Genomic DNA, 65595 nt, shown 5'->3' on the forward strand with positions numbered 1-65595 from the left:
ATTTTGATTGATTGATGAATGTCCCACTTTTTGCTTGCTTAATTTGCAATCCGAGAAAAAATGTAAGTTCACCCATCATGCTCATCTCAAATTCTTCCTGCATAGTCTTAGCAAAAACTTGACACATATTTTCATTAGTAGCACCGAATATTATATCATCAACATAAATCTGAATCAAAAGAATATCATCATTTTCATATTTAATGAAAAGAGTTGTGTCGATTTTTCCTCTTGAAAAACCTTTTTCAATCAAGAAACCACTGAGTCTCTCGTACCAAGCTCTAGGAGCTTGTCTAAGTCCATATAGTGCTTTTGTGAGTTTGAAAACATGATTTGGGGAAATATGATTTTCAAAACCTGGAGGTTACTCAACATATACCTCTTCATTTATAAAACCATTTAAGAAAGCACTTTTAACATCCATTTGAAAAAGTTTGAAATCTTTATAACAAGCATATGCAAGTAGCATTCGAATAGCTTCTAATCTTGCGACAGGTGCATATGTCTCATCATAATCGATTCCTTCTTCTTGATTAAAACCTTGGGCTACAAGTCGAGCCTTATTTCTAGTAATGACTCTAGACTCATCTTTCTTGTTTCTAAAAACTCATTTTGTTCCAATAATAGTATAATTTTTGGGTCTAGGAACAAGTGTCCAAACATCATTTCTTTCAAATTGATTCAACTCTTCTTGCATAGCTAGAATCCAAGATTCATCAAGAAGTGCGTCATCAATATTTTTGGGTTCAATGTGAGATAGAAAAGCAGTATGATTACAAATATTTCTAAGAGATGATCGAGTACTTACACCTTGTGAAGGTTCTCCCAAAATTTGTTCCACTGGATGATCTTTCACAAATTTCCACTGTTTGGTTGCATCTTGTATTAAATTTTGATGATCTTTCCTGATGGCTCCATGTTGAACTTCCTCTATTGCTTTCTCTTTGTTGAGATTGAGACTTTCTGTGTTATTTATACCTTCTGTTTCTTCATCAATAGATTTCTTGGAGAGTGGAGAATTAGATTCATCAAATACTACATGCATAGATTCTTGTACAGTTAAAGTCTTTTTGTTGAATACTCTATAAGCTTTACTATTAGTAGAATACCCGAGAAAAATACATTCATCAGATTTTGCATCAAACTTGCCTAAATTATCTCTGTCATTCAAAATAAAACATTTGCATCCAAATACATGAAAGTAACCAATGTTGGGCTTTTTCTCATTCCAAAGCTCATAGGGGGTTTTATTTAATTTAGACCTTAACATAACTCTATTTATAACATAACATGCAGTACTTACCGCTTCGGCCCAAAAATAACTAGGTAAGTTGTTCTCATTGAGCATTGTTCTTGCCATCTCTTGAAGAGATCTATTTTTCCTCTCTACTACCCCATTTTGTTGAGGAGTTCGAGGAGCAGAAAAATTATGAATAAAACCGTTTTCATCACAAAATGTTTCAATATTTTTATTAACAAACTCTTTTCCCCTATCACTTCGGATACTTGAAATAGTATAGCCCTTTTCATTTTGAATTCTCTTGCATAACTTGGTAAAGGCATTATGTGCCTCATCTTTATGAGCAAGAAAGATGACCCAAGTATATCTAGAGAAATCATCAACAATAACAAATGCATAATATTTTCCTCCTAGACTTGCAACTCTATTTGGTCCAAAAAGATCCATGTGTATCAGTTGCAATGGTCTAGTAGTGGAAATATGTTTCTTAGTTTTAAAAGAAGTTTTTGTTTGTTTACCAAATTGACATGCATCACAAATTTTGTCTTTAAGAAAATATGTTTTTGGTAAACCTCTCACAAGATCATTTTTTGAAAGTTTGGAAATAAGTTCCATGTTGGCATGACCTAATCTTCTATGCCATAACCAACTAGTTTCATTTTGAGCTGACAAGCAAATAGCATCTTGTGAGGTAATTTCTTCAAAATCAATTGTATAAACATTATTGTTTCTAAAAGCAATAAAACAAATATTACAATCATGATCATTCAAAATAATGCATTTATCCATTTTAAAAGTAACTGTAAATCCTTTATCACATAATTGACTTATGCTCAAAAGATTATGTTTTAAACCTTCAACAAGTAGAACATCTTCAATTATGAGAGAAGATTCATTACCAATTTTACCTATTCCCACGATCTTCCCTTTCGAGTTGTCTCCAAATGTCACGTGTCCTTCTTCTTTAGATCTAAGATCAAAGAACTTAGTCTTGTCTCCCGTCATGTGTCTTGAACATCCACTATCTAAAAACCACTTATTTTTGCTTGTGGATGACTTCATGCATACCTATAAAAACAATTAAAATGATTTTTCTTGGTACTCAAGTTCTTTGGGTCCTTTATTTATTAGTATTAGAAGAAACAAGATTTTTAGGTACCCATATGGCTCTAATAGTCATTGTATGATTTCTTCTAATAGGACAAGTATGATAATTATGACCATTTCTATTACAAAAATTACAAATAGCATGTGACATATATGAAAAACTTGAATGATTATAATAATATCCTTTTTTGACAAAATTATTTTTATGAAAAGAATTTTGAATATTAGCCTTTGAGGTAGAATGATTATCAAAGAAATTTTTATAAGGTTTGTATTTTTGTTTTGGCATATATCCCAAACCTGCCTTGTCAAAAACACATCTTTGACTACCAAGAAGTTTTTCAAAATTTCTTTTTCCATTCGTAAAGTTTTCAACAATATTTTCTAAATCGGTTTTCTTCTTATTCAATTCAAGATTTTCATCTTTCAAAATGATACTTTCTTTTCTTAAAATTTCAATTTCGTTTGTTAAAGAAGAATTTTTCTTTTTCAAAGCAGTATACTTGATACCCAATTTTTCAAATTCCTCATAAATCTCTTCTAAAACATTTTGCAATTCTTCATATGAAGGATTTTCAATATTATCAAGATTTGTTACCTCAATGTCATCTTTAGCCATAAGACAAAGATTTGCTGATTCTTCATTGCTTGCTTCACTATCTGAGCTACTTGAATTATCATCCCATGTAGCTTTCATTGCTTTCTTGCCCTTGTTTCGATCTTTCTTTAGCAGAGGACAATCTGGCTTGATATGACCAGGTTTATTGCATTTATAACAAATTAAAGTGTCGTTTTTACCTGAATCTTTCTTGAAAAACTTTTTGAAAGATTTCCTCGGAGGAGTTCTATTTTTCTTCAAGAACCTCTGAATTCTTCTTGTTATCATCGCAACTTCTTCATCTTTATCGTCATTTTCCTCATCTTCATCACTTTCACTTTCATGAGGAACAGCTTTAAGTGCTAAGCTCTTCTTTGGCTTTCCTTCTTCTTCTCCTCTTTTCAATGTGTACTCATGGGTGATAAGTGACCCGATGAGTTCGTTGACTTCGAGCTTCTTGAGGTCTCTAGCTTCAAGAATCGCTGTAACTTTTGATTCCCAACGTTTTGGTAAAGAGTTGAGAATTTTTCTTACTATCTCCACCTTGGAATAAACTTTGCCAAGAGCTATCAAGCTGTTTATGATGTTAGTAAAACGAGTGTGCATACTAGAAATAGATTCATCATCATTCATCTTAAACATTTCATATTCATGAGTAAGAATATAAATTTTTGATTCCTTGACTTGCGAAGTTCCTTCATAAGTTACTTCCAAGTTATCCCAAATTTCCTTTGCCGTAGCGCAATTCATTATTCTATTAAACTCATTTCCATTAAGAGCATTATATAATAAATTCATAGCAGTTAAATTTAAAGTATAAAGTCTATCGTCTTCACGATCAAACTCTTCTTCTTCCTTTTTGACCTTTACTCCACCAACCACTTTTGTTGGAATATAAGGTCCATTTACAATACATTTCCATATTTCTCTACCTTGAGCTTGAAGAAATATTCTCATTCTAACTTTCCAGAATGAGTAATTATCTCCACAAAAGAGTGGAGGCCGACTACTAGATTGACCTTCACCAAATGAAGCTGCAATGTTAGCCATAAGATCTTAACTCAAAAGATAGTTAATCTTATAATAGAGCTCTTAGCTCTGATACCAATTGTTGCCCAGATGACTAACACAAGAGGGGAGGTGAATTGAGTTGTAATAAAAAAAAAATAACAATTATAAATCAAATATATAATATAAAATATAAACAAAATATGAAATAACAATAAATATAAAGAGTAAGGGTAAGAGAGAAGCAAACTCAGTATGTTAACGAGGTTCGGCCCCACTGCCTACGTCCTCGCCTCAAGCTACCCCTTGAGAATTCCCAAATTCACTATTCAACCTCCTTCAGGTGGAGATAGAAACCTATTACACCTTTGAACAACACCGCTACAAAGGATCCGTGTAGAACACCCTCTACACTTGCAATCACCTTACACGTGGTGATTCAACTATTCCCTGTGTAGAATACTTTCTACACACACAAGGGTTATACACACCCTTTTTCTGATACAAAAGCTGATAGTGGGTAGGTTATCAGAAAACACTCCTCAACGAGTGAAATAAGAACAATACAGCGCAAGCTATATCTCTCAAAATGAACAAGGATTAAGGCTCAATGTTTAGAGAAGAGAGAATGAAAGCTTTGAATGAATGTTGTATGCTCTTGGTGTTGTAAATGTGAAGCTCTCAAATGATCTATTTATAGGCATATGAGACTTCATATTCAAATTTAAAAAGATTCACATGTCAAAGACAACATCATTCATTTTTTCAAAAAATTCAAATAAAAGGTTCTTCTTTTTCAATTGTCAAAGACAACATCATTCACTTTTTCAAAGAATTCAAATAAAAGGTTCTTCTTTCTCAATTGTCAAAGACAACATCATTCACTTTTTCAAAAAAAATCAAACCTAATCTTTTACTTTTGGCATATGACAAAATGAGCACACTTTCATTTTCAAAAAATTCAAACCTAATCTTTTACTTTTTGTATAAGTCTAAAAAAGCATCAATCACTTTTGAAAATATTCAAATAAAACATGCACATGTGAAAGATGACAATCAATCATCTTTAATATTTTCAAAATTCAACCCTTTAATCAAGGCATGCACATGCAAAAGATGACAATCAATCATCTTTCAAAATTTTCAAATTTAATTTTCAAAAATATTCATGCACATGTGGAAAATGTATTTTAATGCTTTATGATAAAATATTAATTTTGAGCATTAATCCTAATTTCGAATTTTGAAGAGATTTACAACATTACTCTATAATTTTAATGTGAACTTGTTCCCTTCTTGCTCATGCTTGTTTCCTTGATGTGCTTGACTCCATTGTGTAGACAACTTGAGCTTGAGACTTCTTTATTCTTTGAATTCATTTGTTATCATCAAAATCCATGTGTAGATTTATAATCACATGAAACTTGAAACCTTGAGTTCAACAACAGTTAAGAGAATACTACGGTATCTTAAGGTCACCATTAATCATGGTATGTTTCTCTCTTCCAATTCATCCTTCACTTTGCCTATTCCGATGTTGACTGGGTAGGATGCTTAGATGATCGTCGCTCCACCGGAGGCTTTTGCATCTTCCTTGATAATAATTACATCTCCTAAAGTTCAAAGAAGCATAGGACAATTGCACTTTCTAGCATGGAAGTTGAGTACAAATCGCTTGCTTCATCTACTGCCGAACTAATTTGGCTCCAAACTCTAATTTGTGACTTGGGCTTCCTTTATCTCAGGCTCCAATATTATGGTGAGACAATATTGGGGCCACCTATTTAGCTACAAATCCGGTTTATCATTCCAGAATTAAACATATGGATATTGATTTCTACTTTGTAAGAGATAAAGTGGCTACCAAATTTCATACATCAACTCCAAAGATCAACAACTTGTGGATGTCTCTACGAAGCCATTAGTATATGAAAAATTCTTCAAGGTTAGGACGAGTCTCAATGTGCTTGATATCCCATTAGACTTGAGGGGGCATATTAGATTAGAAGATATTGCTAAGGCACCCATGCAGGAAAATAATGTTCTAGAATGAACTGTAGACAATCTATTATTGCTTTCTCTACGGTACTTTTAACTACTTTTATTCCCTCTAGTCTTGTATAAATACATTGATGATTAGTAACTGCATTAAGGATTGACTATTTTATATTTCATTCTTTCTTTAAGGACAAACATCCCAATCCCTTTTGCTCGCTTACTTACAAAACAAATGGAGCCCGATTTGAAATGCTTTAAAAGCTTGATAGTTGGCTCACCACATTTCTTCTTATACTCTTTTATAGGTGGGATTGGATTTGTACCTATTCCAACCATAGATATATGATTATATGATTCAATTATAATCTATATCGTTTCATTAAATGAGCCAAAGCTATTTAACCTAAACATCACTTATTTATAAATATCTTATTTACTACGCTGAATTTGAGAAAATATTATTTCAACTCATTTCAACTTGTTTAATATTAACATATTGAATTAATTTAAATATAAATAATATTAATTATATATATGCTCACATTTAAAATCAATTTGATAATGAATCTAATAAGCATAACCCAATATCTTTACACATGTTCAATTAAAAACTCCATTATATTAAGATTATAGTCCGAAAAAATTCTTCCAAATAAATACTAACATGAAAAAAAATCAGATTACTTTTTTAATAAATAATGTGATAGTCTTTTCGTAAAGCTTCATTACTAGTTGCTAACGTTAGCATTGTCTTAAAATCTTAATTTTAAATATTAAAATTATAATTTAAATATTCAAGGGAAATTGACATAAAATTGACCTTAGTTTATCATAAATGCATAATTATAGGGATGAGCATCGAAATAGTCAGAGTCGTATTCCCAATTTTGACTTGTCGGAGCGGAGTTAGATTTGTTTTTTTTTTTTTAAATTTCATATTTAGCCAATTTTTAAAAAATGATTTTTTGTCGACCATCAAATTTTAGTTATTTCTATCCTAGTGTCTAATTTTTTTCTATACAAGGCTTATACTATAGTGCTTACTTACAAATTATATATTATACTTTAGTAAATTAGTATTATGTATTATTAACTTATTATACTACATTTATTTCAATATTAGTGTTTAACTTATTTCTATTTTTGATTATGTATGGTAGTAATATTATGACATTTACATACATACATACATATATATATATATATATATATTTATATATAAATACACTAAATTATTATTAGTTTATTTATATTATAGAATAAGTAGATTATTTTATAATAATTAACTCATACTAGTATATTATTGAATTTAATTATATAAATTCTACTTATATAGCTATATAAATATATTAGTATATATGATAAATATATAAATAAATACATATTTTTATAATATATGTGCAATATTAGAGTCAGATTTAGAGGGTAAAATGAGAGTCGGAGTCAGAGTTAGGTTGGCCTAGCAACACCTCTGACTTCGAATGAAAAATTAAAATTTTCCTCCAATTCTATTTTATCAAAATTGAAAGGGAACTTAAACGAAATCATAATAAAATTAGGTCTCATTTGGTTATGTAGTCTAGATAATATGATATGAGATATTTTGTTGAAAGTTAAGTAAAATATTATTAGAATATAAAATTTTAATATTATTTTTATTTTTAAAATTAAAAAAATTAAATTATTTATTATATTTTATATAAATATTTAAAAAATTATAATAAATATATAAAATAAAATTAGATAAAATAATTTAATTTTATATAATTAGATCAGAATTTGAATTTTTGATCCCTACTTAATAGCTAATCTAGAGTAGAGGAGTTTTTAAATTTTATTTATTTATTTCTCAGAGCCGATCAGGTTAAGTTAGATTTGAGTGTTGAGAAATGTTAAGGTATATTCTGAATAAAAAAAATATATATATATATAAAATAATAATAAAATATTAAATAATCATAAAAAGTAATAGATAATAATAAAAAATATATAAAAATTAATAATAAAATAATAAATAATAATAAAATATGTTAAAAAATTATTGAGATATCTCGACACCTAAACATAGAATACTTTTGATTTGTTAAACAAAAATTTTTATCTTAAATTTAAAATTTTTATCTCCTTATTATAATTTTTTTTATATTTTTATATAAAATATAATAAATAATTTAATTTTTTTTAATTTTTTTAAAATTTAAAATAATAATAATATTTGATCTTAATTCCAAAATTTTCATATCATTTACAAGCAGAACCTAAAAGTTAAAACTCCCCGCAATGCTAGCTAACTAAATACTCTACTCCGATTCACAGCAAAGCGTCCGTCTGTCTCTCTCACGGTACTGACACTCCTAGAGCGAGAAACAGTCACCAGAGCCACAATCAGATTTAAATCACAGTATCTTTAGAGAGAGACACATACAAAAACACTCTCCCTCTCTCTCTCTTCTCTCTTTCTCTATCTGTGACCGTTTTCATACTCACAAGCACTGTCGTTGCATCTAAGTAAATCTACATCTCTATCATTTTATATATACATCGGATTCGAAACCCTAGCTTTGGGATCCTGAGAACGAGGTGCATTTTGATGTGAGATACGTAGGTAGTGTCGAATCGATCAGATCAGCTATGGTGGAGGTGTACGAAGGAGGAACAGTGGCTCCTGAGATGGCGCCGCGGGAGGAGAGCAATGGCAGTGCCGAGCCGACGCACGCTCCGACTCCACCGGCGCCGCTGACGGTGTCAGGATCGTTCAAGGATGGCAAGAGCTCGTCGCGGAGGAGGGCGTCGGTGAGGCCCAGCCTGGACGCGGACGAGTTCTTTAACCTGCTTCACGGGTCGGATCCGGTCAAGGTCGAGCTCAATCGGCTTGAGAACGAAGTCCGAGGTGCGGAATGCCACTCGATCCGCTGCGTTTCAAGCTCATTTGGAAGAGATGCGTGTTGATGTATTTTTTTTATTGGTGGTTTTGTTGGTATTGTGCAGACAAGGACCGGGAGTTGGGAGAGGCCCAGGCGGAGATCAAGGCCTTGAGGTTATCTGAACGACTTAGAGAAAAGGCCGTCGAAGAGGTCATTTATATTTTTCTCATATTATCTTGGTTTTTTTGTTTTTGTTTTTTCTGTTCGTTCTTATTGTTAGATGAGATGGCTGTTTATTTTTATTCATTCGTGGTTGTTCTCTTTGCTGTGCGCATTAAAAGTTACGCCAATGTATCTTCAATTTATATGGATTCTTAATGATGAGAAACACTTATAATAGGGGTTTGAAGCCCATGGAGGATCTCGGTTTTTGTTTGATTAAATTGGTGTTATTATATTTTCGAATTAGTTTTTTTTCTTTTATTTGGATATGCAGATCACAGGAATTGCATAAGAAGGCATTCGTAGAAAAGATAAACTGCAAAAGAATTTTCCAAAACTTCAAATTGTAGTGCAGATAATGTGTCCGTTGTTCTTCTAACGCTCATCATGCTTTTCTTTTCGTCCCATGTCACTTGGACTTATTTTTCCAACAGCCTAATATCTCACTTCACTTTCCCTGGGTTTTTTGCTGGCTTCATGGTTTTGATGATTCTAGATTGCTTGTTGGTATTGAGAGAGTTGAATCTTTTGTATTGAGCCATTTTCGAGGCAAGTGAAAGTATTCTAGTTTTACATTATCTAGAATATTGGACTCTCTTAATTTCGACAAACATAATATACTTGATCAGTCATTCTAATCTTTATTACCTTTTTCTGTTGAGATGAATGCTGACTTTGTTTCCCTTTGCATTTTGATCACTATGTAGCTCACTGAAGAACTGTCAAAGGTTGAGGAGAAGCTGAAGTTAACAGAATCTCTTCTAGAAAGCCGAGTATTGCTCAAAGCCTCTTTCTATATTGCTGTGGTGGTTTGATTCCTGTTGCACGATGCTTTATTTATTCTACCAAAAACAAATGTTTTGCAGAATCTTGAAATTAAGAAAATCAACGACGAGAAGAAGGCTTCCATGGCTGCTCAGTTTGCTGCTGAAGCCACTCTTCGAAGGGTTCATGCTGCTCAAAAAGATGACGATATGCCTCCAATTGAAGCCATTCTTGCCCCTCTGGAGGCTGAGCTCAAGATTGCTAAACAGGAGGCATGTGCTGTCGTTACAAACTATAATGATATTTTGAAATGTTGCCAGGAAAAAAGATTGAACTATAAATTTTTCTTCTTTCTATAACTATAAGAACTAAATAAAAAAAAGGGAATCAGTTACAGGTAATATGAGCTTTGCCATTGATTAGTCACCTTGATTCTTGACAGATTGCAAAACTTCAAGATGATAACAAAGCATTAGACCGTCTTACAAAATCAAAAGAAGCAGCTTTAATTGAAGCTGAGAGGACAGTTCAGGTTGCCCTGGCAAAGGCCTCTTTGGTGGATGATCTCCAAAATAAAAACCAGGAACTAATGAAGCAGATAGAAATATGCCAGGTAAATAAAATTTTGTATGATGTTCTTTTTACCCAAGGTATTGAATCTTGGGAAGTGTAATCTTTGTGCTTATTGTGTAATATTAGAATGGACTTTAATCTCTACTTGGTGTGTGCTAGGAAGAAAATAAAATCTTGGACAAAATGCATAGACAGAAGGTTGCAGAGGTTGAAAAGCTTACTCAAACTGTTCGGGAGTTGGAAGAGGCTGTTCTTGCCGGTGGTGCGGCTGCAAATGCTGTGAGGGATTATCAGAGAAAAGTTCAGGAGATGAATGTAATGTGCCTAACATAAAAGAATGCTCAATGCTGGAAGTTGCCTATGTTTACCCATAATCTTCCTCTAGTGGATGCATTCCTTAAAATTCTGAGGGTTTTATTTTTGTTACTCAGGAGGAAAGGAAAACACTTGACCGGGAGCTGGCCCGTGCAAAGGTTACTGCTAATAGAGTGGCTGTAGTGGTTGCAAATGAGTGGAAGGATGCTAATGACAAAGTGATGCCTGTGAAGCAATGGCTTGAAGAACGAAGATTCTTGCAGGTAAATGGTGACTTTTTTTTCTTTCTGATTTGATACTGATCTCTTATCATATGCTTTATTTGAAACACCTCTTTGTACTTTTTGTCATCTAATTATTGCCAAATTATGTTGTTACAGGGAGAAATGCAGCATCTACGGGACAAGCTTGCTGTAACTGAGAGAACTGCAAAGTCTGAAGCACAGTTGAAAGTAATCATCTTGTTTTTATAGTTCTTGCTGTTTATTTGTGCCCTTGTTTTCTTTGTTGGTGAATAAAGAGTTTTTTTTTTTCTTTTTCTTTATTTATTTAGGAGAAATATCATTTACGACTAAAAGTGCTAGAGGAGAGTTTGAGAGGATCTTCTAATAGTAATCCTCGGAGTACATCGGAGGGACGAAGCATAACCAGTGGGTCTTCTCGTCGACAATCCCTGGGTGGAGCTGATAACATCTCAAGATTAACCTCCAATGGCTATTTATCAAAGAGAACACCAGCCTCTCAGTTTAAATCCTCTTCTTTGTCCTCTAGCAGCAGTGCAGTATTGAAGCATGCTAAAGGCACTTCAAAATCATTTGATGGGGGCTCAAGGTCTTTGGAAAGGAGTAAGATTATTTTAAATGGAACAAACCCCAGCCATTCATTCAACCAATCTTGTGAGGGAACAAAGGATGGTGAGGCAAATAGTAACTGGAAAGAAGGTTTGGATGAGAAGCCAAATGAGTTCCAGATGGTGGATACAGAGGATAGTGTCCCAGGGGTTTTGTATGATTTACTGCAAAAAGAGGTCATAATTTTGAGGAAAGCTGGCCATGAGAAAGATCAAAGCCTGAAAGACAAGGATGATGCTATTGAGGTTAATTTCTTATCTCGACTGTTATATGGCTGTATAATTATAATTTTCTTTTGGTAGCTGATAAAAAAATAATAAATGCCTCTGGTTAATATTAAGTTTTGGTTGGTGCTTTTCAGATGTTAGCTAAGAAGGTAGAGACATTGACCAAGGCAATGGAAGTCGAAGCAAAGAAGATGAGAAGAGAAGTAGCTACCATGGAAAAGGAGGTAGCTGCCATGCGAGTAGAAAAAGAACATGAGAATCGGGCAAAGAGGTTTGGTAATGCAAAGGGCCCTGTCACCAGTGCTCAGCTGCTTTCTGCAAGGTACTTCTTTCTCACCTCAATTTTTCTGCTAAATTAGTTGTATCAATTACACATTGCAATGCTGTGACATGCATATGTTGTTTGTTGATTGTTAGATTAGCAGCCAATATATTGCTTGCTCCTACATCAGTTATGCATGTTGATCTTGAGGTTTTTGTGTCTCACCAAATCTTCAAATTTCATCCTTTGTTTCTATTCTCAAGTTGAAGTTATTTTTATCAATTCTGGACATATACGTTTTACCTATTATGAGTAAGATTTGCCTTAATATCAAAACCTTTTCAAATTTTAATGTCCTGTTAGTATGCCATCCCAAGTGTTGCTCATTGTATTTCGTTTAAGTTTACTCCTATGAAAACATTCATGGGCTTAAGTCCGCATAAATTCATAGTAAGGTGTGGACTCTCATTTGCACTTTTAAATGCATTTTTCATTTGTATTTGAGTATTATTTCCATTAAATGAAACTTAACACAAACTTACCATGTAAATTAGACTAACAATATAAGAGGACAGAAGCTTGAGCAACCTCTGTTGACAGTTGCATTTGGTGTAGAAACTATGGTGATTCAACTCTTTCTAATGGGGCCTTAATTTTTCAACTGCACATTTTTGGTCCCTGGAATTTTGCCTACGTTCAATTTTGGTCCCTGGAATTTGAAAAGTTCATTTTGTCCCCCGAGTAATTTTTTTTTTTATAAGCAAAAAGGGGGTGCAACACGAGGACTTCCCAGGAGGTCACCCATCCTAGTACTACTCTTACTTCTCCCCCGAGTAATTTAAAAGATCGAATGCCATTTTTTTTTTTTTTTGTCTGTTGGCCATGATTCAAATGCACACATGGCTGACAAGGCTGATGCGATATGGTTATAATATGATGTTGCATGTACAGTTCACTTACAGGATTGCATTGCTGCTTTCATAATTTTCGAGGATGAAAATGAAACTTCTTAAATTTCAAGAACTAAAACCAAAATTGGCCTAAATTTCAACCCAAGCAAACCTGTCGTGAGAGCTAGTCTCATTAGTAACCCCAAGGGTGGCATAGTGGTCCTTGGGCAAGCTGTAGAAATCGAATGTCCTGGGTTTGAAAACTCTGCATTCACTCTCTTGCGACTATTAGATTGGGAGTCTTTTTTTGGATTATTTGAGATGCACTTACAGGAAGCTCCTTGCCGATGGCCTATGCACCTTGGGTTTAGTTGGTACTTTGTCCTTGACATCTGATGCCAACAAAAAAAAGCTAGTCTTGTTAGTAATGTTGTCTACATGATGTTCTATATGGTTAACATGCATCATTAATGTCTTTCTTTCTGATAGAGAAAGCCTTCTCTTTTGTAATGCCCTAATGGAATGCTCAAACCACATGACTTATACTCCAAAAGGATGATACAATTGGAGCCCTATTGGAATTTTAAAAGAGCAAGAATTTCTCATTCCCAAGCAATTTGGGATTCCATACACCACCTATCCTTATCCTTATCATTCTTATCATATCCCCTCAGAATCTCCCCCTCTGAAATTCCTGATGTCCTTGTTGGGCCCGTCCGTCTTAGGTGGCATGGTTCAAGTTCCACATTTCTGGTTGTGATAGGCTCTGATACTATTTGTAATGCCCCTAAGGAAGGCCCAAACCACATAGCCTATACTCCAAAAGGATTAGTCAATGATATAATTGGAGTCCCATTAGAACCTTATAAAAAGCAAGAATTTCTCCATCTCAAGTAATGTGGGATCCCATATACCACCTATCCTTGTTATAAGGGGTACCACCTATCCTTATCCAATACACCTTATTCCTTGTAGTTAGAAGACATTCCTCACATGCACACAGACACATGGCATGGATAAACATGTCCATATAGGTACACTCTCCACAGCTATGCACAAGATCCCCTATAATTAGCATCCTATAAATTGAAAACATCGTGTATTCAACAATTCTTAAGGAATCATCGTGGCTTTATAGTTTAATACACTCACATTCTATTTAATACATCAAATGTCATAATGGTTGCATGTACATAATATAACAATCCAGTGGTTTTAAAGACTGAGTCACAGGGACATGTTAAAAAAAAAAACGAGAGGTTCAATTCTTAGAGAGAATTGGGTTAAGAAGTTCATTTTAGTGATAATATCGTAATACATTTTGTTAAAAATTTCTCTTACTGAGTGTTATCTTTGTTGAACTTATTATAAGTTGATAGAGTCCTTGAACTGGTGCAGAAACGTGACACGAGGGGGGTTGACACGCAGTACCCAATGACAAGGAATCCTTATTGCATTCCTGCAGTAAATCCGGATAGGCCTTGCTCTTTTTTATTTTCTTTCTTTTTATTTGTATTTCTAAATTTCCCCTTCTTTCGTGATCGACTATATGTAACCGGCATGCTGACGGTCAGACACGTCTCTACATTCACTGAAAGTTGGCGAAGAGAAGAAAATCCGAGTGACGAGAATGTGATGAAGAAATCAGTGTGCTGCTGACATAGATTGTAATTCCTCTGCTTAGGGATTGGTAAAAAGAGAAAACAAATGGGAGATAATTGACTTTGGGCTAACATTTTGTCAGGTTTTCTTTGTCTGAGTGTCCAGTCTGGTGATTGTATAGGTAGTGTATTGTATTTTTTTTTTTTTTTTTCTCTCTTTTTCAGTCTATATTTGTATTCGGTGCCTAGTGTGATTGTTCTTGGGTTCAGCTTTGTTAATATTTTGGTAATCAGATCAAGATCCTCAGATCTTCTATGGTTGTGTTATTCATTTGTAGTTTCTTGTTGGTTTATAAATCTTTGGTAGAATAATCCCGGCAAATGTAGCAGTTCCTGATTTGTTTTATGTCGCAATCATGCAAAACTGTAATATGCTGGCTTCTGATTTTTACTGATTTTGTTCCTATTCGGGACAGAATCTTGTCTTTTATAGCCTGTGACCAAATAAATACTAATGTTATGTAATCTCTTTATTAAACTCATTTTTTAAATGCTTAAAAAAAAAACTCATTTTTTAAATGCGTACGCAATTAAAAAGGCATTTCCTAGATCAAAGTTATGCGACCCAAATAGAAGTGACAGAAGAGAGACTTGACTTCGATAAATGCAAGAATCATTCTTCTCAAAGCCCGTCCTCAGCGTGGTCCATATTTTCGTCGTTTTGACTCTTGAATCAGGATTTGTTTGCAATCAATCCTTGTAGACTAGTTGTGTTTAAGGTCAATGCATCTGTGTTTGAATTTAAATTATAGGTACCGTTCGGGTCTAACGGAATTTAAATCTATTTTATAATAAAATAATTTAAAAAAGAAAAAGAAAAAGATGCCTTACAGGCTTATAGCCCATTTACCGAAGAGCCATACCCAAAATATGCAATGACAAAATTATATCTAATAAAACTATATAAATAATTAAAATTTCTTTCTATTATGAATACAGTATTTATTTATAAATAACAATCAGTTGTATTTACTAAATAATATAAAAAAGAGAGTGTTGATAGAAACACTACTCTTTTGTAGCCTTATTTAATCATTTTAAATAGGCGATGTTTTAGTAAAATAATATTAATTTTATGATTAATTTTTATAAAAATATTCTCAATTTAAAAAAATATATATAAAAAGTCATAATTCTGATCGTACCTTTTTAACATTATGATTCCCAGTGGGCGGGTTATTGTTATGGGCCATGCTAGAGGCACAGAAGATCCAGATTTCTACCGTCATTGTAAAAAACATATATTTTTTGTTTTTAAATATTTTAAAAAGTTAGAGATGTATGAAATAATATTTTCTTAATTATTAAATAAAAAGAATATGAAAAAATAAAAAATAATTCATTACAAAATTTCGATAGAGGTTTTAATGGAAGTATTGTTTCTATCGTGATTGCTGTCTTCCTTTGCACATATTGACATCCATGTCACAAAGACAGTTCGAAGCCATGCTCCTATTCTCTACGTGGCCACTTACTCGTAGGTCTTCAGAAAATGGAAGAGAGAGAGAGAGAGAGAGAGAGGAAAATGCCAAAAAGTAAACAAAAGGGAGGAAAAATAAATAGACAAGTAAAAAAAAAATATTTTATTTATAAAGAAATTATAAAAATATATGTATTTTTTTATAATACAAAAAGTTATGTTTCTAAACTGTTGTGAGTTGGTATAATATATTAAATTATAAAATAGATTTTTTAGATTATATAAAATTATATTAATTTATAAATTTATTTTTATATAATATTTTTTATGATTTTGCATGTTTCTAATTTACTTAAATAATAATAATAATAATATTTTTTATGTGGGCAGAGTAAAGAGGTTATCATGGAGGTCATTGTTTGTCGGATAATATATCACATCTGTTTCATAAATATTCTTTCGTATATTAAGCTAAGCTTAAGCAAATTACATAAATATTCAAGCATGCAACTATAGTATTATAGCAGTTTTTTCGGTTTATTCCTCTTTTCTCTCTCAGATTCACGTTGTGCATGTGATTGAATTCAAAGCCTCGTTCTTGATCCTGCATTCTCTTCTCGGATCCAAATCATTCTATACCATAAACCCAGATCCCATATTAAATCTCCTGCGACTCTATTAGACCATTTTGATTAGATCTTCGATCTCTTTCATTCCCAAGATGGCGACGATGGAGAGCTTGATCGGCCTCGTCAACCGCATCCAGCGAGCCTGCACCGTCCTAGGCGATTACGGCGGCGAGGGAATGTCTCTATGGGAAGCTCTTCCTTCGGTCGCTGTTGTCGGAGGCCAGGTTCCGATCTATCAACGTTCTTTTCTTGATTTTACAATTTTGAGCTGGTCATATTCTTTTTTGCTTGTTGGTTTCGAAATGCTTGTTCTGTTTGTGTAAATCAGAGTTCCGGGAAATCTTCGGTTTTGGAAAGCGTGGTTGGAAGGGACTTCCTGCCTCGTGGATCCGGTAATTCTTGATTTTTGTGCCCATCTTTCTGAGTACCCACGTTTATTTTGTTGCTTGTATTGTTCTCTTTAGTTATGACGCTGGATCTACGTTTTTTTTGCAAGACAATTAAATCTAGTTATTCGTAGCATCTTTGATATCAAAGCTCATTCCTAAGTAAGGCATACGTTCAACATTGCATTAAGCTCAGTGGAGTGTGAGCAATCGATTATCGGGCCCTAAAAAGAAAACAGAATCCAGAAACAGTTTTTGGTTTCTTTGCTAGCTTTCTAAGATAAAAATTTATTTATGGAAGTTTTTATAATATTTATATCGATCTGGATCATAAATATTTATAGATATAGGATATGATATTTTTATTAAAATCTAAATTTGCTTAGCTTATATTTCTATTTTTTAATTAGATGTGATAATCAGTACCTTTGCGAATATGATTATCAATGTAATTTAATTTGCAAGATCATCTTCTAATTATATTAAAATGATTCTTCATTACTAATTATTTGGTTGGACTTTTTGTCTATTAGTTTTTTTATATGTAAAATAAAATTTTTTATTAATTAAAAGAATTTTGGGAGCTCCAATTTTAAAATTGAATAATATTTTCTATTTTTTTGCTCTTTTTTTTTTTTTTTTTTTTTTTTTTTTTTTTTTTTTTAAGTATTTCGTAGCCAAATTAATATCTTGGTATCAAATTATTAAAAAGATGATGAAAAGAGGGAGATATGAAAGGGACTTCCCTTTAAATTTTCAAAATTTTTTTTTTCCTTTTAAGTAGATATTAAAGGCACTCATATAGACAATAGATTTCGTTCTAGTACAATTTGGACTTCTGTCTAGGATTCAATTAGCTGGGTTTTTCAAGCTCTCCACTTCTCTCCTCTCTTTGATACAATTATCTGAAATGAATACATTTATACACGTCTGTCATGGTGGCCATTCAACCTTTCTTTCCTGATAGATTTTCTTTTTTTTTTGATAAGTAATCAATGGCTAATCACTAGCTTTTTTGCTGTAAAAAATATAAGAATCTTTAAATTAGTGGGTATCTAGGAGGCAAATGATTTTTACTGAAGAAACATGTCTGAAATAGTGCACTTATTGCAAGTGAATGTCTTACTTACATAATTTCCTGGAAAAGTATGCAAAGCCTTTTTATCTTGTCAGGAGGCCTTGTGGTTTTTGGGGCCTTAGGCGGTTCCCTACCCATTTGCCCAGCAGTCTTTCAAGTCACATTTCTCTCCATCTTATTGATTATAATTATATCGCCAACGTATTAGACACATTTCGGTGTTATATTAGATTAATATGGTAGGATGATATGCTCCTCTTGGACAAACACAAATATTTGGTTTGTAATTCCTATTTGAATAGGTTCTTTTGTGTGCCCCCAGTGTAATTGGGCTGTGTCTCTCTGCGCTTTTTAATTAGATTACTTAGAAAGTAAGATATTTTGTTCTTAATTAAAGTTATCTGATTCTAAGGTATTGTAACACGGAGGCCGTTGGTGTTGCAACTTCATAAGTTGGACAAGGGGCAATCTGAATATGCAGAGTTTCTACACGCAACAAAGAAAAGGTTTACTGATTTTGGTATGTCTACTTTCAGTAAAAGCTGCAATTTTCTCTCGGATTGTAGTCTATTTTCTATCAATTGTGTTTTTCAATTGTCTAAATTTCTGTATAGTCATCCATAAGGATTCAATTTATTGTGGGTAGCTACTCCCTACGTATCTGGATATCAACTTCCTTGTTTATCAATAAAGCTTAACTTATCAAAAAAAATTGTGGGTAGCTGTTCAACATTTTCAATATCTTTAACATAATATTATATGTTTATTTTAACTATAGGAATTCTCTGCTAGCTAGTTTTTATTAAATTCTTTGATTTACCCAAATTCATAGATAAAGTTGTCTTGATAAAAGGAATACATGGGTTGAAGATGAGGTTGGGTCTTTTGAGACTCCATGTGGCATGTTGATATGAGATGTAAGCTTAGAGACATATAACTTATTTTGGTTATATTGAGGCTTGTGACTGGGAGGTGGATTACTTCACTTCTTTTTTTGATAGGCTGCATTTGGAGAGAGAATGAAACCTATAAAAATTATGAGAAGTCAACCCCTAGGGGTTGGCTCAAGTGGTAAGGGTATTGTTCTTGGTAGTATGATCCCTCAAGATCTAAGGTTCTCGAACCCTTGGGTTCAAAAAATTTCTAGGGGCCAAGTCCCTTGAAAGGCCAATTGTTTACCAGTCTGTATGATGGGGACACATTACACGGATTTGGGGTTTAACAAGGTAAAAAGACATGTTGCATTTGTATAGTCTCTGAGATTCCCCATCATAAAGAAATTGTGAGAATTTGGTACTCATAAACGAAAAAGAGATTGTGAGAAGTCAGTGGTAAATCTAAAGGTCTTTATATCCAAAACCCTTTATATATGGGTGGCTGTTCATTTTTGTTTCTAGGTTTTAGAGTTTTCTTCTTCCTTTTACATTTTTGTTCGGGTGTATTTTGTGTATACTTCTTGTCTACTTGAGTTTTAATAAAATCTTCATTCCTTATCAAGAAAAAAGGTTGCCTTTCGGGGTTATATCCTTAAATCTTTTACTTGGTTCTACAAAGCATGATCGTGTATATGATTAACACAGAAAACACTATTCGTATTTGCCAATTATAATTTCATTTAAGGCTAACATCAATGTGGAAATTTGATAGGATGGGAATAAACTTGGATATGTTTATAGGACCCTATAAGTTCTTACATCATACTGTAATTGTTATTAATTTAATAAGTATCAACAGCTAAATCATCTTATAGGCTGTTCACTTGAGCAAATTGGCGCAGCAGTCACCTTGCTCTCATGCAGCAAACTCTATCATTCACCAAGAGGGGCAATTATAAATAATGTTGGCAATGAACTCTCTTTCTACTCTGTTTTGGGTATCAATTCGTGCTGTTATTAGTCCTCCAATGGACTCTAATGCATGTCAAGCATATGCCATGGCAAGTCTTTGTAAAAGCAGATTGCTCAATGGAAATAATTGATGGCATTTTGTTCTTCAAATATTTTCTTTTCTGTATGCGTTGAATTTGAATATTGTCTGATGCACTGAAGTAAAGAGACTAGCTTATGTAAAATTAAGGTGAGTGTTGTCCTCTTTCTGTTAAGTACTATCTTATCTCCATTCTTTGTCTGGGAGGATGTACTTGTCATATTTTTTTACTTTCTTGCCCAAATTAAGAAGTTTGAGACTTTTTTGAGGTTTCTTCATCAATCATTTACTTTTTCTTGCTGTCATTTGAAGTCAAATGATGTGTGTCCTGTGTGCTTAAACAGCTTCGGTTCGTAGGGAGATCCAAGAAGAAACAGATCGAATTACTGGGAAGTCAAAACAGATCTCTAACATTCCAATTCACCTGAGCATATATTCTCCAAATGGTTTGTATTTACATATTTTTCTTAACTGCATGCAGACAAGTTTTAAAATGAATTTCTCTTATATAAACCTCTTTCATGAATTCAGCAGAGTCACTTGTTCTTGTTTCAGTTATCCTCTCTGATTTACATTTTTGTTGTAAAGAAAATGAAATACTTCGTATCTATTGATGTACCAACTTCGAACTTGTAAATGGTCTGTTATCCTAGTTTGTTAATACAAAATATGCGCTAAGTTGCCTTTTTTTATGCGTGTTTCTATATTTTATTAGTATTCTTGAGGCACTAGTCATATCTGATCTTATTTTTATTTGTGAATTTATTTATTATTAAGGGAGTTACATTCTAGTTGTTGAGTTTTGAACATGTGTGCTTTTCTTGCAGAATTGAAAATTATCATGTCATAGGGGAAATTACTTCAAACTTTGTTGAGATAAAAACTGAGCAATATTATTTTTCCTGAGGTTGCGTTTAACATCTATGGCGGCCTTCTATAAGTTCTTTGGTGTCAGCATTATCATTTCAGTACCAACCCTTATGGCTAACTTTCTCAGACATGTTCAACGCTACCAGGATCATAATGTTTAAGAAGAATAGTTAAGTATCATGATTTTGAGTAGAGAAATTTAGTACAAGATATTTATTTTAACTAACATTGAACCGTAATGTATGGAAAATCTTACTATTAGGTAAATAGTGAATGACACATGATATTTAAAATTACAAGATGCTGGACTGTTGAGGTTTACAGAAAAAAGATACTCTGGCTGTGAAACTACAGAAGCACACCTAGTGTGCATCCACTGCCAAGTGTTGGTGCTTGAAGTTAAAAGGAAAACCCTAGCTATAGTGAGTGTGTTGACGAAAACTTTAGGGGTACAGCTCTCACATTTTTTGAAAGTCTTGCACATTTATCTTGCTTTACAAGATGAAGGAGGTGAATATTTTTCTTTATTAAATATTGAATAGTGGATAATTAGTTAAATCTAGAGAAGTTATATGTATGATTTTTATCTAAGACCCAGCTTCTGTTGCTTTAAAAATTGGATGCTGTACTGTAAAGAACAAGCTTGTCTGTCATCATCTTCATCATGAAAATTGTCATCATCATCATCCATCATCATTATCATATTTCCATTCACAGAATGCTATCTGGGTCACAATGGTAGTTTGCTTGCTTTTGTAGGAAAGAGATAACCATAGTATAGCACACACAAGAATTCCTTTTCTTGCTCCTTCCTTCAGCTGGGTGAGCCTCAAGTGAAGACACTTTATAAGGGTGCTGTGTTATAGACCCCAACAATCCCTTCCCTACAATGACACTTCTGCAACTCAAACTCGTGACCTCTGGTTCAAGTACCACATATAAAATCACATTAGGACCCTATACCACGCCTAGGGGATTGAATAGCTATGTGACACAATCTACAAGATGTTTAAAAATTATTACAGACTAAATTTAATTGATTAGAGCAGATTTTTAAACAATTTCAGTTTTGATGAATATACAAATCTATCCATAGATATAACCCTAGGGTTGGCCCAAGTGGTGAAGGTCTTGGTCTTGGGGTATTACTCCCTTCAAGTTCCAAGGTGCAACACCTCATGGGTGTAAACAATCCTTTGGGCCACACCCCTTGGTACAAAATCAGCGATTTAACCAGTTCCGTGTAGGGAAACTTCCGAAGATTCGGTGCATGAGATCAAGGTTTACTCTACAGGGATGCGTCCGAAGGGCCCTGTTGCCTTGGAGAGGTTCCCCGACATAAAAAAAAAAAAGCCATCCATAGATATCATTAAAAAATTCATGAAAATAAATAATATCAAGAGAATAAATTTGTTGCCGAGTGAAAATGTTTAAAGCAAGCAAGAGATGCTACTCATCGTCCCACACCACACACCTTACATATTTTTTAATTTTTTTTTTAAATTTTAAATTTTATTTTACTTTTACTGAAATAATTGAGTTTTTCTACTCATCATTGATATACCACATATTTGTTATGGGAAAAAGGAAAGAAAATTAAAAGAGGTGTGGTCTGTGGTTTATGGGATACTAAGTAGAATTATTCCAAGCAAAAGAACACTTTACCATCTAGAAGTGGAGAAGAATTGGAATAGTATTTCTTATTATATTAAAATAAGGTACAATCCGTCTTATAGACTCCAAGGATAAACAAAAAGGAAAAAATAATAAAGGAAAGAATAACAAGAGGAAAGAATGACAATTGCTAACAAATCTCCTAGAATATATCCTAGAATATCTCCTAAGAATATTTACATTATTACAGAAATTTCTCCTATAATCCAGGGAGAGTTGACTGGATAAATTTGGAAACTTTCCAACACTCCCCCTCAAGCTGGCTATGGAAGATGTCTTCCATAGCCAGCTTGCCGATCAAATTTTCAAATTGCTTCTTTGGTAGTCCTTTAAGTATATCTGCTACTTGTTTGATAGTAGAGATATAGGGTAAACAAATCAGTTCACTGTCCAACTTCTCCTTTATAAAATGCTTGTCGATCTCAACATGTTTTGTTCATCACAAGTCATTGGATTGTGAGCAATGGCTATGGCAGATTTGTTATTGCAATTAGTCTCATAGGTAGTGGATTAGTGACTTTCAACTCTTCCAATAATTTTTTAATCCACAACACTTCACAAATTCCATGAGCAACAGCTCTAAATTCTGCCTCTGCACTACTCCTAGCTACCACGTTTTGTTTTTTGCTGCGCCATGTAACCAAATTTCCGCCAACAAAGGCACAATAACCAGAAGTTGTATACCTCTGGTCTTAGCCCAATCTGCATCAATGTTTACCTCAACTTGTAGATGTCTATGGTCTTCAAACAATAGAGCTTTTCCTGGAGTTCCCTTTAAATATCTCAGGATTCTATAAACTGCATCAAAGTGGTCAGGCCCTGGTGGGTGCATGAATTGGCTTACCATACTGACAGGAAAGGCTATGTCAGGACGTGTATGTGATAGATAAAGTAGCCTTCCAACCAATCTTTGGTACTGGTCTCTATTGATTACTTCTTTAGGCTTGGCAGGTTGTATTTTAAGGTTAGGCTCTATAGGTGTCTCAGCTGCTTTACACCCTAGTAAACCTGTTTTTCCAAGCAAGTCAAGCACATATTTTCTTTGTGAAACAAAAATACCTTTTCTTGACCTTGCAAATTCCATACCGAGAAAATACTTCAAGTTATCCAAGTCTTTAATCTCAAATTCATTAGCAAGCGTCTGTTTTAATTTCTCAAATTCCTTGCTGTCATTACCTGTTAAAATAATATCGTCAACACAGACAATTAGAATAGCAACTTTCCCTTCACTTGAGTGCTTATAGAACATGGTGTGTACAGCTTGACCTTGGCAGTAACCATGACCCTTTACAGCCTTCCCAAAGCATTTAAACTAAGCTCTCGGAGATTGCTTGAGCCCATACAATGAGTTATTCGGAATGGATGGAATAACTTTCTCGGTAACTGCAAATTTGCGGTGGGAAGAGGCACGCGCATCCGCTTTTGGCATGACATTTGGTGTGGGGATGTCGCCCTGAAAAATGCTTTCCCCTCTCTTTTCAGGATTGCTTTTGATCAGGGTTCCTCGGTAGCCGATAATATGTGTAGTGTTGTTGACTCTACCCAGTGGTCTGTGAGATTCTCTAGAGCTGCCTAGGATTGGGAGGTGCGAGTCATTACTGATTTCTACAGCACATTATATGAAATGAAGCTAAGGGCTGGAGGGGAGGACTGCTTACTTTGGATATGCACAGGAAATAAGAAATTCTCAGTCCGTTCTTATTACAAGGCCTTGACAAATCACACCTGCAACGTCTTCCCGTGGAAGAACATCTGGAGGTGCAATGTTCCCCTTAAGGTAGCTTTCTTCGGATGGGTGGCTTCTCATGGTAAAATTTTGACTATAGACAAGTTAAGAAAATGTGGACTCTACTTTTTGGATTGGTGCTTCATGTACAAACATGACAATGAATCTGTGGACCACCTCCTTCTTCACTGCAAAGTAGTTAAGTCCTTGTGGGATGAAATCCTATCCAGGCTTGGTATTGCATGGGCTATGCCTAGGAGGGTGATTGATTTATTGTCTTGTTGGCAAGGGATGAGGGGCAATCGTCAGATAGCTGCTGTTTGGAAGATGGTACCTTTATGCTTAATGTGGTGCACATGGATCGAAAGGAATAGACGTTCTTTTGAGAACAAGGAACGCTCCCTCGATGGTCTCAGGGCTTTCTTCTTTCATACCCTATTAATTTGGGCGTCCTCTATTGTATTGAACGGAACAAGTCTTCATGACTTTTATGCTACTATTCGTAGCACTTAGTTTGTAACTAGGCTCTCTTTTGTATACCCCCTGTGTACTCGGGCTTTGCCTTTTTACGTGGATAATTAAAATCTTTTACTTATAAAAAAAAAAAAAAATACAATGATTTTTTCAATTTACACATTATTTCTGCCAAGATTATTTTCAAAACCTGGTGGTAATTCCATAAACACTTCATCCTCTAGATCTCCATTTAGAAAGGCATTCTTTACATCCAACTGGTGTAAGGGCCAGTTAGAATGTACAGCTAAGGAGAGTAACACTGATTGAGTTTATCTTGGCCACTGGAGCAAAAGTTTCTTGATAGTCAATTCCGTATGTTTGTGTAAACCCTTTTGCAACAAGTCTCGCCTTATATCTCTATACTGCCATCAGCCTTGCATTTAACTGTAAACACCCATTTGCAACCTATAGTTTTCTTTTCCTTTGGTAAATCAACAATTTCCCAAGTACCGTTGTTCTGTAGTACTTATAAAAAAAAGTACCATTGTTCCGTAGTGCATTCATCTCTTCAAGAACTGCTAACTTCCAATCCGGATGATCCATAGCTTCTTGAATGTTCCTTGGAACAAATAGGTGAGAAATATTGGATGTAAAGGCCATATGATCATGAGAGAGTCTGTGATATGATAAATATTTGGCAATGGGGTGTGTGGTACAGGTTCTAACTCCTTTCCTGATGGCTATCGGTACATCAAGGTCAATAGATTGATGAACTGGAAGCGTAGTAGAAGGATTACCTAGGATTTCCAAATGACCAATTTTTGGAGGTGATGATTGATTCTGCTTTGGAATTGTGGGATGATCCTTAGTATTAGAATGATACCTGCCACTAGTATAAACACGGAGCTCAGAAGAGGGATTATTCTCTAGCAATTCTCCCCCTGTTTGTGATTTCCTTATGCTTTGTACAGGCAGATTGGGATTTCCATTTTTTTCACTATTTAAAATTTCAATTCCTTGAATGTTTTGTAGAGGGATTTCAATGTCAAGGAAAACATTAGGCATTGGTATAGAAGTTTTCCAAAACTGATCTTCACTACTCTCTTTCTCTCCCTAAAGAGAAGTTCGGTCAAAGTAAGACTGATTTTTAACAAAAAGGACTTCCATACTGATGTGAATTTTTGTTTGTTTTTGGATTCAAACATTTATACCTCTCTTATTGGGAGCATATCGAAGAGACACACATTTTTCAGCCCTAGGATCAAGTTTAGATCTAAGATGAGCTGGAATATGAACAAAAACAGTGCATCCAAATACTGTTAGAGGCAGATCAGAAATTATCCTATTATCAGGAAAGGATTTTTTTAGGCATGCCAAAGGAGTGATACTGCAGCACACAGGAAGGCATTCTATTAATAAGGTAACAAGCAGTTAGAATAGCATGCCCCCACAAATATTTTGGAATATGCATAGAAAACATTATAGCCTGTGCAACCTCAAGTAAATGATGATTTTTTCTTTCAGCAATGCCATTTTGTTGTGGGGTGTCACAACACGCGGATTGATGTTGAATCCCTCTTTCTTTCAAAAAATTTCCCAAAACTTGGTTGAAATATTCTATACCATTATCCGTGCAAAGTATGCTTATTTTTGTATGAAATTGATTTTCAATCATACTATAAAAATTCTTGAATAATATTAACTTTAGATTTTCCCTTCATCAAATATACCCAACAAATCTGAGTATGATCATCTATAAAAGTCACAAACCATTTTTTTCCGGATAAGATAGTAACCTTAGAGGGACCCCAAACATCACTATAAATCAAATAAAAAGGTTTTGATGCACGGTAGCTTTTTGAATTATAAGGAACTCGATGACTTTTTGATAAATGACAAACGTCACAATGAAGAGAAGTACAGTCCAGATTTTTAAACAAACTAGGCAACAAATAATTTAAATAAGAAAAACTAGGATGGCCTAATCTAAGATGCCAAAGCATTATTTGATCACGCACAGGGATTGAACTAGTACTACCACTCAAGCCCTGAGCTTGTTTATTGCTGAATAGGGTATCATCAAAATAATGAAGGCCATTGATCATCCTAGCACTGCCAATCATTGTCCCCGAGCTCTGGTCCTGAAATTCACAGTGAGAATCAAAGAATATGATACGACAGTTAGAATCACGGGATAATCTACCAACAGACAGAAGATTGCAACTTTAGGAACATGAAGGACATGTTTTAATTCTATTTTCCGGGAAATTCTAATTGAACCTGTTCCAGCAATGGATGAAAAACTCCTATCTGCAATCCTAACCTTTTTATTACCCGGACAAGGATAATAAGATTGAAACAATTGAGATATACTGGTCATATGGTTGGATGCACCTGAATCAATAATCCATGGTGCAAAGGCTAAAGAACTAGAACAGGCACTTGGCATATTACCTGTTTGGGCCAAGGAACCAATATAAGTACCAGATATCTGATTGGATTTCAGCAGTTGAAGAAGTTGATCCATCTGCTCTGAACTTAGAACATTGGTCTGGGCTTCATTTGCTCTAGGAATCACTTTGTTGTTTCCAGGTCCAGGTTTGCTGCTTTTCCAATTTGCTGGTTTTCCATGTAGTTTCCAGCAGGTTTCTTGGGTATGGTGTGGCTTATTACAATATTCACACCATACTTGAGATATTTATCGGGATATGACCGCTGTACAGAGGCATTAGTAGCAGCCGAAACAGTAGGATTAGTAGCAACCAAAGCTGAGTTGTCCACTGTTCCATCAGCCCCTTTTTTCTTTAGCATAACATTCCGATGACAATCTTCACGTCTCACTTCAGAAAATACCTCTCCTATTGGAGGTAGAGATTGTCTACCAAGAATCCTCCCCTTGACTTCATCAAACTCATCATTGAGTCCAGTCAAGAATTTGAAAATTCTTGCATTTTCCACCATCTTCTTGTTGTAGCTGCAATTATCAGGGCTCTTCCATTCATGATCATTGGATAGATCCAAGTCCTGCGACAGTCCCTTAAAGACATTAAAATACTCAGTCACACCATCCTCCCCTTGTTGGGTCTTGTCAATTTTTTGCTGCAATTCATAAATCTGACAATAATTTCCAAGGTCAGAATACATCTGACTAACATTATCCCATGGTTCTTTTGCAGTAGGATAGGATAGCACGTCATTAGTGCTAATATCTTCATCCATTGCATTCACAAGCCAAGCCATAATCATGGAATTTTCGGCAGTCCCATATAGCATATGACGGGTTTGCTCTGTCAGGGGCCTTGGTTTCACTAGTAAGGTATCCAATCTTACCTCTACCGCAGAAATACATTCGAACTGACTGAGACCATCTCAAGAAGTTGGCTTCATTGAGACGGATATTTGTGATTTGGACTGAATGGGGTCTGGTATGGGCTACTTTGGTTTCAGTTTTGGTGTTGACCACAGGTTCCGGTCTGGCCATGGTGGAAGTTTTGGAAATTTCAGATATAATGGAGGCTGAACAGGGTTAAGGCAATAAGGATTAGGTTTAGAGGCTATGACTACCAAAAGGAAAAGAAAACTGGGCTCTTGATACCGTCTAGAAGTGGAGAAGAATTGGAATAGTATTTCTTATTATATTAAAATAAGGTACAATCCGTATGTCTTATAGACTACAAGGATAAGCTAAAAGGAAAGAATAATAAAGGAAAGAATAACAAAAGGAAATAATGACAATTGTTAACAAATCTCCTAGAATATCTTCTAAGAATATTTACATAATTATAGAAATTTCTCTTATAATCCAAGGAGAGTTGACTGGATCAATTTGGAAACTTTCCAACAGGTCAGCCTACCTAAAAAGGATCCAATACACCATTTAAAGGTTTAAATAAAGTAGTCCAATTAGAAAACCTTTACAATCATCCCCTTCCACAAAGCCTTTGTAAAAGAAAGAATCCTGCTTGTATCGATAAATGATCCGTTTGCCCCTACCACGGCAGCAGTCAAAATTTGAACAATCTTTGAACTTGGCCTTTTCTATTGGAACTTCAGTGGCTGAAGGCGTCTCTGATAATACAAATCACCAACTTTGCCTTTCGCGTGGTTTTCAAAAACTCTAGCGATTAAATGTAGAAGCATGGGAAATCCCTCTTTTTTTGTTTCTCTCTATTGGCTCATGATAATGATGGTTGTTTTAATGAATGGGTCACTGTGGAAGTGAGAAGAGAGCTCCTGTGAAAACTTTAATTTTAATTTACCCAATCTCGGACTTGAAAAATCGAGTTGTGGCTCTCATGACAATTTCTTGACAGGCAAGTATCACAATTTTAATGAATTTCTTAAAATTATATAACTGTGACCTGTAAGCCTCTCATTAGAAGCATTTAATTTACATAATAGACATGAAAAATCTTATGCGTCGATACGTTTTTCTATCTTTATTTCTTATGCAGTTATTTGTGAGCTTTTCTTATATTTTTTCTACACAGTATTTCTACTTTTTTTATATTCATTATTCTTCATTTTGTTTTCTGAGAAACTATAATTACTATATAAACTCTACGTTGTTGGGAGTTTTTTCTGTTTGAGTCTCTTTATTGTTTTGTGTTATGATGATTATGTGTATAGTTTTTGTCTGGCAGTTGTAAACTTAACCCTCATTGATCTTCCTGGCTTGACAAAGGTTGCTGTAGGTAATTTCTATGATACTTTGAGTTTGATCTGAAGCAATTGATCCCTTCTGTTTGCTTAAAAGTAGTCAATGTACACATTTAGATATGCAGAATTTTGGCTTTTGCAGAGGGACAGCCGGAAAGTATCGTTGAAGATATTGAGAACATGGTTCGTTCTTATGTTGAGAAGGTGAGGATGCATGACATTATCTCAATGAAAGATATAAGAGTTTTGCTACATACACGCAAAGTCGCGTACTAATCTGCATACCAATACTGTAAAGTAATTTACTAAGATCCATGCAGCTGGATCTTCTTTTCTTAATTTACTAAAACCCATCTAGTTGGTTGAATTCTTTCTTATTGAATATATTTTCTAGATATCCAATCTCTGAGCAATGCAAATTCTTCTTCAGTAAATTTATATCTTGAAAAAATCTAATTGCAAGCATAATTGTGCACTAATATGTACACCAATCTATTCTGATTGGACAAAAAGTAGATTTTATTGAAAACAGTAAAGTAATAAAGTTATTTCATCCCCTTCACACTAGGATCCATGCTTCAAATAACTTTGTTACTTCACAGTAGTAATATATATTATATATATATTCCATGGGCATAAGTAGCATCTCCTTAGGAGGTGAGAAGCAGTAGATTCTACTTCCTACCTCGATAAGTTTAGCTTGATGACCAACTCTTTAACGAGTCACCATAAATGGTGACCATCCTGACTCATGTCCATAATACTTTTGTATTTGCAACCTTCATTTCTTTGTATGCCAACTACTTCGGAATTTCAAAACATTTTTCTATTAATCGTCCTCTCCTCAGAAAATTATCATAAAATTTACACAGAGTTTTTCATGACCAATAAATGCTCAGAGCTTGATCCCCAGTCATAAAGGGTACTTTCATTTGGCCAACATCCCTGTGCACACTTTCTGTACAAGTTTTTAACTTATCAGTTACTACAAAGGGAGAGAAATAACCATAATGTTGGGATTGCTATGAGAAATGAATGTGAAAGCCAAAAATATAGTAGGGTAGCTCCTAAAGCCACCCTACGCTCTGCCCAATGTTCAGCTAGTTTCAAAATCAATCTCCAAATCTATCCTTGTACACCTAACAGTCTCACATCACCCATTCCACTGATCTGTCCTTCTCTATTTCAAAGTAGAAATTCCTCACATCCTACTTAGAGAGTGGACCATTTTTTATTGGCATATTGGTCTTTGGTTGGAAACTTTCAATTGTGTCTATTTATTTATGACAAATATATTGAGATGGGATTTTTTTTGTAAGGGAAGGGTGGGACTAGGGGTTGAGTTCATACATAGACCAGAAAACTGAGGAATCTATGATTTGAGATTTTTTGTCATTGATGTGTTTCGTGTCTTTGGACTGTAATTTTGGTTAAGAGATTGCATTAGCTATATATTTACTACTTAGCATATTTAATTTGATTGTAAGTGTTTTTAAAGTAGGAAGTTGTTTGCACAGTAAATTATTGCTTTGCTATCCGGTTTTTACATCTGCCTAGTTCATCAAAGACTTTTCTGATTTTGTAGCCCAACTGCATTATATTGGCTATTTCTCCTGCTAATCAAGATATTGCCACCTCGGACGCTATAAAACTTGCTAGAGAAGTTGATCCTGCAGGTACCATGAAGTAGTCTCCACAAGTTTAAGGCAAGAGTTTTTATTATCAATCAGAATGTATTGTGAGAAAAAGATTTATTTTTTTGTTTCATTTTGTATTTTCAGGTGAAAGAACTTTTGGTGTCGTCACAAAACTTGATCTGATGGATAAAGGAACAAATGCTTTGGATGTATGGAGTCAATCATACTTCCAGCAAAAATTAATGAAATATATATTAAATTCATGAGTGCAATAACTTTATGTTCACCCATGGTTCTTTTGTGTTTGTTCTTCTGTATGATTTCCTGCACTACTGAATATTGTTAGCTCTTGAAAGTCACATTAAGTCTGGTTGTATTAATTTTTAAGGTTCTTGAAGGGAGGTCATACAGGCTGCAACATCCCTGGGTTGGGATCGTGAACCGTTCACAAGCTGATATCAATAAAAATGTAGACATGATTGCTGCACGTCGAAAGGAGCGTGAATATTTTGAAACAAGTCCTGAGTATGGACACTTGTCACATAAAATGGGCTCTGAGTATCTTGCTAAACTTTTATCGAAGGTTTCTTTGATATTGTCTTATGGTTCTTTTCTCACTGGGTATATGTTTACACTGAAAAGTGAAAAATTACTGAAATATGTAACATTGTGTTCAGCATTTGGAGACTGTTATCAGGCAGCGGATACCAAGTATCATTGCTCTAATAAATAAAACCATCGATGAGCTTAATGCGGAGTTGGACCGTATAGGAAGGCCAATTGCTGTAGACTCTGGGGTACCAACTGGACCTATTTGTACTCTATTTTTATTAGACACAACTTGATATCTTTTTATCTTACTGACTTGTAGTGCATTACCTGTATGTACAGGCCCAGCTGTACACTATTTTAGAAATGTGCCGCGCATTTGACCGGGTATTTAAGGAACACCTGGATGGAGGGTAAATTCTATGAATTATTTCTTTCATAATCTACTTCATATTCCAATTAAAAAATTCTTGACAGGTTCTGGTTGAAGTTGTTGTTTGGCTTTATTGATATATTTGATTCATTTTTTGAATTTTTGAACAAATTTTCTGTAGTGGGGAAATATGATGTACTTCAAAAAAGATTTCGTAGAAGGGTGTTTAGATTTTTTAACGCACAAGCATCCATATGCTCGCTATTCACATGGATAACTTATTTGAATGGGCAACTACACATTTATAAGATTGAATCTTTGATGGCCTGATATAGGGTTTAAATCCTTTGCTGTTAGCCTTTAGTGGTAGAATTATGTTTCATAAATCACCAGTTTTTGTCATAAATTGTTCTTTTCTTTGAGGGGAAAAATCAATGCCCCTTGGAGTGCATTGGCATGCTGGTAATTGCGGGAGTTGCAAGAGAAACAAATTTTTAATCAAATTGCACATACACTGACTTGGAATTGCTAGTCTGCTAAGCTTTAGAAAGAAAGGTGTGCTAGGATTTTATCGAGCCTCTCTCTAATTGAACTCAGACTGGTATAAGAAATCTTGACTGAAGACCACAGCTTATTTTTTTTTGATAAATAAGAAGATAATTTTATTAATATGAACGAAATAGGTGAAGCCCATGCACACAGGACATACACAAGAAAACACCTAAATACATTCAAGGAAGCAGAGAATGACAACAAAAAGTCGTGAGCAGAAGCTCCATTAATCACTAAAGCAGAAAACCCTTGCAATAAAGAGTACACAAAAAAGTTCTGAATTTCCTCCAAAGTGTCCTTATCATTAAAACACCGCTCATTCCTTTCCAACCAAATGCACCACATAAGACATGGAGGAACAATCTTCCACACTGCAGCCACTTGAGAGCAACCAAATAACCCCATTCCAACACGCAAGATCCACCACTCTCAAAGGCATCACCCAAGCCAACCTAACTCTACTAAAAACTCCATCCCACAAATCCTTTGTGACTTCACAATGCAAAAGTAAATGATCCATGGATTCCCCATCTTCTTGCACGTGAAGCACCACTCCATAACAATAAGGCCATGCTTCCTCAAATTGGAGTCTTCCAAATGCGCTTCCAAGGAAATTGGGGTGCCCCGGGGGGGGGCGGGGTATGCTGAACAGTCAACACCTTATAATATGAACGAATGTGAACTTTTTACTTCCCATAGGCTTCCACATCATCTTATCTCTCTCATTACCCTCTATTCCCAGAGGATATAAGCAGCTGAAAAAATCTGAAACATCATTAAGTTCCCAATCCAGTGCATCTCTAATGAAACAAACATCCTGCTGCAAAGAACCATTGGAATGAACTACAAATAGAAACAAAAGCATGCTGATCGGAAGCCATATGGAAAATAGCCAGAAACACCATATTAAGGGCTTGATCTCCACACCAAACATCAAACCAAAAATGGATCCAAAGGCTCACACCATAAAACCCCCAGCCCTCCCCCCCCCCCCCCCCCCCCCCCCCCCCCCCCCCAACCCAACACACACACACACACAAAGCCTTATTAGAAGTTTTTTTTTTTTGGATAGGTAAATAAAACTTAATTAATCAAAGAATTAGGCAAAGCCCGAAACAAGACAAGAAATATTGTGTGCCCTAATTAGGAAGGCGCCAAAGAAATAAGAAAGTCATGTAGGTCCATGCCATTGAAATCAACAGCAATGGCCCATGTACATAGCAAAGCCTTATTAAAGGTACATAGCAAAGCCTATTAAAGGTTCTCAAATTACAAATCCCCAACCCTCCATTTGAAATAGGAGCACAAACTTTTTTCCAACTAACTAGATGGAATTTAGTTTGCATGCCTATGCCACCCCATAGGAATGCACGAAATAACTTCTTAATTTGGTTTGCCACCCCTACAACAATGGAAATGAAGAGAGAAAGTAAGTTGGAAGATTGGAAAGTGTACTTTTGATTAAGGTGATTTTGCCCCCTTTTGATAAATACAACCACTTCCAACCTGCCAATCTTTTCTCGATCTTTTCAACCACCCCATCCCAAATAGCCTTAGCCTTGAAAGATGCCCCCAACGGAAGGCCTAAGTATTTCATTGGTAGAAAAACAACTTAACAGCCCAAAAAGTTTGCCAAACAATTTATATTCCACACCTCTCCCATCAGAACCATCTCAAACTAACCCAAATTCACCTTAAGGCCTGAGGCAGCTTCAAAACATAACAGAACAGCCCTTAAGGCTTGAATTTGATCACGATCCGCATCACAAAAAATAAGAGTATCATCTGCAAAAAGAAGATGAGAAAGTATGATAGTCCCATTATTGGCATTTCCCACTAAAAAATCGGAAAGAAAACCCTCACTACAACAGCTTCCATCATTCTACCCAACACCTCCAAGCAGCTGGTTCGACTAAAAGCAAGATGAAAGCACACTGTTCTCGGGATGGAGTAACTCTATGGCGTTACTACCCCTATGTGAGTTACCCATTCTATGAAAACATTCAGTGCATTTATCTCCCTCTTTCAACTGAAGAGCCCTTGACTTTTGCCTCCAAAAATCTCTTCCATCAACAATACCCTCTCAAGATCAGTCATCACTTTGTTTTTACTCAACAATGCCTCCTTGAAGATAACCTTGTTTTCCTCCCCAACCTCCAAAACATGCAGCTCCTCCAAAAGGGAATTTTCCTGGTTGTCAATATTCCTGAAAACTTCAACTTTCGATTTTTTCAAATCAGACTTCAAAGCTTTAAGTTTACCAGTAAAGATAAAACTAGGAGTGCCTGAAAACTGATAAGAAGACCACCAACTCCTAACCCTGTCAACAAACCCATAAGCTCCTAACCACATGTTTTCAAACTTAAAATACCTCCGACCCCCATGAATACCACCACAATCCAGCAAAATGGAGAAATGATTTGAACAAACACAAGACAAATCTCTTATGACACAACTCTAGATAATGAACCTCCCATGATGGAGATACAAGGAACCTATCCAATCATGACCAACCCCGATAGTTGGACCAAGTGGATACACCCCGTACAAGGGAAAGATCCAAAAGCTCCAAATCGAAAATAAACTCCAATAAATCCTCCATCGCCGAATACATACTAGGTTTGCCCGAACACTCACTAGGAAATTGAATAATGTTGAAGTCTCCACTCATACACCAAGAAATATCCCAAAGATAGTTCAAACTTGCCAATTCCTCCCACAGAAGACTCATTTACCTATCTGAATTTGGCCCATACAATCCCGCATAAGTCCGCTTCCCCCCATCCTCAACATTTGTAAAAGAACTTGCCACAGGAAAAATTCCCTCTACACTAACCCCACTCTATTGTCCCACATCAAGAGAACACCTCCAGAAGCTCCTGAAGATGCCAAATAAGAAAAGAACACCCCCCCCCCCCCCTCCCCTAAAAAAAAAAAAAAAAAAAACTATGAATTATATTTCTATCAATAAAATGTAACTTGGTTACTTGTGGACTGTTAGAATATATTGTCTATAATGTGTTTGTATAGGGGTATATGTGTCTCTTGGTTTTAGGGTATATATATATGCTTGTGTGTACACTGTGGATATAAGAAAGTGATTAATATTTTTCTCCCCACTTTTCTCTCCATTTTCGTTTACATGGTATCAGAGCCGATTCTCACGAATCCGAGCTCTGTGTGGGTTGAGAATATTTTTCAAGTGTAGCTCGTGTGGTGTTTGTGCTCGCCGGAGTGTTTCCGTGTGCTTTCCGTGTGGTTTTTGTGGTTGCCGGCGCCGTGTGGTGGTTGAAGTGTTTTCCGGCCAGGTTCCGGCATCATCTCGGGTACTGGACACTAGGGGTGAGCTCGCCGGCCGATTCTGTTGTCTCCAAGCTTGGTTGCCGTCGTCTCCAGCCGCCGGAAGAGGTTGCCGTCCGTCGATCCAGCTTCGTTTGGTTGCAGGTAAACTCGTATTCTAGTTCTGGAGTAGGAATACTCCTGAACCTGTATAGGGTTTTATTCCAGGTTGGAATAAAACGTGTTTGGTAACACGGATAGATTAAACCTATCCTCGGTTAGGATAGGCTTATCCGGCGCAGCCCAAACAAGCCAGACCCGACCCGAGGCCAACCCGGACCCGATCCGAGTCCGACCCGATCCGAGACAGTGCATACCGGCCTCGAACCGGATCCGATCCGAAACAGGCCGATTTCGGCCGATACAGAGCCGAAACAGGCCGATACCGGCCGAAACAGAGCCGATTTCGGCCGATACAGTCCGATTCCGGCGACTTTCAGACCGATACAGTCCGGTTCCGAACCGGTACAACGCTTTTTTGACCGGTTCAGACTTATTTCACTCAATACAGGCTCGGGATTTGGGTTTTTAATCTGGATTTCTACGTTTCCAGATTGTTTTTTTCCAGTTTTGGTCCACGTTTCATGATTTTTATGTGAAATCTTTGTTTCTAAGTGGACTGTTGTGATATATTGGTATATTTCCCATGGCAAATAAATTTGAGTCGATGTCACTTGCACCAAATATCAATATGCCTATGACTTCAGTGAAGTTAAATGGAAAGAATTACATGCTGTGGTCGAGATCCGTTGAAATGTTTTTGAAAGGCAAGGGTCTTCGCCGTACTCATCTGATTGATCCTATTCCTGCTTCGACTAGTCCTACATTTGCTCAATGGGAGTAGGAAGATGCTCAAATATTATCTCTGATGTTGACTAGTATTGAACCTAGTATCTGCTCGAGTTTAATACATTTTGACACTGCTCAAGAGGTGTGGGGGCATCTTAAACAGATGTATTCAGGTGCTGGAAACATAACTCGTATTTATGAGTTGTGTAAACAATTCTTCGTGTTGGAACAGAATGCTTTGGGCCTGGAAGAATATTATTCTCAAGTGATGGGCATATGTGAAGAACTCAAAGTGTATCAACCCGTCACTTCTGATGTTCCAAGTATGCTGAAACAACGAGAAGATTTTAATATTGTTCGCTTCCTGGTTGGCTTAAAACCGGAATATGAGTCAGTGCGGTCTCAGATTTTGGCAAGTCCACAGCTTCCGTCATTTCCTGATGTATTCTCTCGACTTCAACGAGCTACATTATCTTCTGATCAGAGTAACGAGAGATCTGCTTTAACTGCTTCCTATGTTGCTCCTGCTGGACGTGGAGGTCAGAGTGGAAGAGGTGCACGTGGGGGTGCACGTGGGGGAAGAGATAATCGCACTCGAGGTCGTGAATTTCGTAAGTGCACCCATTGTGGTCGCACTAATCACTCAGTGGATTATTGTTGGGATCTACATGGTAGACCATCTGGGTCTGCTAATCGGAATCTGCATGGTAGACCATCTGGGTCTGCTAATCAAGCCACTGTTCAAGATGATTCACAGCCAACGAGCTCCAACAGATCTTCAGATATGATCAGTATATCAAAGGAGGAGTATGAGCGGTTTTTGGGTCACACAGGGGCTTCATCTTCCACAGCTACTCTTACCCACTCAGGTATAGCATCTGCATGTCTTGTTTCACCCACTCAGGGTCCATGGATCATTGATTCAGGAGCTAACGAACATTTGACCGGTTTGTCTTCTGTCCTGTCTAAATTAAATACTGTACCATCTGTAAAAAGTGTCACTCTTGCTAATGGTTCTCTTGCTAAAGTTACAGGCATTGGATCCACTAAACTCACTGATTCCATATCCTTGTCATCTGTCCTACATGCTCCGAGTTTTCCTTTTAGTTTGTTGTCTATTAGTAGGATTACTCAAAGTTTACAATGTTCAGTGACCTTTTATCCCTCTTCATGTGTTTTTCAGGATCTCAAGACGGGGAACAAGATTGGTACGGGGCATGAAGCTGGTGGTCTGTATTATCTTGATGTTCAACAGTCACCCACTCGAGCTCTTACAACCCCCTCATCATCTGCTTTTGAATGGCACTGTCGCCTGGGTCATCCCTCTCTTTCTCTTTTGAAGTGTCAAATTAAGAACTTGGGGAGTGTGTCCCCCTTTTCTTGTGAAGCGTGTCAACTTAGTAAACACCATCGTGTGTCTTTTGTTCCTCGTATTGATAAACGTGCATCGAGTCCTTTTGAATTGGTTCACTCTGATATATGGGGACCAATCAACATTGAATCAAACAAGTTTCAATATTTTGTTACATTTGTTGATGACTACTCTCGTGTGACATGGTTGTTTTTGATAAAGGCCAGATCTGAACTTCTTTCCATATTTCAAATGTTTTGGAAACAAATTAAAACTCAGTTTAATAAAAAAGTTCAGATTTTGCGTTCTGATAATGGTAGGGAATATCTATCTGGTGCCTTTGCTACTTACCTAAGTGACAAAGGAATTGTTCATCAAACATCATGTTCATATACACCCCAACAGAATGGGGTGGCAGAACGCAAAAATCGGCATTTGTTAGATGTAACCCGAGCACTATTGCTACATATGCATGTTCCTAAACGGTTTTGGAGTGATGGTGTTCTTACTGCTTGTCATCTTATTAATCGTATGCCTTCATCTATTCTTAATGGTTCATCTCCCTTCTCCGTCTTGTTTCCGTCATCTTCACCTTTTTCTCTTCCACCAAAAATCTTTGGATGTGTTTGCTTTGTTCATAACCTTGGTCCAGGCTTTGATAAACTTGACCCCCGTTCTACCAAGTGTCTCTTTGTTGGTTATTCTCGGACTCAAAAAGGATATCGCTGCTATAGTCCTACTCTTAGACGCTATTTCACAAGTGCTGATGTTACCTTCTTTGAGTCCATACCTTTTTTTTCAAATACATCTTCAAGTGTTGAGTGTGACCCTCTACCATTACCTACCCTTACATTATCTCCCTCACAATCTCCCTCACAACCGCAGGTTTACTCACGTCGCTCGCGGCCGCCGGCTCCCATGCCTCAACCAGTCGTGCCTCCATCTTCAGATCTTGAGTTGTCTCAACCAATCGTGCCTCCATCTTCAGATCTTGAGTTGCCCCAACCAGTCGTGCCTCCATCTTCAGATCTTGAGTTACCCAGTACTTCAGACTCTCTACCTATTGCTCTTCGCAAAGGTAGTCGTTCTTGTGTTACTCAACATCCTATTAGTCAATTTGTCTCATATCATGCCTTATCTCCTTCATTCTCATGTTTTACATCTCAAGTTTCAAAACTCTCTATTCCTAAGACACTTCAGGATGCATTATCTGATCCGGGATGGAGGACAGCTATGGAAAGTGAAATGGATGCTCTTCATCATAATGGCACATGGGATCTTGTTCCACTACCACCTAGTAAACAACCTGTTGGCTGTAAATGGGTATACACTATCAAATTTCATCCTAATGGTTCTGTGGAACGTCTGAAAGCCCGCCTGGTTGCAAAGGGCTATACTCAAACCTATGGCATTGACTACGAAGAGACATTCTCTCCAGTTGCCAAAATATCTTCTGTCCGAGTGCTAATCTCTCTTGCTGCTAATTTAGACTGGCCCTTATTTCAGCTGGATGTAAAAAATGCATTCCTCCATGGCGACTTGCATGAGGAAGTTTATATGGAGCAACCACCTGGGTTTGTTGCTCAGGGGGAGTATCGAGGTACTGTATGCAGGTTGAAAAAGGCATTATACGGCTTGAAACAATCTCCTCGAGCATGGTTTGGAAGGTTCTCTGATGCTGTATTGAACTTTGGTCTTCACAGATGCCAAACAGACCACTCGGTATTTCACTTGCATAGTGATGCAGGTCACATTTTGTTGGTTGTATACGTGGATGATATTGTAATCACTGGGAGTGACTCTGCTGGAATTATTAGACTAAAGCAATTTTTACATGATCAATTTCAGACGAAAGACTTGGGCAAACTTAGGTATTTCCTTGGAATTGAAGTCAGTAGATCTAAAGAGGGCATCAACCTATCTCAGAGGAAATATGTACTCGATCTGTTAGAAGAAACCGGCATGTTGGGTGCACGACCTATTGACACCCCTATGGATCCCAATCGTAAATTCTTGAAAGAAGAAGGGGAGCTGTTTAGAGATCCAGGTATGTATCAAAGACTTGTTGGGAAATTGAACTATCTTACCATCACTAGACCAGACATCTCTTATGCAGTGAGTGTACTGAGTCAGTTTTTACAAACGCCTAGGATCTCACATTGGGATGCTGTGGTTCATATTCTTCGTTATCTCAAGCGAGCACCTGGTCTTGGAATATTATATCGACCAAATGGACATCTTAGAGTTGAAGCATTTTCAGATGCTGATTGGGCAGGATCTCCTTCAGATAGAAGATCTACTACTGGATATTGTACCTTTGTAGGAGGTAACTTGGTTACATGGAAGAGTAAGAAACAAACAGTAGTAGCTCGTTCTAGTGCGGAAGCGGAATACAGGGCAATGGCACATACTACTAGTGAGCTGACATGGTTACAACACTTTCTTCAAGAGATTGGGTTTCCAGCTCCTATCCCTCTCCAGCTATTTTGTGATAATCAAGCTGCACTGCATATTGCCTCTAACCCGGTATTTCATGAGAGGACTAAACATATAGAGATTGATTGTCACTTCATTCGAGATAAGATACTAAGTGGTGACATTGCTACGCCTTTTGTGAAGTCCGCAGATCAACTCGCAGATGTGTTTACTAAATCTTTGTGTTGGAGTCGTTTAAAACCTATTTGTTTCAAACTGGGTTTATATGATGTATATGCCCCAGTTTGAGGGGGAGTGTTAGAATATATTGTCTATAATGTGTTTGTATAGGGGTATATGTGTCTCTTGGTTTTAGGGTATATATATATGCTTGTGTGTACACTGTGGATATAAGAAAGTGATTAATATTTTTCTCCCCACTTTTCTCTCCATTTTCGTTTACATGGACAAACGATATCAACCTTCCAACTTCGAAGTAATGACCTAATACGAAGTCGCTTGTTGGAGTCATTGATCCCCCTCACATTCCAAGAGAGAATTTTAGGCTTCATGGGAAAAATAGGTGCCCTCCCTTTCAATCTATCCCTTCGAACACTTCCCTCTTTAATATCATAATTAAAGGAACATTTTAATCTTCTTAATTCCCTTTCCTTCTTAGAAGTTGACTTCAAGGCCGAGGGGTGTCCAGATTCGATAGCAACAAGAAGTGTCTTAAATTGCTTTTCAAATCCATCACAAGATAATCCCACACAAGCCTGTAATTCCTCAACCTTCTTTAGTACCCAATCAGAAGCAATATTGGGATGGAGATTGAGGCAGAAGAGTGCCCATAGGGATCGGACCACCCACATCCTCATCAAAGTAGTCTCTCACAAAGAACCATTTGTAAATTAGACTCATCCTCATCCCCTCCAAGCGAGACATCCTACTACACTACTTCGGAAATAGAATAATCCGAATTTGAAACCCTATTGTCCAACTTAGATTTCTGAGAAACCTCAACAGGAAAAATAGGCTTAAGAAATAGAGGTATAGACTCCAAAAGATTGAAACCCTTAGCAAACTGGACTAGAGATAGTAACGGGCTTAAATCCCCTCCATTCTCCTCCTCCCTGCTGTCATTCCAAGGCACAAATTCCCCCTTTTCCACTTCCGGCAAGATTTCCGATTCTGATACACGTACACCACCTGGCGATGTCGTTTTTGCCAGTTTCATTGATGTTGAGGCAAGAATCGATGCTGACGTGTTTGAGCAAGAGACCTAAACCGGTACGTCCGAGACAAAACTGGCATGAGATTTTACCTCCAAACCTGTTTTGGGCTTTTATTCAAGCCCAACCCATCCACCTTATTTTTGCCTTTCGTTCCCTCAACCTTCATTGATCCCACCCTAGAGCCCAGCCTACTAGTAGCTACTGACTTCTACTTATCCCTAGAGCCCACCTTAAATCCTTCAGAGCCCATAGAACCTAGGCCAATCGCCACGCAATGCAACATAAACTCAACTTTTTCCTTCATGTCCAATCAGGCACTTTGCATGGACATTAAAGAGAACCCCTCTCTAGCCCCTGATGAACCACCTTTGGAAAACCAACTATCACCCTTGTGAGCATGATTCAAATGCAATCCTGGCTGCACCACCTCCTTACTTGCCACTCCACGAGCCTCTCGCCGACCCTCCAAGCAACCAATCACCTCCATACGCGAAGGCGCCTTCTTTAGAACCTCCACAAAAGATCCCTTACTTCCCGCAATAGAGGAAGAGACCTTCATGGGTGCTCTGCTTTTCACACCCGAAACAAACGAGAAATTGACAACCTCTCTTGCCGATTATGCGAACCTCCTTCAACCCTTGCCCTTTGAGCCTTCTGGAATAGCAATGAAACCACACCACATTTCTTGCCCATATTCCGACAACGTCATGTACCGGCCAAACCTCTTGTGGCATCTCTGAACCACCAACACATGATTCCCCTTTCTGTGAGGTTTGTAAAACTCTGAGGAGCCAATAGACCCTCCACAAGCTCCCACCGCAGATGCCAACCAGTCCATAGAAGAGATGTCAAGAGAAATGAACTTAGACACCCTATGACTACTCTCAGTAATCCTCCACCATTGGTCATTTTCACACTGGAAGCCGAAGAGCTTTTGGTCGATAAGAATCTTCCAACACAAACCCATCATAAAATACCATAACCAAAACAACCCGACACGCTTAAGAATAGTGGAAGGGGATTTCCGACGAGAAGCATCGAGAAATCAGGGTTTTACATGAAGACCACATCTTATATGTATATGAAGGAAATATTTTCTTAACAGATTTTTTTTTTTTTGTGTTAGTGATGGAAAATTTTATTGCAGAATGCAAAAGGCAATAGCCCAAATGCTCTCCAGATTATCTGCTCTTTCTTCACATAAAACACAAATCAGCCATTATGATATGATGTTTTCCTAAGGCTATTCATGGTTAGGCAGTGGCAGATCTAGGAATTTGTTTCTGGTGGGATGAGAAAATATTATGAATATATCAAATTAGAGATATATTATGAATGTTAATATCAGTAAAAGATAATATTTTTCCCTCTTTAAGAAAAACTTTTAACGTGTTCCAAGTTAACAAGGAAAAATATTGAAGGACACTCAAGTAAAAATGGAGAAAATTCGTACAAAGTAGAAGAGGAGAACAAAGGAAGGTTTGAACATGAATCAATTATGACAAACTTTTCTTTTCAATTATGACAAACAAAAAGAAAAGTTTGAATTTAACTCAGAAAATAAAAACTACATATTAAAATTTCTATTTATTTATACAGAAAGTTTACTTATAAAAAAAAATTTATTTATACAGAAAGTTTTAGAAATCTTTTGGGGGTAAAATTTTAACTTTTTTGAGAAAACTCATTTTCATAAAATTTGGGGTCAGGTTATGAATACTATTAGAAACTTAAATGCATTTTATTCTTAAATTTTTCTGAAATTATAAATTAAGGATAAAAAAATTGGGGTTTCTTTTTGGGGGGGGGGGGTTAAAATTTTAAAATCCTGATCTTTGCTAAGGAAGCAGACCAAACTGGAAAGGTTAATCTTAGAGGTGATTTATGGCTAACATTTCTACAAGAAAAAGAGTAGAGTGCATGAAGTAATTTATAATCTACATCACCCAAACATAATCTAGCAGACTACATGACATTGAGAAATTCTATGAAGGCATCAAGTTTCTAGCCATGAGCCACTCTGAAAAAACTAACATTCCATTGGAGAAGTCCAATAAATCAGCAGTTGAAGGCTTATGCGCACCTGCAATATTATATACTTATGAGAAAGCTTCCTCAAGGGCCCTTTCTTCACACTAGAAGTCATGCCAAATTGAATTCTCCAGCCATCACCTACCATCCTCTTTACCTAATATACACAGTTAATTTTATTTCCTTTTACATAAACAAACATGCAAAATTTGAGAAATTTAATTATAATCTTGATGATTTTGGTGTTAAATCATCGTTTTTCCCATGAGTTTAAACTGGTGGGAAGAAGCCTGGATGAAGCCTGGATGTTTATTTTTTATTTTTTATTTTTTTTTTGGGGGGGGGGGGGGGGGGGGGGGGGGGGGGGTTGGGTGGGTGCATATAATGCTAAGATCGTATATATGTTTCTAATAATTGATTGACGACTAAATCATTAAGTTATCGTACAAAACATGTCTTGTGTGGTACCATCCAAGTCCAAAAATTATAATATAACTCAAAAATATAAAAAATACTAATATAACTGTAGGTTATATTAGTCCCTAAGAAGGCGGGGGCTATGGAGGTTTCGGACTTCAGACCAATAAGTCTTGTGGGCAGCGTGTACAAGATACTTGCAAAGGTTCTTGCCAATAGGTTGAGTACGGTAATGGAAAAGATCATTTCTAAATCTCAAAATGCCTTTGTGAAGGGGAGGCAAATTTTAGACTCGGTTCTTATAGCAAATGAGTGTTTGGACAGCAGAATCAAGTCCGGAATCCCAGGTATTTTGTGTAAACTTGATATGGAGAAGGCGTACGACCACGTGAATTGGGATTTTTTGGTGTATATGTTTGTTAGAAGTGGGTTTGGGGCAAGATGGAGGCAGTGGATAAGACACTGTGTATCAACGGCGCGTTTCTCGGTCTTGGTTAACGGGGATCCAGTGGGATTCTTTAATAGCTCGCGGGGGTTACGGCAAGGAGATCCATTATCCCCTCTCTTATTTGTTCTGATTATGGAGGCACTAAGCAGAATGGTGTCAGCGGCGGTAGGGGGTGGATTTTTCTCAGGTTTTAATGTGGGGGGCAATCATGGTTCCATCATTATTTCTCATCTCTTGTTTGCAGATGATACCTTATTATTTTGTGAGGCAACGGCAGGTCATATAGAATCCCTGAAGGCTATTTTGCTATGCTTTGAAGCCGTGTCCGGGTTGAAGATCAATCTTGCTAAAACGGAGATGGTTGCAGTGGGAGAAGTAAATAATATCAGGGGGCTAGCTAACATCTTGGGTTGTGTGGTCTCTTCCTTGCCTTTGAAATATCTGGGCCTTCCGCTGGGGGCTTCTTTCAAAGCAAAATCTATTTGGGAAGGGGTGCTGGAAAAATTCGAACGTAGACTGGCTGGGTGGAAAAAGGTATACTTATCAAAAGGGGGACGAATAACCTTGATTAAAAGTACGCTATCTAACCTTCCTACATACTTTTTATCCTTATTCCCACTCCCTGCTAGCATTGCACAGAGATTGGAGAAACTTCAGAGAGATTTCCTATGGGGTGGGATAGGAGAAGAGTTCAAGTATCATTTGGTGGGATGGGATAAGATTTGTACTCCGTTGAGAGATGGTGGGTTGGGGATTAGGGATGTAAGGGCCTTTAATATGGCATTGTTGGGTAAATGGTTGTGGCGGTATAATTGTGAGAGGGAAGCTTTATGGAAAGGAGTGATTGACATAAAGTATGGTAGTGAATGTGGGGGTTGGTGTTCTAAAGAGGGAAGGGGGACTTATGGTGTGGGGCTTTGGAAGTATATAAGGAAGGGGTGGGAGTCCTTCTCTTGCAATACCCGGTTATGTTTAGGGGATGGTAGTAGGATCAGTTTTTGGATGGATAGGTGGGTGGGTGATCTGGTTCTAAAGGATGCCTATCCCACAATCTTTGCTATTGCACGGGAGAAAGCAGCTGTGGTGGCTGATTTGAGGGTGATCTTTCAAGACACACAGGAGTGGAATATTAGTCTTACCAGGGATGCAAATGATTGGGAAGTAAATGACTTGCTGGAGTTTATGAATTTACTGTACAGCTTGCCCATAGCTGCCACAACTGAAGATGTGATGGTTTGGAGGCCGAATAGAAAGGGGAAATTCTTGGTACGTTCCTTCTATGAAGCCAATACCATGCAACAAAGGCCTAAGTTTCCGTGGAAGAATATTTGGAGAAGCAAAGCACCAACTAAGGCTGCATTTTTTGTATGGACAGCAGCACTAGGGAAGATCTTGACCATTGACAATCTTAGAAGACGTGGCCTTATTATTGTGGACTGGTGCTGTTTGTGTAGAAACAATGGAGAGACAGTGGACCACATACTCCTACACTGTAAGTTCGCAAGTGAGATATGGAACTACTTCTTCAACAGAATGGGAATAGCATGGGTAATGCCAGGTCGGGTGGTGGAGCTTTTAGCAAGCTGGCGAGGAATCTCCGGGACTCCGCAAATTGCATCTTTGTGGAGGATGGCTCCAATTTGTATTTTTTGGTGTATTTGGAATGAAAGAAATGAGAGACTTTTCGAGGATCATGAACGTTCCTCGGAAGAGTTTCGGAGTTTCTTATGGAAGACTTTATTTCTGTGGGCCATGGCTTTAGACTTTAATGGCCTAAGCTTCCATGATTTTCTTGCTTCTGTCTCTAGTTCCTAAATAGGTGTATGCTCATGTATACCTCCAGTGTACCTGGGCTATGCCCATCTTTATCTTAATAAAGCTCTCTATTACCTATCAAAAAAACTGTAGGTTATACAGTAGAAAAAAAATATTAATTATGCTAAATGCACTTAGCATTCCTTTAATAACTTAAAGCCATGAGCTGCTGAAAAAAATAAAATAATCAGATAATGGAAAAAATATAGCAAACATTCAAATTCAATTAACCAGATATATAGAGATATAATATAGTAAATTTTTGTGTGATATGTTTATAAAGTTAAGGTTTTGGAAATTGAAGGCACATGAGTGTGAAATTTTGAGAGATTAGAAATGGTGTGAGTTTGAAAGAAGGAAAATGCTGATAGACAAAAAAGGGAAAAAAACAACATTGGTACCACTAGGAGGGCTTCAAAGCAGTCAATACTTTTAAACTACAAAAGTTTTCACAAAAATTGTTAATATATTTCTGAAGAAAAAACAGTAAGCATCGCTTTTATTTTCACTTCTGCAATATATGGTTGCATGGATGCACTGTCTGTGTGTGGTGCATCCCTATTTATTAACTTAGGAAAATGTTTTCCTTCATTAGTTTTCCTTTCCCCCACTTTCTGCATTTTGGGGTTTATTTCATATGCATGGTTTTCATTTTCGAAATATTGGGGTAAGGGTAAGGGGGGAGGGGTGGCGGGGCCCCCCTGTAAATTCCTCATTGGGAAGAAGTATTTTAGTTATTTATGTATATTCTGGCAATTCCTCTTATGTGTGGACCAAACTTTTCCTTAATAAGTACAGTTCACATGAATATTTAATTGAGATTAGGTTGAAAAGTGGAGTTGGGGTTTAACTCAAAACCTTTTGTTCTGATATCATAGTAAATCACCACTCGTGCTTACTTCATAGAAAGAGGTGAATTTATTATCTAAATATATTCTAACTTTTTGTTGGTCCAATAATGAGTTAAAAAGAAACAGGATACGGACTAAAAGGGATTGAAATGTTCTCAAATTTTCCTAATTTTCACTTGTATCATCTATAGACCTATCAAAAGAAAATTTGTCCTACTTTTCAACCACAATCATTGCCCTTTTGTAGCCATCTGTAATATCTGATGCTCACTGATTCTAATACTAGTCAGCAAGTTCACACATGAGCTTTTGGTTCTGTTTCTGCTCTAGATAACCATAATCTCTTGAATATAATAGGGAAGTCCAAATTCTGCTTGGGAAAAATATTTTAATGCATGAAAAGTCTCTAAATTTTAAACATGGGAATTCAGGTAGAACAGAGGTTGTAATATTGCAAAACCAGATGCAAATATAGATTCACATGTTTGTCATGTAGCTTGTATATATATTCTGTGAAATATAGCAGAAGATTCATATAGAGTAATTGGTTTGGTTACCAATTAAGCATAACGAACTAGCCTTTGGGTTTAGTTACCAATTAAGCATAACATACTAGCCTTTTTGAGACTCATACAGACTCATATACACGTTGGACATGTATTGAGCTTGATTTGATACAATTTTTTTTTTTTTAATAAGTATATTAGAAAATTTCTTGTATGTGATATTTGATTCTCCGCAGATATTTTTGAATATTTTAAATTCTTTAATTTTTCAGTGAATATTAAGCTAAAATTTCCAGTTCTATTTTTTTTCCTCCTTTTGGTCACCTTTTTGGGAAAATTTATTATTACTTAAAAAATTTCATACCACTTCAGGCGTCCTGGTGGAGATCGGATATATGGGGTTTTCGATCATCAGCTACCAGCTGCTTTAAAGAAGCTCCCCTTTGACCGCCATCTCTCTTTGAGAAATGTCCAAAAAATTGTTTCTGAGGCTGATGGTTATCAGCCCCATTTGATTGCTCCAGAACAAGGATACAGAAGACTCATTGATGGATCTATCAGCTACTTTAAAGGCCCAGCTGAAGCCTCTGTGGATGCTGTAATGTTCTATATTTTACTTTATTCTAATTGATGATGTTTTTTTGGCATGTGTGTTTCTGCTAAAGATTTATCATAGGAAAGGGTGACAATGTCATAATGTTCATCTAATGCGATAGTTTCCCCCCCTTCCCTGTTATATACTCTTTAGACAAGTCTACAATAAGATAACTCGGATTGTGTGAATGTTGTTTTATTGTGTGGATGGTAAAGTAGCGCACCACGTGAGGGCTGTGCAAAAGAAAAGAATATTTTCTTCTCTCTCTTTCATTTAGCTCTTTTATTGGTGCATGTCTCTTGTATAAGAATTTTGAAAGAAGCAGTCATATGTTATTGCAGAATAAGAGTTTTTGAGCATCTTAGTTCCTTCATAAAAAATCTTTATTCAGATCTGCACTCAAGTTAATATTGATCTGTTAAATTTTACTTCTGTGAATAGTACGTTGAGCAGCAGCTCATACAGCCTGTGAAATGAAGTGGGTAAGATCTGTTTTGCAACACTGCTCTTAGTGTAGTGGTGGGGGAGAAAAGGCTGATATTAGGACCTTTTCAACATTTTTATCATATGTTAAAAGAGTTGGGTCTCTTGTATATTTCCTTTGTATTAAGGCTATGCCTTGGATTTTTGTAATAAAATCTTCTTTTACTTATTGAAAAAAAAAAGTAAAAGGAGTTGGGATCTATTTGTGAATTAGAGACCTGAGTTGGAGCAAAAGATAATATTTCTTAATTCGGACTGCATAAAAGATATTAAGTATTGAAGATATTAATTTGCAGCAACCATCCATCACAGATTTTAGTGGCTTCTTTAGACAGTTTAATCCATTATTTGGGTGATAATAGACTATCAAGACAGCTTTTGTTTTGATTGCAGTAATGCTCTTTATGAGAGAGAATTCTTAGTTAAATCCCCATCATTAATTTTTTCCCCTGTTATTTCCACAGGTGCACTTTGTTTTGAAAGAACTAGTGAGGAAATCAATAGCCGAAACGGAGGTAAGAAATTCTGTGATTAGTAATTTTTTCCGAAATTCCAGTAGAGTTTATGTAACTGTAATCTTTTAAATGCTCTGCTCTGATCTTTATATGGCTAACAGTTGTCATATTTCTGCCTAAGACCATTCTTGACTTCACTCTTTATACTCTACTTCTGTTCCGATCAGATAGAAACTAGCATAAATATAAAAGAGGAATATGGAATGTATTGTCAGTTCATTAGTTTGAAAGTTACTTTAGCATGCCGGTCATCTCATGGTGTCAAGTTGGTCTAACTATCAAATCTGGCCATACTACTTGATAGACATTGAAGTATCCTTTACCTATATAGATATTTTACCTTCTTTAGCTACAGGATTATGCATTAAGAATAGAATTTTCTGTGGTCTCTGGAAAGATGTAGCCATTTAGTATATGGCTTCATGAGTTTTCCTTTCTGATGAACATGACAGCTGAAAGATGAAAAGGGAAACGGAATAGTAAAAAATCACTTTGTGGTGGTAGCTATAATATGACCCTGATTGTCAGTGGAATAATGACGTTGGACAGGAGCTTGAGGGAACTTAGCGTTGTATGGGGGTTTTGTGGGAAAGGCTGGACAAAACTTCGGCATTTAGGGTTTCAATTAGGCTAAGGAAAGGAGCAGTTTGAAGTTGGCACAAAGGGGATTAATAAGGTTTTCAGTTGGCTGTCAAGGCTATGAATAGTAACAAGAGAACAGTATTTTTGTAACGGGAGTTAACTGTTTTAATGGCTAGAAGGCTGAAAGAAGAAAGCTGGAGAAAACGGGGTGTATAGTGTTAATAGGATGGTGTGTTTCAATGTAAAGGACTTTACCAAAACGGTGTGTTTTATGTAGAGAAGAAGGATAGAGGGTGTGTTTTATTCTTTGTTTGCTGCGTTTTACATATTCTTGTAACGGTGCGTTTTGATTCTTGTAATTAGCACTTTTTACGAGTATATAAATGGGAAAGTGTTCACTGTTCATCATCTTTGGACTGTGAAGGATTTCAGTGGAGGCTTTTGAGAATTCCTCGAAAATTCTCTCCAAGATTTGCCATTTGAATCTTGGTTCCATACTTGTATTGTTGAGTCATTTGTTCAAGTTCTTTTCTTTCATTTTTTCCATTCTTTCATGGGTCGAGTCACTGAAGTTTGAAGGCAAACCATGACAATTTCGGCCTCAAAGTATTTGATGGATAAGTGGGTCTTGGGTTTCTCAATCTTTATTTTAAGGAAAGCGAGGGATTGCAACTCAGATCTGAGTTTGGTAAAAATTTATTGAAATTGGTAAAAAATCAAATGGAAAATAGGGAGAAGAAAAAGAGAGAGGATCCAGAAATCACAACTAATTTTCCCAAGTATCTCACTTGTGTTTTCTTGGCATCATACCTTAAAGAAGGATTGCATCACACAAAACCTAAGAGCATAATCACTGCACGATTCTCCTAAAATATATTTGCTAATTTTCACTATAATAGGTAGAAGCTTTTTTATATGTTATTTCTAGTCCTTTTCACCAGAGACTGGGGTTTCAAACTAAAAATAATCAAAATATCTTCTAAACCAAGTAGAAACTACTGAAACAAAACAAAACAAAAACAATAACATAAAAGAAGACTCATGGGCCTCTAGTACAGCACAGTTCATAAAATCTAGCAATTACTATATTACTGCTACTTAATATAAAACTGATTAAAACTGAAAGAAAATATTAAATAATACTAGTACAGCAGCTCCAAACCTAAGAAAATTAATATCACTCATTAGTAGAGTAGCCTAGGAAGGGTGAAAATTAGGTCCCATATTAAAACTAGATCATATTTCGAATTGTTTTTGAGCTTGTTTTTCCAAGAGCTTTTTGCTGGCTTCATGGAACAAAAGGTTGTTTTTGTAGTTTGTAGGGGTAATATTCTAAAGAAATTTTCTATCTAACTCAACATTTGTTACAATATTTTCTGTTACTCCACCATAGCATTGAGCTTATAAGTATGGCAGCAACTGTAGAACTGTGTAGTGCCAATATGGCAGTGGGATGATAATTTTAGTGAAAGTAGTGTTGAGTACCACAAATGACGGGCATGATCTGGATTATTTGAAAATGTTATATTTGTATTTACATTTTTAGTAGTCACTTGTCCATATTGCATTTTTTTTAAAATGAAAGATCTTCCTAATTCACAAGCGATGATGTTAGTGGTTGCTTTCTACATATATGATACAGTTATTGGAGGGTTGGATCTCTCAATTTACTGTGGTGTCTTTCTTGGGTATCATCAGCCCCAAAACAGAGTGCAAGCAATCTATATATTTATTGAAACATTAATTAAATGACTAAATTTTTCTCTTCCCATCAGCTTAATTTTTGGAGTGTTTTATTATCATACATTGCAGTAATCTTAAATTCAGGTCTCAGGCCCTGAATTTACACCTTTTCTTTTTTTTTTTTTTTTTTTTTAAAAAAAAAAACATATTCCACATGTAGAGTTCACTTTCTAAGGGAGAGTCTGGCACCTGCCTGAGGGGGAGTTTATTTATATGATTATATTGACTCCTCTTCTTAAGCTTTTGAGACAATTGTGGTCTAAAAATATTCTTGCATGGGTCTATAGCATTTTTCCTGAACATATTTTCTTCTTTTGGATACTATTTTTATGGAACCCTCAAAACCTACTCAAACATCTTAACTCACTACTATTCACAGATAAACTCAGATCATCTAAGATACTCTTAGTATCCAAATGGAGTCTTAATGTATATGCATGTCTGTCTTTAACTAGCCTCGTAAGATGAGTTTATGACCAACACATGCAAGAAATGACGGAGCCTTGAAGGTGCTTGTGAGAAATCAATGGGAGAGTTCATGATTTTTTCCTCAAAATTCATTATGGCTACTTATATTTTTGCATCTGTCCCTAGTTTTCAGAACTTTCTTCATTTTCCTTCTCTTATGTTTAGGTGAATGTCTTGTATGCTTTCTGTATACTTGGTTGCACCTGTTTTTGAGTTTGAATAAAACTATGGTAATACAAAAAAGTTTATGCATTTCTATGTTATGGGAAATGCAGGAATTGAAACGATTCCCATCACTTCAGTCTGACATAGCAGCTGCTGCCACAGAATCATTGGAAAAATTTCGAGATGAAAGTCGGAAAACAGTTCTGCGACTTGTGGATATGGAATCTAGCTATCTGACTGTGGAATTTTTCCGGAAGATTCATCTTGAACCAGAGAAAAACTCAAACCCATCAGGCCCAAATATGGACCGTTATGCAGACAATCATTTCAGGAAGATTGGTTAGTTATTTTCTGCTTATTTTTAATCCACATAAAGATCCTCTTTAGGTGGTTTGGTTTGTTTCCTTATATTTCAGATACAAGAGTTGTGAATCTAAACTTTGAAGCACATAAATATATTCTCAAGATGCAAGTTGTAAGTGCTGAATATACCATCCAATTTGATACAGGTTCAAATGTCAATGCTTACATTAACATGGTTTGTGATACACTGAAGAATTCAATTCCCAAGGCTGTGGTCTATTGTCAAGTTCGAGAGGCCAAGAGATCACTGCTCAACCAGTTTTATGCACACGTTGGAAGGAGGGAGGTAAGGTTTTCAAATCCTTACGTGCCTTGTCCTTAAATCCTCCACCTCTCTCCTTAGAAGATACATCTATTGAATGAACTTTCGTGAGGGTATATTCCCAAGATATTGGAAAAATAAACGAGAAAGTTATAACGAACAATTTGAACTCGATTTTAATATATTCTAATAGGTTTATTCTTGATCTAAAAAAATATCCATAAGGTTTGGCAAAATCTTTACATGGATAGTGAACATCCTTGGAAGTTAGTTCTCTTCTCTCCACTCTTCCCCTTACCAAGTTTTGTTTATACATGGCCCAATTTATCACAATTTCCACCACCAAGCATCTTCATTTCCCTTCTATAGAAAAAAAATCCCATTATTTGCTGATTCTTCATCGAATCATATAGATTGATCTAGCAATGATAGAATTTCTATTCCGTTCATTGAATATTTAGCATCTTTTTTATATAAGCATGTTTATTCATCTTTACAAAATTTGAACTTCTGGAACTTATTTCTTAATGTGTGTTCCCAATCGAATTCTTTTGGGAAAAAAATAAATGTCGATATAACATATGTTTATACCATCCTCTAGTTTGTCCAGGTTTCCTTGTAGTATATTTTATTTAAAATTTGTTTCAGCAAGAAAATGGGACTGAATAAAATATTCAGACATGAAGTAAAAACACTATGAACAGAAATTAGACTTCGCAGTTTGCTTAGACATTCTGGGAGAGATTATTCTATTCCTGGAAGTGCAAAACCAGCAGGTATATGGTGCATTGATTATTCTGGTTTGCTAAAGCGGTAGTCTAAATTTGATAAATCAAACTATTACTCCCGAAAGCTTAGTTAAGGCATTTGAAGGGTTGGCATGGTCAGTTGTCGTTTCCTAGTGTTCCAAAGGAAGTAAAAATAGGCATCGCTGGACATATGAAAAGTTGACAATATTGTGCTGTGATGTATGTTCAGAAGGAGCAGCTGGGTGCGATGTTGGACGAAGACCCTGCACTAATGGAAAGGAGAACAGCCATAGCTAAGAGGCTTGAACTGTACAAATCGGCCAGAGATGAGATTGACTCCGTGGCCTGGAAATAATTGCATACTACACAAGACGGGACACCCTGTTTTAACAATCATTGCATATTCTTTTTGTACACTAGAAATAATGGTAGTCTACATCAGTTTGATTTGGTTTTCCGCCCCCCTCTTATCGTTTCCTTTGTCAGCATCATTATATAAGTTGATTGAAGTTTTAGAAGTTTCTCAACTCTCATTTTTAAAAGATCATTACCAATATCTATGATATATACTCCTAATCATGTCTGTGTGCAACGTAGTAATCATGGTTTTTTCTTCTTTCTATATTGGATTGGAGTTTATATTGGGCCCTGGGATTGTAATTGGTTGGTGGGTACTTTGTGCTTTTTTTTTTCTCAAAATGATATGTTTGGTTCCTTTCACTTTCACAAGAGTACAATTCACAAACTAACATGGGTTATTGTGTTATATTATATTGTTAAGTATTTTTTGTCTCTTTAATTATGAAGGATATCTAGTCATAAATTTTTGAACTATATTGATAAGGTCCTAACGTAACGCACCCAGGTAGAAGAAGGACATGGAAGGAAATTAAAGAATTTCTCTTATTAAAGAATTTCTCTTACTTTTTGCTTGCTATTACTATGTTCCCTAGCCAGTATACATATTGTCAGACTCCCGTAATGCATTTCCCTTCTATGGTCCTTGGCCTGGGCTAAAATAAGCTAAAAGCATTAAATTAATTATCCGACATTGCAATTTGTCCAGTCTTTTGGTACCATCATTTATTAGTCGTGGCCATTACGTAAGTTCATACATTAAAACATTCATTCTTTCAATCATTTCATTTCATTCTTTCCTTTCATTCATTTCATGCATCAGTTCATTTTGTAAAACATCTTTTCATATCATTATACATAAAACCTCATCTTTCTTTCCATGGAACATACATATAATATATATTACGTATAGCATCCAATAACACGCATATAACTATTCTTTGGGATGCGTAAAAAGGGACTGCTAAAGAAGGCTAGGACATACGTATACTTAAAACTTATACCTTTTTGATAAGTTACTTAAAACTTATACCTCAGCATAGATTTATAAAACATTTTCATTCTAAGAAAACATTTCAGTTCTTTTCTTTTCTTAGAAGAATATTTTCGTAAAAGTATTTATAAAACATTTATTTTCATTTTCATACTTTTAGAAAACTCTAAAAAGAGTATGAACGTGATACTTACTTGGACTCCATGCTAAACACATTTTATCCAGTTTGTTCATGTGCATGTCAGATGGCAACCTACATACATTCGTAACCTTGCGACATTTCTTCTATTTAAAAGAATGCTATACACAAACTTGCTTAATAAAATTATCCTTAACTCTTAATCCATTCTCTTCCATGACCTTAACCTCTCAATTGATCCTTTACTTAGACTTCCTCCACTAAGACTAGTCATCATCCAATAATCTCTTTTAACCATTTACTAGCATGTTTCTTCATGACATCTCTATTTGTACGAACTTACACCTCTAGGTAATCCAAATATTTCTTCACCTCACTTACATGTTATTATTTTGAAGTATAATCATTTTCATTAATCTTAGGCCTAGACTATAAACCTAGAAACCCAACCTCATCTTCTAATTAACAAAGTGAGCTTCCATGCTTCACTTTAAATCTCCAACCATTTATTCTTAGATCTACAACTTAGTCCCAACTCACCTTAAAATCCAACTGAAGTCACAATATCAATTTTTAAATAACATCATTTCCCCGCACACAATCCAATACACATCAATTCTAAGTCCCAATTCATTTCCTCACACCTAAACGCAAGACACAAGTCATCCAAGCATATCAATACAATCAACCCAATCGTATAAATATCATACACCTTTATCATCTAAGATCAATATATAATTCAATTAAAACACTCATTTATGTTTACAAGCTCCTCCATACTCAATACCCAAAGCAATGAACCCAATATCAAACTTAAAATCTATCCATACCATTTACACATCTACACCACATAATCACAAAACTTTATAAGTTATGAATCATGACTCTCCCAAAATCATTATATCCATTCGATAATTAACACCAATTCACCACATCTCACTCAAATCATAAATACTAAAAATGTGTTGCCCATGTACATCAATCCAACAAATATGAATATTCTACTCAATGCTTTGGCTCCACACAAAACCACTACAAAACCCATCATCAAAACACATGCTAAACTCATAGCCCATTTAAACTCCAATGAAATAATTAGCACCATCAAAATCACATTTCGCCCATTAATCTCCATCATTACAAAATACATGAGCCACATTACAACTATGTTGCACATATACACAATTGCCCTCCAATCACAACCCAAGCACTACTTCACATCTAGTCTCAACACTTCACAACACACAAGCCACCTCACACTACACCGTATACATCCACACCTACTCTTCAATCATAATCACAACCATATCTCCTTCTACATCCACCACAATCAACACGACTATACACACAACAGTCTGCCAAGTATTCAAACACAATACAAACGTCCAATAAACACATAAGTATAATATTTTCTTCATACCACACATCCAGTCACATAAACAACCTAGAAAAATGAATAGGATAGAGGTTATACCATAGATCTAGAGATCTGCATAGTTTGGGTTGGACCATGCATGGAGGAGAAAATAAGGGTTGTTCATGGTGGTTGGCCGTGTGGTGGAGCTATGTCGTGGCTTGGGGAAGGAGCAGCTACGTACGGTGGTGGAGTGGTGGCTCGGAGTGGTAGTGGGTGGGAGGATCTGATGAGATCGATGAGCTAGAGAGAGAGAGGGCTTCAAGAAGAGAAATTCAAGGTGGGTGAGGCCACGAAGGGAATGGGCTGGTTTGTGGGAGGTGCTTCTTGCGGTGGCGGTGAGGTAGTGGTGTGGTGGAGGGAGATTGAAGGGAGAGGGCTTCAGGGCTAGGTTGCTGCTAGGAGAGAGGGGGGGAACGTGGGGGAGGGAGATCAGTGTGGGGAAGGTTGCTAGCGTCGATGGGTGACAGCGATCCGATTGGGCTACGGCGGTGGTTGCACAAGGAGGGAGAAGAAGAATTGGGAAAGGGATGGGCTAGTGCTATTGGGAGATAGAGAAATCCATGGTGGACGGGTTCGGAGGTGGGGTGGCTGTCGACGGCTCCGGTGGGTAGCAGTGGCAGTGGGTGGCTGACGATGGGGGTGTTGGGGAGGAAGAGAAAGGGGAGGGAAAAATAAGAGGGTTTAGGGTTTTAATCCTAACCCTTCATATTAGGGTTCCTAGTTTTGATATAATGTGGAGATTTAAACACATAAGGGGTGAAAATAAAGTAGATAAAATAAATAGAAAATGAAATAAAACTAGATTTAAAATTTCAACTTATTTTCTTAGTCCAAAAAATAATAGTCTTCACCATAAAATAAAATAATAAAGCTCACTAAATAATTTTAAGAGAAATAAAACCATCCAAATAATTAGAGTTTTCAACATAATAAAATAAGGAATATTCAATAATACTTTTAAAGAGTTATATTCATTTAAATAAAATAATTTTTTCTAAAACTATACATTATTTTCGGGGCTTCAGAATTTAAAAAATGCTTACTGGAAAATATAGATTTGGTTAAAAAATACTCTTCTTTAAAATAATTTTGGACATTTAAATATTTTGAAGACTTTAAAACATTGAGCTCCATTTAAAATCACTAAATAAATTTAAAAATATAGTTTCGAGGTTTAAAACCCCTGCTTCGATATTTAAAACAAGTAGACGAGACTCGTGACCAATTGAAAGAAAAGACCGGTTGGTCACACTGACTACTCTAAAAACCACATCTGTAACTCTAAAATCATGTTAAAAAAGTTGGACTCACTATATCAAAGAAAATGCCAAAAACATCAAGATTAGGTCAAATAAAACTAACTCTTGATGTTGTTGGTTTAACACTTTCATATAAGCTTTTGAACTTAAACCAAAGTGATTAGATCCTTGATTTTTATGTAACAAATCTTGAAATAACACAACTATGTACCTCATATGCAAGTTATAACTTAAGTATCAAATCTAGCATGTCATAGAAAAGACTTTATCAAAATACTCATCAAACCTAAGAGCCTCTAGTTTGAGATTAAAACAAACTCTTGCATGTTCATCATCAATCCAACAAAGATATAAGTCATAACTCTTCAAAAACTCATTATTAATCCATATATCTAAGCTTTAAAAAACAAGATTTAAAAAAATCATAACCATTAGATCAAGATCCTAAAGCTAAAATTATAACCTAAACTAAACAATAACTAATTTTTCTAACACTTCAAGCTTATGCAAAATATTTTATAAAATCCTAACATGCTTAAAATCAAACCAAATACTTGCATATGATCATATTGAAACTTCATCAAATCAAGATCTTCCCAAACATCGAACCTTTTCACCATCAATACTAACTTTTATCCAGCAAAACTCTAAGAAAAATTAACCAATACAAGTAAACTAGACTCATTATTTAACAAAATGTACAAGATTTTAGCTACGGAAAATAATTTACGAAAGGTTGGAGCTCAAGAACACAAGCAATCCAAATTTTCTCTCTAGCTTTCTCTTGGTTTGCTCTCTTTGAATGGATGAAGAAAATGCACAAGTGAGAGAGGATGAGAAGGGGTGGCGAGGGGGTTAAGGGGAGAGACTATTGCCTGACTTGGAGTGGGTGGGAGGCTTGACACTTTGTAACGACCTAAAAGAAATTTGTTAGGTGATTTTTTTAGACCTTAGAAACGGCGTGAAACCCCAAAAGGATTTCACAAAATTGAGCGATCAATTAGGTTTTAGTCTGTTAGCATAGTCTAATTCATTATGGCTATGTAGTTACTTTTTAAAAAAAGTAAGGCACAAAAGAGTATAAGTTTACGAAATGAATTGCACCATTGGACTAGGATGAATATTTAGAATTTTATGGTGTAATAAAAAGTTTTGAATTTCTCAAGTGAATAGTGGATGAGAGTGCCATTTTATTTAATTAAGTTACTTAGGATTAGAATCTCGTGAGAATAATTACACCATTATACTTGTAGGAATATTTAAAATTTTAAGATATAAAAAAAAGTTTCGACATTTTTTGGGTGAATGATAGTACCCAGGAGAGCGCCACGTATCAACTGGTTCAAACATCTGTCAAATCGTCATATAGGATATCCAGATCCACTTAGGATTATTAAGATTGATTTTTAATTGGACACATGGCACAATCAGCCATCCAAATTGGAAACCTTATGACACGTCTAGTGGAGGACAAATGTGAAGTAGATGAAGTGTGATTCAAGCCATGCCACTATGCCTTTTACACCAAAAACTATTCCACCTAACCAAACACTATTTGGTCAACCAAAAGAAGGTTTTAACCCTAATGAAACTCTAAACTATTATAATCCAACCAAAAACCTAAATCCCAAGTGATGGCTGAAATCCTAAATTTGGTTTCCAAACCCTAAACCACTCGATTTTGATTAAGTGTTTTACACTTGGTTAAATCACTTTCTCATGAAATTAATCACTTAATTACACACTCGTATACCCTTAATCACTCCCTTACATCTTGGTACTTTTATTTAATTAAGAAAAGTTTGATTTGAAATAAGCAGTGATTGAGACCCTAACTAAGCCCCAAACTAGACCCATTCGGTTAACCCCACTTCGTACCATCGAAACCACCCCCTTTGGCCACCACTCTTACAAGGACATACTTAGGCAGTCATGTCACCCCATGATTGGGCCCAAATAGTAGTTTGATGGCAAGCCAATCCACCCCGCATTAGCCCCTATCCACTATTCTAGAACAACAGCAAAAGATTGGCTGCTGTGTAGCCTTCTTTCATCCACCTTTTTAGCTGCCGCCATCCCATATAAGGGTCACTTAAACACCCACCATGTTAGCCTTCATCTATACTCCTAGTCCCTTGCTTTTCATTTCACATACTTTGTATTTTTCACTTATTTTACAAGAGAGAAATTGAGAGAGAGCTTGAAAGGAAAAACTGGGCAGTTTGTATTCTAGCATTCTAGCCTTTGTAAGTGATTTTTATGTAACACTCCACTCAAAAATATCTTAGGACTTGGCCTTAGCACGCATAATCCTAACTAGTATAAGTTGTGATTTTATTTTTTTGGAGAAATGAAAAAATTAGAGCTTGAATTGGCATAAGAGCTCGTACCAATGGAAGAATGACACATGCCATATTGATGAGTTAGGCAATTGGGTTAAAATTTGGATGGATTTAGAAGAGCCCAATAGTGGTTTATTAAGGACCCTAGTTTACTAAGATGAGATGGGCTAATGATAAACATTAAAAGTCTTAGGTCCAACTTGGGAGATATAAGACTTTAGACCCTACATAAAGGATACAAGATATTAGGCCCAACTTAGTGGATTTAGTGAGATCTAAGGCTAATAGCCCAATCTAGAATGGACCTCAAGCTAGGACCCAACCAAGTGGGCTATTGAGGCCAAGGATATGCCTAATAAATCTAGACATAAGACTCATGGATAAGTCCACTTCTAGGCCCACAACCAAGACTTGTTCATATGGCCCAATAAAACAAGGCAATCAGTTTCAAGTTTAAGTGTTAAAACCGAAAGTTTGGTAAATTATTTTTATGAATTATTTAATGATAAACATTTAAAGACTTAGGTCCAACTTGCGAGATAGAAGACTTTAGGCCCTACATAAAGGATACAAGATATTAGGCCCAACTTAGTGGATTTAGACTATTGGGTCCAACTTAGTGAGATCTAAGGCTAATGGCCCAATCTAGAATGGACCTAAAGCTAGGACCCAACCAAATGGGCTATTGAGGCCAAGGATATGCCTAATAAATCTAGACATAAGACTCATGGATAAGCCCACTTCTAGGCCCACAACCAAGACTTGTTCATATGACCCAATAAAACAAGGCAATCAGTTTCAAGTTTAAGTGTTAAAACTGAAAGTTTGGTTAATTATTTTTGTGAGTTTTCTTGATGATTCAAAGCATGATATTTTTTAGAAGTATGTTAGAAATATATTAGAAGTGTAACTTTAAACTTTTGGAATTGTTTTAAAAAGGGACAAAACCTTGAGAATCAAGTGTTATGTTTTTAGTTAAAGCTTAGAGCTTTGTCTTAAAAAGATTTTTGTAAAGTGAGTTTTGTAGGTTGATCTTGTATAATTTTTAAACATATAATGTGATCATCTATGTTGAAATATTTCGATTTTAAGCATAAGGAATGAAATTGTTAGAATTGCAATAAAAATTAATGTGTTTTTGTGGCGCCCTTAACCCCTACGTGTGATTTGGAGGGAGTTGCGACGCTAAGGTGTTGACTACACGAATCACACAACCCCAACGCAGTGTGCAAGTATATGCAAACATGCAATATATGTACAGATTAAAACACGTAGTGGAAAAATTTAAAGGCAATCTCAAACTAAGTACCAGAAAATTTAAGGTTTACAATACAAAGGAAAAAACCTCAATAAAGTTATTACAGTAATCTAGCTAATTAAAAATAAAATAAAAACAATCCCTCAATCACAACTAAAAATATCCCAAATCATTACTCTTTTGGTAAGGTCGGTCCATCGTGCTTAAGCCTCATCCTTTATATCAAAATTTACAGTTCCATGAAATGGAATCGCATGTGGAAACACAACTGTGAGATTTTGCAATTTTAGCAAAAAAAAAAAAAAAATCACATACCACAATCAAGAATTTCAAACATGAGGCATACAAAAAATAAGGACAACAATAGTGAGAAAAGACCAAAATATCCATTCTTTAAAAAAATGACATCAGTTAAACCACTTGCGCAAAAAATCACATTTTCGTTTAGATAATATTTTTTTAATTACGGTGCGCGCCATAGTCTCCCCTAGGGAGCATCCGCACACGTTGCCTCCCTTCGTCACACTATAAGTAATGACTGTAAGTGTGATTTCGTAATGAACGATGTCTAATTTCATGTCCGGCACATACGTTACTAGACATCCTCTAACATCCACAGTAGAGGGGGCCACAGAGTTGTACCAAGAGCGTTACCGTTTTGGACGAGCCTAATGTTGCTTGACTACAATTTTGGAGACGTCACTCAATTTTATACGTTCTTGAGTGACCAGATGAGTTCTACAGAGATAATACCCCATCTTGGCTTAGAGTTGTGATAAGCACACACCCCCACAAAATAAACTCTTAAGCCTTTTTTACACCAAAATATACAGTTTTACCCGATTCATAGCATAACCAAAGAACAGAGCATAATTATTAATATTATACCAAACAAATATTAATTAAAAATATAAATGCATGACAGACATATATTGCATGGCATAATATAATACAAACAACAACATACATCTCATCACACAAACATCACAATGTCACAAATCTAACAATTACACAATTTTCAACTACACGTGATTCCCAATGCTCCATCCGGCCCCCGCCTTACAAAATACATCACCAACTACAATAATAATTCCCAACACTTTATAGGGCCTTCGGCCACCAATCTAACACAACTAGATTGCATTAAAACACAACTTTCACAATGTTAGAAATTTGAGGTCGGTCCAGAGTTTGACTTACAATGCGGAAGGCAGCCTTCGATGTTTGAACGCACTGTCTAAGGTATCTTGTGTGTGCATGTGCGTTGTTGTGAGATGGAAAACAATTAGTTAAAACTAATGATGCCTAAGAATTAATACAAAAATATAGTAGTACACAACTTACTATGGTAGTGTTAGGAGTGGCGGGGCATAGTGAGTATAGTGAACAGTGGCAATTTTTTGGCAAAAGGAGACTCAACGCAGGAAAATTTGTGGGTGGCAGATTTGATGAACTCAAGGGATGGGAAGGGGGACTAGCGGTGGCTGACGGTGCTTGGCGCCTGTTGAAACCCTAAGAGAGAGAGAGAGAGAGAGAGAGAGAGAGAGAGAGAGAGAGAGAGCTATAGGCACGAGTTTTTGGGCAAATCTAAGAAGGGTAGAGAGGAGACTGAGTGAAGGGAGAAAAGTGAGGTGGTGGTTGAACGTCCTCCAAAGAGCTCCTAATGGTGGCACACCATGGTTGTGCATGGTGAAACTCTAGATGGAAAATTCTTAACTCACGGGAAGAAGCAACACATCGATTTTGAGGGTGATAGAGGTCTTATAGTCATTAACAACCAAGATAGGGAGGTAGCAACACCACTAGGTTGGCAGCCAAGGTTAACAATCACAAAGAGGTGGGGGAGGGGGTAAGACGTGTTCACTTTTGGGTGGCTGGGCTAGGCTTTTCATAGTGATTTGGCTCATGGAGGGGCCATGGGCAGGCATAGTGCACCCTGTGGACAAGAGGCTCTCGATTCGTGGTAACCGTGAAGCTTGGGGTTGCGCTTGGTGCCAATGGTAGAAGTGATACGGCTGGAAAGACTGGCGATGGTCCTCCACTATGGAGAGAGAGAGAGAGAGAGAGAGAGAGAGAGAGAGAGAGAGAGAGAGAGAGAGAGAGAGAGAGAGAGAGAGGGTGGGTTGACACCTGAGTTGGTTGTTGATCACGGTGCCTAGCGGTCGTTAAAGGTGGGCGGTACCAGGTGGCCCATTTTTGAAGCATCACGACGAGTTCATAGTGAGAGTGGCATTGATGTTGGGTCACGATTGTAGAGGGAGAGAGAGAGAGTGGGGACTTTGGGGAGTAGCGGCGTGGGAGTGAAGGGAAGGAGGGGGAGAGAGAAGGAAGAAAAAAAGAGATAGGGTTGTTAACCCTTAGACCCTTAAACGACGTTGTATAAGGTATGAGATTGAGATTTGATTCTTGCTTTGGGCTTCTAACCGGGCCAACCCACACTAAAATTAAAATTGAACTTAGGTTTAGGGCTAGGCTTCACAATTTTGCCCTTGGAGGTTTCAGGCTTAGTGTATTAGTCATGGTTGTGATTTATTTTAAATTTTTATAATTAGATATTTGGATTTAAGACAAAATTTACATAAGGAATATAAATTTTGGTGAATTTTGAAGTTAGGATGAGTTAAGGGTAAAATGGTCACTAATAGCATTTTTCATGTTTTTTATTTATTAGTGATAAAGTGTTAACATTTAGAAATTCTTACTTACGTTTTCTCGTGTTTCATACTTTTCTTCATAAACATGACAATCATTGTAAATTAGTTTCTAACTTACTATTAGATTACTGTGTATATACTTATGTTTAGAGTACAACTTGTGTATCTTGAAAACTATTCAAGTCATGTTAGTTCATGCCATTATATATGTTAAGTCATGTTTTACTTATTTATGAATATGATTATGCATTTATACCTTTACTGCCACACTTGTATGTGTAAACTGTATGTTAAGTTTTATATTAACTTGCAGAAATTTATACTCAAATCTTACCGTAGTAGTCCTAATTACTATTCTCTTAGGAATGATTGATCGTGTGTTAGGACCTGGAGAATCAGTAGAGGATCACCTGGACGAGGTTGATTAGGACATGACGCGATGACGAGGAGCTCATTGCTTCGATGCTCCAATTTGTAGATAGGATTATGTCTATCTTGGCCAAGTTGTGCGAGCTACTCCTTAGTCTAGCCTAGTAGTTATAATGTTCGTTTAATTATGTACTTAATGAGCTCTGTCTCCAGTACTAGTAATGTTACATATATTATGGACAAAACACTATAACCTTTGGGTATAAGTTATTATTTTATTTTTATGAAGTATGCTTACGTTAATTTGGGATATATTTAATATTGTACATAGTATTACTCAAATAAAAAATTTATTCGCTGTGAATATTGCATATTATTAATTGTATGCAAGGTGCATTGTATTTTTATTTCTCATAAATGGGAGTAGGTAACCTTGTGTTACATGCTCAGACACTTTAAGTTCCATCAAATCCCATGCAGAATTTGGAAGAGTCATAAATTGGCTGTTCAAGTACTACGTTAGCATTAATTGCCAAAGCTGGATTGTGAGCATCCAGCTACCCAAAGAAGAAGGAATGGAATTTGTGGGTAGTAGGCTTAGGATGATACCAAGGATGATTTTGACCTTAGAAGTTAAGAGAGATTTGGCTAGTAGAGTGGAAACATACTTGGTTTAGGTAGAGCTTCAGTCGACATAGAAAAAGTCAGTAAGGGGGATTCCTCTAGTCAAGGAGTTGCTAGAGGTGTTTGCCGACGATCTCCCAAGATTACCTCTAATAGATTGAGTTTGTAATCAATTTAGAACTAGGAGTAACTTTTGTGCACAAGGCACCCTATAAGATGGTGCCATCAGAACTGATGATGCAATTGCAGGAGCTTTTGGACAAGGGACTTATCAAATCCAATTCGTAATTATGGGGAGCATCGGTATCGTTTGTTAAGAAGGACGTGACTTTCTTGATGTGCATGGATGACTAATGGTTTAATAAGGCTACATAGAAAAAATAGAGCTATTGTACCATGAGGCATAATCTTATTTGCTTATAAAGAAAAGTACAAAATTGAAAAAAAATTTATTTCGATTTACACCTTGTATGGTACCATAAATGGATTTGATTAATTAACAAGTCGATAAACTTTTAGGCAGTTTAGAAATATGATACGAACA

The 65595-nt window shown here is 36.1% G+C and overlaps 2 protein-coding genes across 2 annotated transcripts; both read left to right on the top strand.

The window, feature by feature from the left end:
• Positions 1–8261: 8261 nt before the first annotated feature.
• LOC122310727 (microtubule-associated protein 70-2-like) lies at positions 8262–14848 on the top strand. Its single transcript, XM_043124850.1, has 11 exons — positions 8262–8841; positions 8940–9025; positions 9745–9810; positions 9904–10074; positions 10245–10415; positions 10535–10690; positions 10807–10953; positions 11071–11142; positions 11244–11786; positions 11903–12090; positions 14319–14848. Exons 1-11 carry the CDS (start codon positions 8583–8585, stop codon positions 14356–14358), a joined length of 1899 nt encoding a protein of 632 aa, XP_042980784.1. The 5' UTR covers positions 8262–8582; the 3' UTR covers positions 14359–14848.
• A 1613-nt stretch (positions 14849–16461) lies between these two features.
• LOC122310949 (phragmoplastin DRP1C) lies at positions 16462–54217 on the top strand. The gene is made up of 16 exons (XM_043125231.1): positions 16462–16854; positions 16959–17022; positions 18507–18614; positions 20365–20466; positions 29390–29440; positions 29548–29609; positions 30991–31081; positions 31187–31251; positions 31431–31625; positions 31720–31839; positions 31934–32004; positions 48086–48311; positions 49256–49306; positions 52375–52603; positions 52774–52913; positions 53868–54217. The coding sequence occupies exons 1-16, from the start codon at positions 16723–16725 to the stop codon at positions 53991–53993; spliced, it is 1833 nt and encodes a 610-aa protein (XP_042981165.1). The 5' UTR covers positions 16462–16722; the 3' UTR covers positions 53994–54217.
• Positions 54218–65595: the final 11378 nt, after the last annotated feature.

The sequence above is a fragment of the Carya illinoinensis genome, chromosome 5 (assembly GCF_018687715.1).
Source record: "Carya illinoinensis cultivar Pawnee chromosome 5, C.illinoinensisPawnee_v1, whole genome shotgun sequence".
Classification (NCBI taxonomy): Eukaryota; Viridiplantae; Streptophyta; class Magnoliopsida; order Fagales; family Juglandaceae; genus Carya; species Carya illinoinensis.

Coding starts and splice junctions, on each gene's coding strand:
- LOC122310727 (XM_043124850.1), top strand. CDS start 8,583: ATGGTGGAGGTGTACGAAGGAGGAACAGTGGCTCCTGAGATGGCGCCG. Junction 10,075..10,244: donor TCAAGATTGCTAAACAGGAG/GCATGTGCTGTC, acceptor GATTCTTGACAG/ATTGCAAAACTTCAAGATGA. Junction 11,787..11,902: donor ACAAGGATGATGCTATTGAG/GTTAATTTCTTA, acceptor GGTGCTTTTCAG/ATGTTAGCTAAGAAGGTAGA.
- LOC122310949 (XM_043125231.1), top strand. CDS start 16,723: ATGGCGACGATGGAGAGCTTGATCGGCCTCGTCAACCGCATCCAGCGA. Junction 29,441..29,547: donor CTTGACAAAGGTTGCTGTAG/GTAATTTCTATG, acceptor TGGCTTTTGCAG/AGGGACAGCCGGAAAGTATC. Junction 29,610..30,990: donor TTCGTTCTTATGTTGAGAAG/GTGAGGATGCAT, acceptor CTGATTTTGTAG/CCCAACTGCATTATATTGGC.